This window comes from Lutra lutra, chromosome 2, assembly GCF_902655055.1.
Source record: "Lutra lutra chromosome 2, mLutLut1.2, whole genome shotgun sequence".
NCBI classification, from domain to species: Eukaryota; Metazoa; Chordata; class Mammalia; order Carnivora; family Mustelidae; genus Lutra; species Lutra lutra.
The window spans coordinates 94058042-94130130 of record NC_062279.1 but is presented as its reverse complement, the minus strand read 5'-3'; positions in this window follow the sequence as shown (position 1 = coordinate 94130130).

Below are 72089 nucleotides of genomic sequence, written 5' to 3'. Positions count from 1 at the left end.
TGCTAAGTGAAAGCTCAGCAGAAAGACAAATAGTAGATGACTCATTTATTGCCCACTTGTTCTTTCATTCTGTCTGTCTACTTTATCCATTAGCATCCTTAATACATTAATCATAGTTATTATTTTTAATCATGTTTTTTTTGAAATATCAGATCTGTTAATTCCAACATCCCTATAATGTCTGTTCCTGATGCTTGCACTGTCTCTTCTAATTGTATTGCCATTTGGTATTCCTTGAATGTTTTCTGGACATGTACTGGGCAAGAGGAATTGCTACACATAGGCCTTAGTAATGTGATCATGAGGTGTGGGTGGAAGGTAGGCATCCTAGAGTCCTACGATTAGGTCAGTCTTTTAGCAGCCCAATGCTTTTACATAAACTTTATAAGGTTTCTTAGTTTATTTTCCCCCTAGAGGGACAGAATGGCTAGGGTGGACCAGATTTGGGTATTTCCCTTCTCTCATACTAGGTAAGTTCTGCTAATACTGCAACATGTTAGGCTTTGGATAACTAGTTTCTCCTCATGACAGATCTTGTTAAGAAGAACAGTATGCTTTGGATTATCTTTAAATAGTTGCTTTTCCCCTCCCCATCATTCTGGAAACTAAAGAGTCTTTTTCTCTAATATTTACTTTGGGAACCTGGTCAAGTTATTGGAAGTATATGCAGAATTTTGTGGGGGCTCCTAATGACAGGGTTCCCCTGTTATGTTTAACTCTCACTGTTGTACACACTGACACTCCAGCAATTCTTTAGTTACATTCAAGGTTTTCTTCTCCATGCACTGGTTCCTGAGTCAGTTTCCACTCCTCAGTCTCTGCTCCACTGAGTGGAGACTCCCTATATTATCTGGTCTTTCCAATGTTGGGGGGGCAGTGATTTACTCTGTGTCGTCTCCTCTCTTTAGATCCAAAAAGAGTTTTTAATTTTTTTAAGTTTGTTTAGGTTTTTGCTTGTTAGGAGTGGCAACTTCCGAGCTCTTTCCATGAGATCTGGAAACCCAAGTCTTTTCCATTTTTTTTTTTGTTAATGATTGCTTTCTGAACAGCCAATGAGATGTGTAATGGGAGTTGTTTGTAAAGTTCCTCTCCAACAAAAATTATGGAGGAAAATTTTTTGTTGTTGTTGTTTTGTTTTGTTTTTCAACATGACTGTGTATTCGTATGCCTTGAATTGCTGTCCTTTGATCATGGGCAGAAAAACTTCAGGATAAATGCCCAGTTATTCAGGTTGGCAGATTAGAAAAATGTAAGGATCTGAGTTCCTGATAAAATTGTTGCTCTAATCTGCTGACTTTGTATTATGAAAATACTATTTTTTTCAAATAACAATAATTCTGTGTCAAGTCAGTATCTCTTACTTATAAGTATAAATACTTAAATCAATCCCATGAATTAAAAAAATACAAGTATAATAGAAAATGTATTTATATATAAAATATGAGATTTTTTTATAATAATTATTTTATTAAATAGTAAACATAGGAAAAATAAATGTAGCATAAGAACTTCTGACTCCACTTGATTTTTTTTTTTCCCCCAGAAGAAAGACAGTTATTTGGCCAGGTGTATAAGTAAAAGAAATGCAGATGAAAGAGTCATTATTTGGAATTGCCATCAATTAATTCAGATAATCATGTAAATAAATCTCATTCATTATTTAATTAAATGTGAGCAGATTATTCCTCTTGCATGAACCAGATAATTATTTAATGTTTTACTTATGTTTGTTGTATTTTCGCCTCTAAGCAGTTGGGAAACTTCAGACCTTGGCCTATGTTCCAGTTCTCTATTTCTCTTTGTAAAGTGGAGACTTGACCTTAACCTCCATTTCTAAATACACCATTATTTTTTTCTTTCCATGGCTACTGAGCTTGATTTTACTTACTGGTAGAAAATATAACCTTAGGAAAAGAGGGAGGAACAGAATGAGAACAAGTAAGCGCTAGAGCAATGAATCTAAGTACTAGGATGCCTTGTAATAAGTATGGTTGCTGCAATTTCTGAATTCTTATTCAGTGTTTTCTTATGAAAATAATTCATTCATGCTTAGTTTCTCAAATGGGATAGGATCACAGTGTTTTGTTCTAGAAGAGGGGAAATCTTTTCCTCTACACAGAATTGGTTACCCACCTCCTCCTTCACAGGTACACTATTTAAAATGTCTCCAACTTCAGTGAAATTTATACTAAGAGATTCATCTACAATCACAAGTATCCATTATCTTGATTATCAAAGCAATTTCTTCTGAAATTTTAGTTACATTTTTCTCTATAGAGGAAGTTTATTTTTTTCCATTATGTAAAGTATATTTTAATTTATATCTAGCAGAAGGTAGCTGCAAGAACATTATTTTAATTGTAGTTTATTATAAAATAATATTATATTATTGTAGACTCACTAAGTTCCACTGGGGAGCAACTGGGTGGTTTGTTATTTTAAAGATGTTTAATTTCTAATAGTGGAAAAAGACTTGAGGAGATGTGAGGTTGTAATACATTTATCTGCATGTATCTTCTTGTTAGCTGTGATGAAATAGTGGAACAACAGGACCAATGTAATTATTTAAATGTATGATCATAAATCATTCAAAATAGAGTAGCATCCAGCAGGCTAAGCATCAAGTAAGGAATTATTCTTATTTGGGAGTGATTCATTTTAAAACGAAGGTAAATTAGGAGCTACTCCAGGGAACAGTAGGATCACCTGTTCAGCTATAGAAGGATCCAATATTCTCTCAGGAGTAAGTCTGCAGACATACAGGTCTAAATGTGAGAATTTCACGGAACCAATATAAATATGTTTCATGGCTCCAGATTTCTTTTGCTAATTTGATATTTAGTAATTAAATAATTTAATCCTTTTAAGATTTCTCCTAAAAAAAGATAGCTCATAGAATTATTCTTAATTAACAATGTTAATTGTGTTAATAAGATACAAAATTTGCATGAATACCTAAATTCCAGAAAAGTCACATTTTAGTTAACAAATAATATGTAACCCTTCATTCAATAAATTGTTAAGCAGAAATGCTTATGGGCACAGAACTTTTCGTGTTGAGCAGTATTTTTTTTAAATTGTGGTGGAAATTAATAAAAATGTTCAAAAGGAAAAGTCAATGAATGAGTGGAGGCAAAGTTCCTAAATATGGGTAAGCACTAATATTTATACCTATTTATACCTATGAAATAAAATGTTTTTTTTTTTCATATAAAGGGTCTGAGGCATGGAATAATTGACAATCTGTCTTAGGTCACATAGTAATATTGGGCTATAAAATCTGAAATTTTCTATTCTACCAGATGATTTATGATGTAGCTCCACAGGGAAACTTCAAGTCATAGAAAGAAGGCTTTCTCCTTAAACTTCAATGAATTTTCCATTGCCCTTGTACTATTGTTGCTAAAATGGTAGCCCACACAAAAATTCCTTGTTAAGTGTGATTTACATTAATCAATGACTTGAATTTTTAAAAATTGATCATAATATAAGATACTGAACTATGCAAAAGTATACAACATATAGGAAAATATTTATGCTATTGTTCAAAGTGATGGGTTCAAGATACATCTGTAGAAACCAACTATAAAACACAAGTATAAGAGAGGCCAGGAAACCAAGGTCTTATCTTCTCATGGTAATACAATATATTTTTGATCCTCGTATATCATTTTAAAAAGTCTTTGTATATAGTATTTTTCTCTTCTTTTTTTTTCAAACTTTTACTTAAATTCTAGTTAGTTAACATATAGTGTAATATTGGTTTCAGGAGTAGAATTCAGTGATTCAGCACTTATATTTAACACCCAGTGCTCATCACAAGTGTCCTCCTTAATATCCCTCACCCATTTAGCCTATCCCCCACCTGCCTCCCTCCATCAACCCTGTTTGTTCCTTATTGTTTAGAGTCTTTTATGGTTTGCTTCTTTCTCTCTCTCTTTTTTTCTATTTCTATGTTCTTCTTTTTGTTTCTTAAATTCCACATATGAGTGAGATCATATGGTATTTGTCTTTCTCTGACTGACTTACTTTGCTTAGCATAATACACTCTAGCTCTATCTATGCCATTTCAAGGGGCAAGATTTCATCCTTTCTGAAGGCTAATATTGAATTTTATATACATATGTATTTATATATACCACTTCTTTATCCATTCATCAATCAATGGACATTGGGTTATTTCTTTAATTTGGCTATGGTTGATAATGCTGCAATACACATCGGGATGTATTTGCCCCTTTGAATCAGTATTTTTGTATCCTTTGGGTAAATACCTAATAGTACAATTGCTAGGTTGTAGGGTAGTTCTATTTTTTTTTTTAAAGATTTTATTTATTTACTTGACAGAGATCACAAGTAGGCAGAGAGGCAGGCAGAGAGAGAGAAGGGTAGCAGGCTCCTCACTGAGCAGAGAGCCCGATGTGGGGCTTGATCCCAGGACCCTGGGATCATGACCGAGCTGAAGGCAGAGGCTTTAACCCACTGAGCCACCCAGGCGCCCCAGGGTAGATCTATTTTTAACTTTTGGAGGAAACGCCATACTGTTTTCCAGAGTGGCTGCTCGAGATTGCATTCCCACCAATAGTGTAAGAGGGTTTCCCTTTCTCCACATCCTCGCCATTATCTGTTGTTTCCTGTGTTACTAATTTTAGTCATTCTGATAAGTGTGAGGTGATATGTTTTTCATTTTTGATGAAGGGTTAGTATCCAAAATCTATAAAGAACTTACCAAAGTCAACATCCCAAAACTAAATAATCCAGTTAAGAAATGGGCAGAAGACATGAATAGACATTTTTCCAAAGAAGACGTACAAATGGCCAACAGACACATGAAAAGATGCTCAATATTACGCATCACCAAGGAAATATAGCTTTTTTAAAGTAATCTCCACACCCAACATGGGGCTGGAATTCACCACTCCGAGATCAAGAGTTACATGGAAATATAGCTTTTTTTAATAAGAAATTCCTGTTCTATTTCTTCCCCCAGATTGGAATTAACTGTGTTTGGTCTGGAGCAATAGTACAGTCAGTGTCCAGAAGAACAGCCACAGAACAATTTATGGGAATCCATTCACTATAACAGAGACACACTTGGAATGAAGTGGTGAAATGGAGGAAGATGTCCAGTCACTAATTGAAAGTTAAGAAACTGTGCAATGTTATTTTATCTGCAAACATCTCATGCTGTGTGGATGTGCATATATGTGTGCAAGTGTGTGTGGTTCCTTAAGACAATAGTAGAATTGGGAGAATCATACTTTAGAACTGGGCACAGGTGACAGTGGGCTCAGACACAGGTGAATAAAGTCATCTTTAACAATATTTTCCTGTAGCTTAAACTACTTCAGCCGCAATATAGGGTCAGTCAGAACAAACTTATCTAATTTTGAACTGATTTTTTGGTAACTTGCTAGCTGTGTGAACAGCTAACTCTTTATAATCATGTATAATTAATTAATGGGAATTAAATAAATAATATGGGAGTAAAACTACTTTTCATGTAGTGCTCTTGATACCTTTTAGGTATAAATAATTCCTTGCAGTGTTAAGATGTATTCTGTAACTGTATTGATATGTAGTGTTTAACAAACAAAGGAGGATATTTGAAATGGAAAAATGATTAATACAAGGGTACAGAAAGAGAGAATACCAGTTTGATTGAAGTATGGAGCTTATGAAGGGGACATAAGTATAAAAATTAGCTTTGGGACAGATTGTGGAGTGCTTCATAGAGATTAGTTTCTCTACTAGAGTCTAACTGGTTGTTAGACTTGTTGAGACACGGAGTTGCTGATTTAACTGAAGTAATATGCCTGGTAGAAAGGAGGAGAAAATTCTAAAGGAGGTGCAGGTCCAAATACAAGGCTGTTGCAGTTGTGCATATAATATTGGACTGTAAGTGTTAGCTCTTAATAAATGTATTTTGCACAGAAATTAGTCTCCCAAGACCTCAGTTTTTTTAACTATACAGCAAGCCCTTTAGATTGGATGAATCATCATTCCTTATGATTTCTAAAACAATGAGAATATGATTTCTATAAGAAATGGACTTGGGGCACCTGGGTGGCTCAGTGGGTTAAAGCCTCTGTCTTCGGCTCAGGTCATGATTCCAGGGTCCTGGGATTGAGCTCCGCATTGGGCTCTCTGCTCAGCAGGAGCCTGCTTCCCCCTCTCTCTCTCTGCCTGCCTCTGCCTCCTTGTGATCTCTGTCTGTCAAATAAATAAATAAAATCTTAAAAAAAAAAAAAGAAATGGACTTAAATTTGAATACTGGCCATCCAAAGACAATGGAAGATAAGAATATGAGACAAAAAACAAAGCAAGTAAACAAACAGCCCCAAATCACAGCACAACAAAAGATATAGAACTTTGTTACTTATTGAATATATTTTTGTCATTTTACAAGATAATTCACAAGAAAGGAATTAGTAAATTATTGCAATTACTAAATATATTTATGTTACATTCAACTTCTCTTTTTACTCTTTCTTCTTTTTTAAAATTTCATATTTCTTCTCTAACATTTGTTTTGAACTAAAAACCAATTTTGAAAAATTCTGAAAGTTTGCCTTTGGGCTGCGACTAGTAATACAGGAGATTTTTTTCAGAAGTTTATGAGATAGTAAAAAAGGGTAAAAAACCCAACAACTTATATCCTTACCTAGTACCCCTGGGGACTTCAAACAATATAAAATAATGGTATAAAGGAAAAGCATAAGAAATGTTTATAAAAGCTAGAGGATATTATCTTGAAGGAACGATGATTCATAATCTTACTACAGTTTTTTTAATGAATTCTTTCTTATTATAAATTTGTATAACCTAAAACGATTGTATGCTTCTGTATAATAGCTTTAAATATAAACTCAGCCAAGAAAAATACACACCCCTTTACTTAAGTGTAGCATTTCTTATACCTAGAATATTTTCCATGAAGGAATAGCAAATCACAAGTAACAGAATTTCCTTTCTGGACTAAAGAATTCAGAGACTGAATGAAGGAAGTATGTAATGCATGAGTGAATGAAGCATGGAGACTCATCCTTAAAAAATGCAGGAGAGTTATATCTTCTACCTGTGCTCAGAGAGGAAAATATAAAGGGAAGTGCCTGAGTGGAGGAATGGTAGCTTCTCTTGCCAGCACTTGTGTCGAGGAGCTCTGCTATATAGAGTTGTTCTTTTTAAGGTTCTATCTTCAGAAACAAATAGTTTTTTAAAATATGCAATATTTACTCATTTCTCCATTTTTAACTTAAGATATACTAAAACTTAAAAAAAAAACCAACTGTGGCTGAATAAAGTTTTTTGGTAAAGAGCTCTATACTCCTGACTTCGTCTTATTTTGAGAGAGTGCTGTCTTATTTTATTTTGTTTCCTCCTCTCTCCCTTTCTTGTAGTAGTTTACCCTGGTGTTATTGACCTTAGATATGTCTCTTTGTCTTACAATTGAGGCATTTCATAATATTGTTGAATTCAGTGTTATTCCATTTTTGGCATTAGCAGACACTTGAGCTCCTGCTATGTACCAAACACTGCCCAGATGTTAGAAGCACAGAGGGAAAAGAAAGAAGGGGTCTCTGTTCTCAATAGGGCTAACATTCTAGAGGGTGATATAAAGGAAGAATTTTGTTAACAGAAGTATACAATTAGATATTAAATAGAATCAGACTTAGCTGGTGAACTGTTATTATTTTAAGAATAATTTAAAGGAAAAGAAATTTACGTCAGACGGTTGGTTTTAATGAGAGAAACAAAGAGTTTTAACTGAATTATCTTCCTAAAGATATGTGTATGTAGGTATGTATAAAATAAAAACAGAAAAATGTATAAATAATGTAAGTTAGAAAAATGTAAACGGAAAAAAAGAATGCACACATGGGAGCTTCTTTCTCCTTTCCTTTTGCTTCCTAACTTTGCTCCTTTCTCTTCCCTTTTACTAGCCTGCCCTTCCTTCCTTCCTCCTCTATTTTTTACTACTTACTTCATTTCCAAAAGTATTTGACATAATTCCACAAAAATATAGGTCTCTATAGAGTTAAATTAAATGAATGAGGTAACTTAATCAATAATGAATTGGATGGTCATTCTTAAATTCAACAGTGCAGCCATGCACCATCCTATCTCCCAGTGAGAAGCAAAAAATTTTTATTAGTTAATTAATCTCCTGTTCTTCAAGATCCCTATAATAAATATAGTGTCATATTTCATTGGGCTAAATCCTGTATTACCCTTCAATTTAGTCCAAAGATAATTTGCCAAAATAGTCCCCATCTACCTCTAAATTTGAACATTTCAAAATGGAATTGTGGGTTTTCTGCTAAGAATGAGGATAAAAGAGGGGTAAAATATATAAGAAAAATATTTGAAAACCTAGAAAGGTTGAGGTAATTTCTTCATTTTACACTGCTTTTTTTTCCCCCCACGGACAATCTTCTCCTCAACTTTATTAAAGAAAAATTGACAAATCTAATTGTACATTTTTAAAGTGTACAATGTGATGACTGGATATACATCATGAGATGATTACCAAGTTCAAGATAATGAACACATCTGTCACTTTACTTATTTAACACTTTTTTTGATGTGTGGTTAGAATATTTAAGATCTACTCCTAACAACTTTCAAATATACAGTTCCACATTAAATACAGTCACCATGCTGCACCTTAGATCCTCAGAACTTACTCTTCTTCAAACTTGAGAGTGAACACACTTTGATCTGCCTCTGCCCATTTCAATTTCTCTCCAGCCCTTGCCAACCACTACTCTATTCTCTGTTTCTATGAAGTCAGCTTAAAAAAAAAAAAGATTCCACATTTAAGTGATGCCATACAGCACTTATCTTTCTCTTTTTGGCTTATTTTACTCAGCATATTGTCCTCCAGTTTCATCCATGTTGTATTAAATGTAGAATTTCTATCTTTTTTATGGTTGAATAATATTCCATTGTGTGTGTGTGTGTGTGTGTGTGTGTGTGTGTGTGTGTGTATCACATTTTCTTTATCAGTTCATTCATGGAACAACATTTAAGTTGTTTCTATATCTTGGCTACTGTAAATAACAGTGCAATGAAAATGGGTATGCAAATATCTCAGTGAGATATTAATTGCATTTCTTTGGATATATATATCCAAGATTGGGACTGATGAATCATATGGTAATTCTATTTTTAATTTTTTGAGGAAGTATCATATTGTTTTCCATAATGGGTATACCAATTTACATTCTCATTAACAGTGTATAGGGTTCCCTTACTTTACATCCTCTCCAATATTTGTTAATTTTTGTCTTTTTGATAATGGCCATCTTAACAGGTATAAAGTTATATCGTATTATTGGCTTCGAGTTGAATTTCCCTGGTGATTAGTGATGTTGAACACCTTTTTGTATACATTTTGATCCTTTGAATCTTCTTTTTAAAAAGATTTTATTTATTTATTTATTTATTTATTTATTTGTCAGAGAGAGAGAGAGAGAAAGCACAATCAGGCAGAGTGGCAGGCAGAGGCAGAGAGAGAAGCAGGCTCCCCACTGAGCAAGAATCCCAATGTGGGACTTGATCCCAGGACCCTGTGATCATGACCTGAGCCGAAGGCAGTGGCTTAACTGACTACACCATCCAGGCATCCCCCTTTGAATGTCGTCTTTGAAAACATGCCTATCCTTTGTGCATTTTGAATTGGATTATTTGTCTTTTTGCTATTATATTTTAGGAGTTCTTTATATATTTTGATTTGAAGCCATAGTAATCAAAATAGTATGATAATGACACAAAAATAGGCACATAAAGCAGTGGAGTATAAAAGAGAGTCCAAACATAAACCCACACATATATGTCATCAATTAATTTTTGGCAAGAATGCCAAAATACACAATGGGGAAAGGAAAGACTTTTCAATAAATGGTGTTGGGAAAGCTGGATACCCACAAGCACTGACCTGCGGTCTTATACAACTCAGAAAAATTAATTCAGAGTGGATCAAAGACTTAAATTTAAGGCCTAAAACTGTTAAGTTCATAGAGGAAAACAGAAACCTATGTCCTTGACATTGGTTTTGACAATTATTTTTTGGGTAAGATGCCAAAAACATAGGCAACAAGAGCTAGAATAAACAAATGAGACTACATCAAAGTAAAGAGCTTCTGCACAGCAGAGGAAATAATCAATACATTGAAAAGGCAACCTACAGAATGAGAGAAAATATTTCCAACACATATATCTGATATGGGATTAATATCCAAGGGCAGTTTTCAATTAAAAAGTGACATATGCAAAGAGTAACTATTAAGCAGAGAGACTGGACTCTCATTGGACTTGGAACACAAAAATTGAAAAGTCTAGATCTACCAATGCAAGGATTTTAGGGCTAATTTAGGACAAATATCCTGACAATTAGCACAAACTAGGCCCAGGAAACAGAATTTATAGTTTCCCTTTAAGACATTTGCCCTTTTATTAGGCGAAGCAGATGGGATATGGAGAAAGCAAACAGAAAGCTGTTGATAAAATTCTGAATAGCTAAGCAGAGTTATTGGTGGTCTCATGGTATTGGGGAGAGAAATTAAGTGTTTAGAGTCTGGTAGAGGATGGCCCAGCTAAATAGCCATTAATTTATTCAGGGCTCTGAGAGTTTAAATTTTAAAAGTAAGGGTTAATTGGAGATTTTGAGGCCCTCACAAAGACTAAATTTCATCTGTAAACCAGTTCAGTTTCTGATTGGGTTAGGGTTCTGCCTTCCTACTCCAACTCTGTACCAGAACCATGCCCCTCCCACTACACACAACACTGTTCTGAAGATCATACCAAGAAACTCTTTAACTTTTCATACATAATTTCTGTCATTCAATAAAAGCAACCAGACCAGACTTCCATGTTATAACATGATGCTATAAATGAAACCAATTTTACCCTCCCACTATTAAACAACTAGGAAATAGGGTTAAGTACATAGCAGGCTGTATTTAGATATTGGGCAAAGACAGCACAGGACTTAAGTCCCTCAAAGAAGTGATACAAAGTTAGGCATACAGAGAAAAGAACAATGATAACTATCACAGATTTCTCATTAGAAAAACTGAAGAAAGATACAGAGAAAGATACTTGCAGTGGGTTCAAGGAAACAAAAATATCATCTATAATTCTATGTCTAGATTTACTAAAACCTTTTTCAGACAAACAAAATCTGATAGAATTCATTGCCAGAAGACCTGCACTATAGGAAATATTAATGGATGAAGAAAAATGAGGCCAGATGGAACACTGAATTTACACAAGGAATGAGAATGCCTAGAATGGTAAATATACACAGAAATATAAGATACATTTAAATCTTAGTTTTTAATATTTTAAAATATATTTAAAAATAATTTAGGGAATTTATAACATTGATGTAAGAAAATATATAACAAAAAAGCATAAAAATCAAAAGAGAGGAAATTGAATTAAATGTTGTAAAGTCCTTACATTATATGCAAAGCAGAATAATATTATTTGAAGATAGACAGGAAAACATAGAAGTATAACCACTAGCAAAACACTTATATTTCACCAGGGAACTTAAATCTATAAAAATAATCAAATTCTGAAACTGAAAAATGAAAAAAAACACTGAAACTGAAAACTGAAACTGAAAAATAATGTAATAAATGATTTTCAGTGTATATTAAACAGAGTTGTAGAAATGTTATGTGATCTGGATTGTAAATCAGTAGAAACCATATAGATATATATGTCTGTGGAGCAGAAAGAAAAAATATATAAAGTCCAGTTATGCATGTATGTATGAATGTAAACTAGTTTATGTTTGAAAAGGAGAAAGGCTAAAACATCAATGATTGAGTAGAAAATGAACAGTAATATAAACCTAAAGAAAGTAGAAGGAAGAAAATAATAAAGATAAAATCAGAAATCAATGGGTAGAAAACAAACTTTAGAACTGAGAAAATCAACAAAGCCATAAACTGATTCTTTAAGAAAATGCATTGAATTAACAAACCCTTCAAGACTGATGTGTGTGAGGGGCACCTGGGTGGCTCAGTGGGTTAAAGCCTCTGCCTTCAGCTCAGGTCATGATCTCGGGGTCCTGGGATCAAGCCCCGCATCGGGCTCTCTGCTCTGCGGGGAGCCTGCTTCCTCCTCTCTCTCTGCCTGCCTCTTTGCCTACTTGTGCTCTCTCTCTCTCTGTCAAATAAATAAATAAAATATTAAAAAAAAAAGACTGATGTGTGTGTATGTGTGTGTGTGTGTATAAAAGAGAGACAAAGAGACAGAGTGACAGAGGCAGAGGGAGAAAAAGGCAGAGAGAGAATGAGACAGAGACAGAGAGAGAGGAACATATTACCAATATCAGGAATTAGAAAGAGCAAATCTGTACTGATTCTACAGAAAGTAAATAGGCAAATCTAGGATATTATGAAGAATTTGATGCAAATAAATTTGAAAAATTAAGTGAAATGGATAAATTTATACCAAGACTTGACAAGTAGAAAATTTATGCAATTCTTTATTAAACAAATTGAATCTTGAATTAAATTCTTCCCACAATGAAAACTTTAGGTCAAATGACCTCACCATAGATTTTGTACCTCAAAGAAATAATTCTAATTCTAAACAAACATCTAAAGAATAAAAACAAACAAAAAACCCATCATAATCTAAATTTGCTAAATGAAGCCAACATAACTTTGCTAACAAAACCTAATGAAGTTATTAAAAGTAGAAAAACTACAAGCCAGTTATCACCCTCATAAATATCAGATATAAGAATTCCTTAAAAAAAAAAAAGGAACAAATTTAGACACCTACAGGAAAGAGAATACATCATCACTGACTTGGGTTTATACAAGGAAACCAAGAATATATAAACATTCAAAAACCAATTTTTATATTAAAATAATAAAGAGATCAATAGTACATTTATTTCAAGAAATGCAGATAAAGGTTTTCATCAATTCAATTCTCTTCTGGATAAAAATTCTTACCAAGCTATGAGTAGTAGGCATCTTACTTAATTTGACAAAGGGTATGTGAAACACAAAAATGGAAATGACAACAGCTTTGTAGGTACTTTGGAAATATTGGAATTCTATACAATTCAGTTAAAAATGAGGCTAAGATAAGTACTATCACTCCTCTTCAACATTGCATTGGGTCTCCTGCTATGAGCAATATGTCAAGAAGACATTTCTCCAAAGAAGATATATGAATGGCCAGTAGGTACAGGAAAAGGTGCTCTACATCACTTATTAGAGAAATGCAAATCAAGCCACAAAGGGATACTACCTCATATGTGTTAGAATGGCCATAATCAAAAAGACAATAGATAACAAATGTTGATGTGGATGTGGAGAAAACAGAACTCTTGTGTACTGTTGGTCAGAATGTAAATTGCTGCAGCCACCATGGAAAACAGTCTGGAGGAGCCTCACAAAATTAAAAATAGAAATATATGACCCAGCAATTCCAGTTTCAGGAGTATATCCAAAGGAAATGAAAATGCTAAGTCAGAAAGATAGCTGCATACCCTTTACATAGCAATATTTACCATAGCCAAGAGGTAGAAACAACCTGTGTCCATTGATGAATAAATGGATAAAGAAATTGTGGTATATACATACAATGGAATATTATTCAGCTGTAAGAAACAAGGAAAGCCTACCATTTGTGACAATATGGATGGACCTGGAAGGCATTATGTTAAGTGAAATAAACCAGGTAGAGAAAGACAAACACTGCGGGATTTCATTTACATGTGGAATCTAAACAGTATAGCAACAACAGACAACCTAACCCATAGAAAAAGAGATCAGACATGTGATTACCAGAGGTGCAAGGTTGGGGACAGGAAATTGGAGGAAGGTGGTCAAAACGTAAAAACTTCCAGTTGTAAGATAAATAAGTACCAGGGATGAAATTAATGTACATCATGATGCCTATAGCTAATGCTGCTTTATGATATAAAGGAAAATTATTAAGAGAGTTAACCCTAAGAGTTCTCATCACAAGGAGACTTTTTTTTCTTCTTTCTTTTTTTTTATATTGTATCTATGTGAGAAAATGGGTATTAGCTGAATCTATTGTGGTAATCATTTCACGGAAAATGTAAATCAAACCATCATGCTTGGGCCTTAAACTTACACAGTGATGTATATCAATTATTTCTCATTAAAACTGAAATAAAAAAAGAAACTGCAATAGAAGATATATGTTTAGAAACAGAGGAAATGCAATTGTCATTGTTCACAGAAAATAATATTTATGTATTTGTAAAATCCCAAAGAATGAATCTACAGATGAACACATTTAGAATTAATAAGCTAACTTAATAAGGTCATCTGATAACAGGTTAACATGTATCTAATGATTAATTCTATATCACTAACAATTGGAAAATTAATTTTAAAAATGTCATTTTCATTAGCATAATATATCAGTAATATCCCAGGGTTAAGTCTAACAATAGATTTTCAAGTCCATTAGGCAGAACATATCACTGAGAGTAATGAATTAACTAAATAAATTGGGAGAGGTGTGTATCTATGCTTGTTGTAGGAGATTTAGTATGGTTAATGTTTCAGTTCTTTCCATATAATTTATAGATTAAATTTATTCTCACTGAGAACCTTAGCAGGTATCTTTTTTTTTTTGAAACTTCAAACATCGATTTTATTTTTATTTATTTATTTATTTATTTTTAATTAATTAATTTATTTATTTGACAGAGAGAGATCACAGTAGACAGAGAGGCAGGCAGAGAGAGAGAGAGAGGGAAGCAGGCTCCCTGCTGAGCAGAGAGCCCGATGCAGGAATCGATCCCAGGACCCCGAGATCATGACCTGAGCCGAAGGCAGCAGCTTAACCCACTGAGCCACCCAGGCGCCCCTCAAACATTGATTTTAAATTGTACCTGGAAATGCAAATGGCCCAAAAGAATTGAGTTGAGGGGATTTTTACTACCACATATCAAGAAAGAGTAAGCCTGATGGTGTGGTAGTGGTACAAGAATAACAAATAGGTTCTTGGAACAAAATAAAGAGTTTAAACAATGACAAAAGGAGACATAGAGATGCTGTAAGGAAAGGCTGTTCCTTTTAATATATTGTGCAAGGTCAATTGGATATCCAAATGTTATAACTTATATTTTGGGGGCACCTGGGTGGCTCAGTTGGTTAAGTGACTGCCTTCAACTCAGGCCATGATCCCGGAGTCCCAGGATGGAATTCCACATTAGGCCCCTGCTCAGCAGGGAGTCTGATTCTCCTTTTGACCCTACCCCCTCTCATGTGTTTCTCCCTCAAGTAAATAAATAAATAAATAAATATTTTTAAAAAAATGTATTTGGTCTCCTGCTTCATACCATACACAAAAATCAGTTATAAGTGGATTGTTGATTGAAATGTGAAACGTAAAACAGTATATTTTCTAAAAAGTGCTGTCTATCAGAAATTAAATGTGAGCCACATATGTAATTGATTTTATCATATATTTTATTTAATGCTATCTATCCATATTATCATTTCAACATATAATCAATGTAACAATTAATGAAATATATTACATTCTTATTTTCAAGCAAATTCTTTAAAAGCTGGTGTATATTTTCCATTCATAGCACATCTTAATTTTGACTAGCTGTATTTCAAATTCTCAACAACCACACATAGCTAGTAGCTTCTGTACTGGGCAGGGCTGTTCTAAAAGAAAACAGAGTATAATATCTTTATGATCTTTGGATAGGCAAAGATCTTTTCAATAATCACAGAATCTTAATTATAAACACAAATAGTACCACAAATTTAATAAATTCAGGGTGTCTGGGTGGCTCAGTGGGTTAAGCCTCCGCCTTTGGGTCGGGATCCTGGGATCGAGTCCCGCATTGGGCTCTCTGCTCAGCAAGGAGTCTGCTTCCCCCCTCTCTGCCTGCCTTTCTGACTACTTGTGATCTTTCTCTGTGTGTCAAATAAATAAATAAAGTCTTAAAAAAAAAGAAGTTTTATTCATCATGAACTATTAAAAGTAAAAAGCAAATCTCAAAGTGGAAGATGGTATATATTATATTAAATATAATGTAGTATATATTATATTTTAATTAAATACACACATTTTGGGGTTCCTCAACCTTAGAAATATTGACGTTTTGGACCAGATATTCTTTGTAGTTGGTGGGCTCTTCTCTTTGTTGTAAGGTGTTTAGTAGCATCCCTGGACTCTTCCCATTGGATGATCTCAGCACCTCTCCAGTTGTGACAAACAAAAATGTCTCTTGACATGGCTAAGTGTCTCTCAGGGGATAAAGCAACCCACAACTGAGAACCACTGATACATAAAGTGCATACAAATCATTAAAAAAATGACAGATACAGAGGAGTCAAGATGGCGGAGAAGTAGCAGGCTGAGAGGACATCAGATAGCAGGAGATCAGCTAGATAGCTTATCTAACCATTGTGAACACCTACAAATCCAATGGGAAATCAAAGAGAAGAAGAGCAACAATTCTAGAAACAGAAAATCAATCACTTTCTGAAAGATAGGACCTGCGGAGAAGTGAATCCAAAGTGATGGGAAGATAGACCGCGGGGGGAGGGGCCGGCTCCTGGCAAGTGGTGGAGCAACATAACACAAAATCAGACTTTTAAAAGTATGCTCCACGGAAGGACATCGCTCCAGAGGCTAAACTGGGGGGAAGCACACGCAGGGTCAGTGTAACTCCAGGTCCTGCGGGGTCACAGGTATCAGAGCTCGCAGGTATTAGAGCGGGGAAGCTGGCTACAGCGACAAAGCCGAGGAGTGAGCTCTCAACTCGGGCTCACCTTGAATTGGTCACAGGCTGGGTGAGCTCGGAGCACAGCCAGAGACCACAGAAACAGAAGTGACTGGGCGCTTTTCTCCAAGTGCAAGTGATTGAGTGCTTTCCTCCAAGCACGACCAGAGGCCAGGGAGACAGGGGCTGTTGGGCGCTTTTCTCTGAGGGTGCACTGAGGAGCAGGACCCCGAGCTCTTGGCTCCTCCCAGCTGGAGATTGGGAGGCCGCCATCTTCATTCTCATCCTCTGGAACTCTACGGAAAGCGCTCAGGAACAAAAGCTCCCGAAAGCAAACCTGAGCAGATTACTTAGCCCGGCACCTGGTAAGGGCAGTGCAATTCCACCTGGGGCAAAGACACTTGAGAATCACTACAACAGGCCCCTCCCCCAGAAGATCAACAAGAAACCCAGCCAAGGCCAACTGCACTCACCAAGGAGAACAGCGGAATTCCGGAAGAGGAGAAAGCAAATCTTATCTGGACAAAATGACAAGGCAGAAAAACTCACCACAAAAAAAAGAACAAGAGGCAGTACCGAAGGATGGGGACCTAATCAATACAGACATTGGTAATATGACAGATCTAGAGTTCAGAATGATGATTCTCAAGGTTCTAGCTGGGTTCAAAAAGGCATAGAAGATATTAGAGAAACCCTCTCCAGAGAGATAAAAGCCCTTTCTGGAGAGATAAAAGCCCTTTCTGGAGAAATAAAAGAACTAAAATCTAACGAAGTTGAAATCAAAAAAGCTATTAATGAGGTGCAATAAAAAATGGAAGCTCTTACTGCTAGAATAAATGAGGCAGAAGAAAGAATTAGTGACATAGAAGACCAAATGACAGAGAATAAAGAAGCTGAGCAAAAGAGAGACAAACAAATACTGGACCACGAGGAGAGAATTTGAGAGATAAGTGACACCATAAGACGACACAACATTAGAATAATTGGGATTCCAGAAGAAGAAGAAAGAGAGAGGGGAGCAGAAGGTATTTTGGAGAGAATTATTGTAGAGAATTTCCCTAATATGGCAAAGGGAACAAACATCAAAATCCAGAAGATGCTAAGAATGCCCCTCAAAATCAATAAAAATAAGTCCACACCTCGTCGCCTGATAGTAAAATTTACAAGTCTTAGCAACAAAGAGAAAATCCTGAAAAGCAGCCCAGGAAAAGAAGTCTGTAACATACAAGGGTAAAAACATTAGATTGGCAGTGGACCTGTCCACAGAGACCTGGCAGGCCAGAAAGAACTGGCATGATATATTCAGAGCACTAAACAAGAAAAACATGCAGTCAAGAATACTATATCCAGCTAGGCTATCACTGAAAATAGAAGGAGAGATAAAAAGCTTCCAGGAGGGCACCTGGGTGGCTCAGTTGGTTAAGCTGCTGCCTTCAGCTCAGGTCATCATCCCAGCGTCCTGGGATCAAGTCCCAAATCGGGCTCCTTGCTCAGTGGGGAGCCTGCATCTCTCTCTGCCTCTGCCTGCCGCTCTGCCTGCTTGTGCTCTCCCTCTCTCTCTCTCTGACAAATAAATAAATAAAACCTAAAAAAAAAAAAAAAAAAAAACTTCCAGGAAAAACAAAAACTGAAAGAATTTGCAAACACCAAACCAGCTCTATAGGAAATATTGAAAGGGGTCCTCAAATCAAAGAGAGACACTAAAAGTAGTAGATCAGAGAGGAACAGACAATATACAGTAAGAGTCACTTTATAGGCAATACAATGGCACTAAACTCATATCTCTCAATAGTTACCCTGAACGTTAATGGGCTAAATGCCCCAATCAAAGACACAGGGTATCAGCATGGATAAAAAAACAAAACCCATGAATATGCTGCCTACAAGAAACTCATTTTAGACCTGAAGACACTCCAGATTTAAAGTGGGGGGGGGGTGGTGGAAAACAATTTACCATGCTAATAGAGATCAGAAGAAAGCTGGGATGGCAATCCTTATATCAGATCAATTAGATTTTAAGCCAAAGACTATAATAAGAGATGAGAAAGGACACTATATCATACTCAAAGGGTCTGTCCAACAAGAAGATCTAACAATTTTAAATATCTATGCCCCTAACATGGGAGCAGCCAACTATATAAACCAATTAATAACAAAATCAAAGAAATACATTGACAATAATACAATAATAGTAGGGGACTTTAACACTCACCTCACTGAAATGGACAGATCATCCAAGCAAAAGATCAACAAGGAAATAAAGGCCTTAAATGACACACTGGACCAGATGGGCATCACAGATATATTCAGAACATTCCATCCCAAAGCAACAGAATATACATTCTTCTCTAGTGCACATGGAACATTCTCCAGAATAGACCACATCCTGGGTCATAAATCAGGTCTCAATTGGTATCAAAAGATTGGGATCATTCCCAATTTTTGCATATTTTCAGACCACAATGCTCTGAAGCTAGAACTCAATCACAAGAGGAAATTTGGAAAGAACCCAAATACATGGAGACTAAACAGCATCCTTCTAAAAAATGAATGGGTCAACCAGGAAATTAAAGAAGAATTGAAAAAAATTCATGGAAACAAATGAGAATGAAAACACAATGGTTCAAAATCTGTGGGACACAACAAAGGCAGTCCTGAGAGGAAAATAAATAGCGGTACAAGCCTTTCTCAAGGAACAAGAAAGGTCTCAAATACACAACCTAACCCTACACCTAAAGGAGCTGGAGAAAGAACAAGAAAGAAAGCCTAATCCCAGCAGGAGAAGAGAAATCATAAAGATCAGAGCAGAAATCAATGAAATAGAAACAAAAAACACAATAGAACAAATCCATGAAACTAGGAGCTGGTTCTTTGAAAGAATTAATAAGATTGATAAACTCCTGGCCAGACTTATCAAAAAGAAAAGAGAAAGGACCCAAATAAATAAAATCATGAATGAAAGAGGAGAGATCACAACCAACACCAAAGAAATACAAACAATTATAAGAACGTACTATGAGCAACTCTACGCCAACAAATTTGACAATCTTGAAGAAATTGATGCATTCCTAGAGACATATAACTACCACAACTGAACCAGGAAGAAATAGAAAACCTGAACAGGCCCATAACCAGTAAGGAGATTGAAACAGTCATCAAAAATCTCCAAACAAACAAAAGTCCAGGGCCAGACAGCTTCCCAGGTGAATTCTACCAAACATTTAAAGAAGAATTAATTCCTGTTCTCCTGAAACTGTTCCAAAAAATAGAAATGGAAGGAAAACTTCCAAACTCATTTTATGAGGCCAGCATCACCTTGATCCCAAACCAGACAAGGATCCCATCAAAAAAGTGAACTACAGCTTTCTGCCCGTGGACGCCGCCGAGTAAGCATCGTTAAAGTCTCCCCTCCCACCGCCGTCATGTCTAAGTCAGAGTCTCCCAAAGAGCCTGAACAGCTGCGGAAGCTCTCCATCGGAGATCTGAGCTTTGAAACAACCGATGAGAGTCTGAGGAGCCATTTTGAGCAATGGGGAACACTTACGGACTGTGTGGTAATGAGAGACCCAAACACCAAGTGCTCCAGAGGCTTTGGGTTTGTCACATATGCCACTGTGGAGGAGGTGGATGCAGCAATGAATGCAAGGCCACACAAGGTGGATGGAAGAGTTGTGGAACCAAAGAGGGCTGTCTCAAGAGAAGATTCTCAAAGACCTGGTGCCCACTTAACTGTGAAAAAGATTTTTGTTGGTGGCATTACAGAAGACACTGAAGAACATCATCTAAGAGATTATTTCGAACAGTATGGGAAAATCGAAGCGATTGAGATCATGACTGACCGAGGCAGTGGCAAAAAGAGGGGTTTTGCTTTTGTAACATTTGATGACCATGATTCTGTAGACAAGATTGTCATTCAAAAATACCATACTGTGAATGGCCACAACTGTGAAGTAAGGAAAGCGCTCTCTAAGCAAGAGATGGCTAGTGCTTCATTCAGCCAAAGAGGTCGAAGTGGTTCTGGAAACTTTGGTGGTGGTCGTGGAGGTGGTTTTGGTGGGAATGACAACTTTGGTCGCGGAGGAAACTTCAGTGGTCGAGGTGGCTTTGGTGGCAGTCGAGGTGTTGGTGGATATGGTGGCAGTGGGGATGGCTATAACGGATTTGGTAATGATGGAAGCAACTTTGGAGGTGGCGGAAGCTATAATGATTTTGGCAATTACAAGAATCAATCCTCAAATTTTGGACCCATGAAAGGAGGCAATTTTGGAGGCAGAAGCTCTGGCCCTTATGGTGGTGGAGGCCAATACTTCGCCAAACCACGAAACCAAGGTGGCTATTGTGGTTCCAGTAGCAGCAGCAGCTACAGCAGTGGAAGAAGGTTTTAATTACTGCCAGGAAACAAAGCTTAGCAGGAGAGGAGAGCCAGAGAAGTGACAGGAAGCTACAGGTTACAACAGATTTGTGAACTCAGCCAAGCACAGTGGTGGCAGGGCCTAGCTGCTACAAAGAAGACATGTTTTAGACAATACTCATGTGTATGGGCAAAAAAAACTCAAGGACTGTATTTGTGACTAATTGTATAATAGGTTATTTTAGTTTCTGTTCTGTGGAAAGTGTAAAGCATTCCAACAAAGGGTTTTAATGTAGATTTTTTTTTTTTGCACCCATGCTGTTGATTGCTAAATGTAATAGTCTGATCATGACGCTGAATAAATGTGTCTTTAAAAAAAAAAAAAAAAGAACTACAGACCAATATCCTTGATGAACACAGATGTGAAAATTCTCACCAAAATACTAGCCAATACGATCCAACAGTACATTAAAAGGATTATTCACCACGACCAAGTGGGATTTATTCCTGGGCTGCAAGGCTGGTTCAACATCGGCAAATCAATCAATGTGATACAATACCTTAATAAAAGAAAGAAGAAGAACCATATGATACTCTCAATAGATGCTGAAAAAGCATTTGACAAAGTACAGCATCCTTTCCTGATCAAAACTCTTCAAAGTGTAGGGATAGAGGGCACATACCTCAATATTATCAAAGCCATCTATGAAAAACCCACTGCAAATATCATTCTCAATGGAGAAAAACTGAAAGCTTTTCCGCTAAGGTCAGGAACATGGCAAGGATGTCACTTATCACCACTGCTATTCAACATAGTACTAGAAGTCCTAGCCTCAGCAATCAGACAACAAAAAGAAATATAAGGCGTCCAAATCGGCAAAGAAGAAGTCAAACTATCACTCTTTGCAGATGATATGATACTTTATGTGGAAAACCCAAAAGGCTCCACTCCAAAACTGCTAGAACTTGTACAGGAATTCAGTAAAGTGTCAGGATATAAAGTCAATGCACAGAAATCAGTTGCATTTCTCTACACCAACAACAAGACAGAAGAAAGAGAAATTAAGGAGTCAGTCCCATTTATAATTGCACCCAAAACCATAAGATACCTAGGAATAAACCTAACCAAAGAGGCAAAGAATCTATACTCAGAAAACTATAAAGTACTCATGAAAGAAATTGAGGAAGACACAAAGAAATGGAAAAATGTTCCATGCTCATGGATTGGAAGAACAAATATTGTGAAAATGTCTATTCTACCTAAAGCAATCTACACATTTAATGCAATCCCTATCAAAATTCCATCCATTTTTTTCAAAGAGATAGAACAATCTTAAAATTTATATGGAACCAGAAAAGACCTCGAATAGCCAAAGGAATATTGAAAAAGAAAGCCAAGTTAGTGGCATCACAATTCCAGACTTTGAGCTCTATTACAAAGCTGTCATCATCAAGACAGTATGGTACTGGCACAAAAACAGACACATAGATCAATGGAACAAATTAGAGAGTCCAGAAATAGACCCTCAACTCTATGGTCAACTAATCTTCGACAAAGCAGGAAGGAATGTCCAATGGAAAAAAGACAGCCTCTTCAACAAATGGTGTTGGGAAAATTGGACAGCCACATGCAGAAAAATGAAATTGGACTATTTCCTTACACCACACACAAAAATAGACTCAAAATGGATGAAGGACCTTAATGTGAGAAAGGAATCCATCCAAATCCTTGAGGAGAACACAGGCAGCAACCTCTTTGACCTCAGCCACAGCAACATCTTCCTAGGAACATCGCCAAAGACAACAGAAGCAAGGGCAAAAATGAACTTTTGGTATTTAATCAAGATCAAAAGCTTTTGCACAGCAAAGGAAACAGTCAACAAAACGAAGAGACAGCTGACAGAATGAGAGAAGATATTTGCAAACGACATATCAGAGAAAGGGCTAGTATCCAAAATCTATAAAGAGCTTAGCAAACTCAACACCCAATGAACAAATAATCCAATCAAGAAATGGGCAGAGGACATGAACAGACATTTCTGCAAAGAAGACATCCAGATGGCCAACAGACACATGAAAAAATGCTCCACACCACTCGGCATCAGGGAAATAGAAATCAAAACCACAATGAGATACCACCTCACACCAGTCAGAATGGCTAAAATTAACAAGTCAAGAAATGACTGATGCTGGCAAGGATGCGGATAGAGGGGAACCCTCTTATACTGTTGGTGGGAATGCAAGCTGGTGCAACCACTCTGGAAAACAGTGTGAAGGTTCCTCAAAAAACTGAAAATAGAGCTTCTCTATGACCCAGCGATTGCACTACTGGGTATATATCCTAAAGATACAAACGTAGTGCTCCAAAGGGGCACGTGCACCCGAATGTTTATAGCCGCAATGTCCACAATAGCCAAACTATGGAAAGAACCTAGATGTCCATCAACAGATGAATGGATAAAGAAGATGTGGTATATATATATATATATATATATATATATTGACTTATTTTGCTAAGCATAATACCCTCTAGTTCCATCCACGTCGTTGCAAATGGCAAGATTTCATTTCTTTTGATGGCTGCATAGTATTCCTATATATATATATAGGAATAGACAAGAAAGACAACTATCATATGATCTCCCTGATATGAGGAAGTGGAAATGCAGTGTGTGGGGGTTGGGGGATAGAAAAAGAAAAAATGAAAGATGATGGGATTGGGAGGGAGACAAACCATAAAAGACTCAATCTCACAAAACAAACTGAGGGTTGCTGGGGGGAGGGGGGACAGGAGAGGGTTGTGGGGATATGGACATTGGGGAGGGTATGTGCTATGATGAGTGCTGTGAAATGTGTAAACCTGGTGATTCACAGCGCTGTACCCCTGGGGATAAAAATACATTATATGTTTATTTTAAAAATTAATTAATTAAATTTTTAAAAATGCCAGGTACAATTCAATAGAAAGCATAGGGAAAATATTTGAATAAGCACTTTTTTTAAAAGAAAGGAGATTGAGAATGGGGGGAGGGCCCAAAGGAGAGGGAGAGAGAGAATCTTAGGCAGGCTCCATGCTCAGCCCAGAACCTGCCTGATGCAGGCAGGGCCCATCTCACAACCCTGAAATCATGTCCTCACCCAAAATCAAGAGTCAGATACTTAACTGACTGAGCTACCTAGGTGCCCCTTGAATAAGCACTTCTTAAAAGATTTTCAAATATCCAAAAAGATATAAAAAATATAAAACATTCTTAGCCTCATCATTCAGTCAGGAAATGCAAATTAAAACTACAATGTGATATGACTTTACTGCGGCCAGAATGGCTAATTTGTACACAGGAACTTATACATGAGAACAAATGGAAAAAATGGAAGTCTGTGGGACAGCTGGCCGCCTTATGAGCTGCTGGTGGGAGCTTATGTTTGTCCAATCACCTTGGAAAACTGGCAATATCTACTAAAGCTGAGCTTATCATACTCTCTACCCCAACAATTCTATACTTAAGTACATTCTCCTACAGATATTTGTATGTATGTGTGTTAAAACATGACTACAAGGATGTTTGTAATAGCATTGGTAATAAAAGCTAACACCTCAAAACAATTCAAATATATAAAAATAGTTGTTGGATGGAATGTAGCAATGGAAATAAGTGAACTACGGCTATTTGCAGTCATATGGATCAATTTCACGATCGTAATGTTGAGCAAATAAACCAGATATAATAAATATGAACTGTATAATTCTATTAATAAAAGTTCAGAGGCAAGTAAGTCCAATCTATGGTAGATACAAAGACAATTCCTTGTGGAGAAGGGAGAAAATAGCCTCCGGGATGGATGGGACACTTGGGGCAATTAACTGGTCTGGTAATTTGTCTCAGAGATAGTTACACTGGTGTGCTCACTTTCTGAAAATTTACAGCTTGTCCATTATTTTTCTTTAAAAAGTTTAAATTGAGCCTTTTATTTATTTTTTAAATGATTTTATATATCTGTTACAGAGAAAGAGCACAAGCAGGGGAGTGGCAGGCAGAGGGAGAGGGGGAAGCAGGCACGGGGCTCTATCCCAGGACCCTGAGATGATGACCTGAGCAAAAGATAGAGGCTTAATGGACTGAGCCACCCAGATGCCCCTAAATTGAGCCTTTTCAATATCATCATGTAAGAAGGAGTACTTTTTAATAAATTATAACCTAGTTTGTCTCATCTTGATCACTCTAAATATTTATGAAAATATTTTTAAAAGATGCATAAATAAATATCTAGAAAACAAATGCCTTTTTTTAATGAGTAGATAGGCAGAAGCCTATAAGAATATTGCAGAGATAATATTTCAGAAATGATAAAGGTATGCTTGGCATTTTTATAATTACCATCCCCGGAGCTTCTGAGTGGGTGTGGCATAAGGCCTGAACCACCTACTAACGTGTTTCTATATTGGGCTGCAGGGACATTTTTCCTTAGAATATGGTTTGTATCTCTGTGTGCCGAAGGGTCATGTGTCAGACAAATGTGTTCCTAAGTATAAGCATACAAATCAGTAGTATATTTTTTAAAAAATAAAGTGGAGAAAACAGTAATTAATCTCAGTATCTTCAATAAACTCACATGAATTACTTGAGCAATGTTACCTCTATGGAGGTTATTTTTATTTTATTATTTTATTTATTTACCTCTGTGGAGGCTATTTTTTATTAATAAATGGCAAATATAGGAAATTTTTATGAAAATGTTTTAATCTTTTAAGATTACTTTTGTTTTCAGAAACCCAGAGTTTATAGGAAAAGAGCTTAATGCAAGCTCAACTGGAAAATTAAACACTATGTGAAATATAACATAAAAATGTTGATAATTGATTATTTTAATGTATATGAAGGATTAGTAGTATACTTAGCATATTCACAGTAAATATATGTTGAACGGCTGAATGAATGAATAAATTACACATGACTATCCAAACCTGAATCTGACCTTGGGAAGGCTCTAGGGCAATAGTTCATTATCCTTGCAGGAAGCTGTCCAATTCTCTAAAAAGTAACTTCTCCTGGTTAGAGATACTTAGATGATATCTATCACTTCTTTCATTTTTGGTTTATTAGATAATTGACTAAGAACAAAAACAAAGCATAATGAAGCTCTTTGTTAGACTAAAATAGAAAAAGGAAGCTAGGGTAAGTATTTAAACACAAATGGATTATGTTTTCAACTGTGTAATCAGCAGAACACCCCTGCAAAGGAAAGCCGGTAACTTTGAAATGGAAATGATTACTGAAATGCACTTCAAAACCAAAGTTGAAAGAAAATCCCTCTTTAGCTTAACTAATTAGCACCTCCTCCCTTGAGTAATGTATTTGGTGGTTTCTTTAAACTTCAATGTCACCATTTTAAGGTGACATAACTGAAAATATACAAACACTTTATCACATATCAGCCCTTGTTTTAGCAATTGACACCCGAAAGAAGAAACCACAAACACTGAGTGTACGAGGAAGTATTTTTTGAAAAAAATGTTTTTATTAAAACTATGTCATATTGGTGTAGCTGTTTACATTTTAAGCACTTTTGTGTTTGTTTTATTCTCTTGACCACAATGTTTATTGAGCAGGATTATCATTTCTACTTTTCAGGTAAGGACATGAAGTGTCAGATAAACCTGGTGACATGTTCATGGTGTCTCTTACAAATAGCTTCTCAAAGAACCAACACCAGGAATTGGTGTTGTATTTCTAGTCCAAGATTTTTATTTTTCTGCAAGGCTTCATCAGTTCTGGTTGTTTTAATGATGTGGTAACAAGCTAATATTTTTTATACTTCATTTTAAAATTATACCAGTTTACATAAATACACTGGACTTAAAATGAATGATCATATACACATGATCCAAATAACTGAATATTGGAGGTATTGTCTAGTAGATTTGGGTAGATAACACTGAAAAATACCTTTTGAAATCTACAGAATTTTAAGTTATTGTGAGTTATTAAATTGATAAAAACTTAATATTTATTCATTGAGCAATCAACCCAGTTGAGATCCAGAGTGAGACTCTATCAGTGGGCTAGTGACAAATGGAGGATTCTGAACTTCTTTCTTTTTTTTTTTTAAGATTTTATTTATTTATTTGACAGACAGAGATCACAAGTAGGCAGAGAGGCAGGCAGAGAGAGAAAAAGAGGAGGAAGCAGTTTCCCCGCTGAGCAGACAGCCTGATGCGGGGCTCCATCCCAGGACCCTGGGAACATGACCTGAGCCAAAGGCAGAAGCTTTAACCCACTGAGCCACCCAGGCGCCCCGAAGATTCTGAACTTCTTTTGGTGGTCAGAGGCAAACAGGCAGGTATGTGAAAAGGACAGATTTTGATGGGTCAAGAATCCCTCTAAACACACCTTTGTCATGAGGAGTCATGAGGACTGCTTCTGCCTACTCCTTAATGGTTATCCTGAGTTGATAGGGACTTCATTTATTGACCTAAATTTTCTGAGTACTTGCCATGAGCTAGGTACTCTGCTCAGTGCTAGGGACATAAATGATACAGTACAGTATGGCCCTTAATTAGCTCATAATCTCCAGGTGGAAACAAACATGTAAAGTCCAATATTTACAGTTCAATATAACAAGTGCCCTAATAGAGGTTTATAAAAATGCCATGGTAACCCAGGGGATTAAATTTGCAGCTAAGAAGTAGAGATATGCAAATCTTAACAAGTAGGCAGCATTAGAGCAAAGCCTGTAGGATTAATATATTTCTAGGCATAGAGACAAAAGAGGTTATTCTGGACAGGGAAAATTGCTTATATATTGGTATAGCTTGGAATATTATTGGAAAAAGTGGTAAGTTGTGTATGGCTGGTGGTGGTGCTTAACTTATGCTCTGTAGACAACAGTAGTAGAATATGAATATGGATATATAGGTTGCTGTAAAATTTCCTGTTCATAATGGTTGAGAATGAAGACTTTGTAGGTAAAGGAAAACATTAGATTTGGGAAGAGTTGCTAGATAGGAATTATGATTTAGGAAAAAAAACTAGAGGCAAAATGCAGGATGCACTACAAAGTAAGATGGAAACTTACTGTTAGGGTTCTCAAATTATATCATATGAAGTTACAATATCTTAAATGTTATTAGAATTTCATACCAGGATTAAAATGTTGACCATTCATCTCAAGATCACCAAGGGCTATAAGGCTTAATGAGAGTGGTTAGTGCTGACACAATGTGATACAGCTAAGAGCTACAGAGTGCAGTAAGAGCATTTGCTCTAGATTACATATATATTTAGATCAACTTCTTTGTATTCATTGGACTTGTGCAAGTGAGGCAAACTACCCTATACACGAATTTTTATCTGCAAAATGTGGAAAATGATAATATCTTCTCCATTTAGCTGTTTTGGAGATTAAATGCATTATTGTATGTGAAGTATGTCAGCTGTAATTATTCCATAGTGGTTTTCAACTGGAGGGGGGTAATTTTTCCTCCTAGGGGACACTTAAAAATGTCTGGAGACGGGAGGAGTCAAGATGGCGGAGAGGTAGCAGGCTGAGACTACTTCGGGTAGCGGGAGATCAGCTAAATAGCTTATCTAAAGATTGCAAACACCTATAAATCCAATGGGAGATCGAAGAGAAGAAGAACAGCAATTCTAGAAACAGAAAATCAACCACTATCTGAAAGGTAGGACTGGCGGTGAAGTGAATCCAAAGCGATGGGAAGATAGACCGCGGGGGGAGGGGCCGGCTCCTTGCGAGCGGCGGAGCAACAGAGCAAAATCAGGACTTTTAAAAGTCTGTTCCGCTGAGGGACATCGCTCCATAGGCTTAACTGGAAGCCCAGGCGGGGTCAGCGCGGCCTCAGGTCCCGCAGGCTCGCAGAAGGATCAGGGGTGTCTGAGTGTCGCAGAGCTTACCGGTATTGGAGCGGGGAGGCCGGCTGCAGAGACAGAGCCGAGGAGTGACTCTCAGCTTGGGGTTGCCTTGAACCGGTCACAGGCTCGGTCAGCTCGGAGCGCGGCCAGAGGCCAGGGTGACGGGAGTCATTGGGCGCTGTTCTCTGAGGGCGCACTGAGGAGTGGGGCCCCGGGCTATCGGCTCCTCCGGGCCGGAGACCGGGAGGCCGCCATCTTCATTCCCGCCCTCCAGAACTCTACGGAAAGCGCTCAGGGAACAAAAGCTCCCGAAAGCAAACCCAAGCGGATTACTCAGCTACTCAGCGCGGCCCCGGGTAAGGGCAGTGCAACTCCGCCTGGGGCAAAGACGCTTGAGAATCACTACAACAGGCCCCTCCCCCAGAAGATCAATGGGAAACCCAGCCAGGACCAAGTTCACCTACCGAGGAGTGCTGTTTCAATACCAAGGAGAGCATCAGAATTCCAGAGGAGAAGAAAGCAAAGCACGGAACTCATGGCTTTCTCCCCATGATTTTTTAGCCTTGCAGTTAATTAAATTTTTTTTTTCAATTTTTTTTTCTTTTTCTCTTCTTCTGCTAAATTTTTTTTAACTTTTACCGTTTTCTTTTTTAACGTTTTTTAAATAGTTTATATATATGTTTTTTCCTCTTTTTATATTTTTTCTTTATCGGCTTTCTTTTTTAAAATAGTTTCTTTTTTTTTTCTTTTTTCTTTTTGAACACCTTTTTATCCCCTTTCTCCCACCTCATGATTTGGGATCTCTTCTGATTTGGCTAAAGCATATTTTCCTGGGGTTGTTGCCACCCTTTTACTATTTTACTTGCTCCTTCATATACTCTTATCTGGACAAAATGACAAGGCGGAAAAATTCACAACAAAAAAAAACAAGAGGCAGTACCAAAGGCTAGGGACCTAATCAATACAGACATTGGTAATATGTCAGATATAGAGTTCAGAATGATGATCCTCAAGGTTCTAGCTGGGCTTGAAAAAGGCATGGAAGATATTAAAGCAACCCTCTCAGGAGATATAAAAGCCCTTTCTGGAGAAATAAAAGAACTAAAATCTAACCAAGTTGAAATAAAAAAAGCTATTAATGAGGTGCAATCAAAAATGGAGGCTCCACTGCTAGGATAAATGAGGCAGAAGAGAGAATTAGCGATATAGAAGACCAAATGACAGAGAATAAAGAAGCTGAGCAAAAGAGGGACAAACAGCTCCTGGACCACGAGGGGAGAATTGGAGAGATAAGTGACATCATAAGACGAAACAACATTAGAATAATTGGGATTCCAGAAGAAGAGGAAACAGAGAGGGGAGCAGAAGGTATATTGGAGAGAATTTCCCCAATATGGCAAAGGGAACAAGCATCAAAATTCAAGAGGTTCAGAGGACCCCCCTCAAAATCAATAAGAATAGGTCCACACCCCGTCACCTAATAGTAAAATTTACAAGTCTTAGTGACAAAGAAAAGATCCTGAAAGCAGCCAGGGAAAAGAAGTCTGTAACGTACAATGGTAAAAATATTAGATTGGCAGCAGACTTATCCACAGAGACCTGGCAGGTAGAAAGAGCTGGCATGATATATTCAGAGTACTAAATGAGAAAACCATGCAGCCAAGAATACTATATCCAACTAGGCTATCATTGAAAATAGAAGGAGAGATTAAAAGCTTCCAGGACAAACAAAAACTGAAAGAATTTGCAAATACCAAACCAGCTCTACAGGAAATATTGAAAGGGGTCCTCTAAGCAAAGAGAGACCCTAAAAGTAGTAGATCAGAAAGAAACAGAGACAATATACAATAACAGTCACCTTACAGGCAATACAATGGCACTAAATTCATATCTCTCAATACTTACCCTGAATGTTAATGGGCTAAATGCCCCAATCAAAAGACACAGGGTATCAGAATGGATAAAAAAACAAAACCCATCTATATGTTGCCTACAAGAAACTCATCTTAAATCCGAAGACACCTCCAGGTTTAAAGTGAGGGGGTGGAAAAGCATTTACCATGCTAATGGACATCAGAAGAAAGCAGGAGTGGCAATCCTTATATCAGATCAATTAGATTTTAAGCCAAAGACTATAATAAGAGATGAGGAAGGACACTATATCATACTCAAAGGAACTGTCCAACAAGAAGATCTAACAATTTTAAATATCTATGCCCCTAACATGGGAGCAGCCAACTATATAAACCAATTAATAACAACATCAAAGAAACACATTGACAAGAATACAATAATAGTAGGGGATTTTAACACTCCCCTCACTGAAATGGACAGATCATCCAAGCAAAAGATCAACAAGGAAATCAAGGCCTTAAATGACACACTGGACCAGATGGACATCACAGATCTATTCAGAACATTTCATCCCAAAGCAACAGAATACACATTCTTCTCTTGTGCACATGGAACATTCTCCAGAATAGATCACATTCTTGGTCCTAAATCAAGTCTCAACCGGTATCAAAAGATTGGGATCATTCCCTGCATATTTTCAGACCACAATGCTCTAAAGCTAGAACTCAATCACAAGAGGAAATTTGGAAAGAACCCGAATACATGGAGACTAAACAGCATCCTTCTAAAGAATGAATGGGTCAACCAGGAAATTAAAGAAGAATTGAAAAAATTTATGGAAACAAATGATAATGAAAACACAACGGTTCAGAATCTGTGGGACACAGCAAAGGCAGTCCTGAGAGGAAAATATATAGTGGTACAAGCCTTTCTCAAGACACAAGAAAGGTCTCAGGTACACAAACTAACCCTACACCTAAAGGAGTTGGAGAAAGAACAAGAAAGAAACCCTAAACCCAGCAGGAGAAGAGAAATCATAAAGATTAGAGCAGAAATCAATGAAATCGAAACCAAAAAAACAATAGAACAAATCAACGAAACTAGGAGCTGGTTCTTTGAAAGAATTAATAAGATTGATAAACCCCTGACCAGACTTATCAAAAAGAAAAGAGAAAGGACCCAAATAAATAAAATCATGAAGGAAAGAGGAGAGATCACAACGAACACCAAAGAAATACAGACAATTATAAGAACATACTATGAGCAACTCTATGCCAACAAATTTGACAATCTGGAAGAAATGGATGCATTCCTAGAGACATATAAACTACCACAACTGAACCAGGAAGAAATAGAAAGCCTGAACAGACCCATAACCAGTAAGGAGATTGAAACAGTCATCAAAAATCTCCAAACAAACAAAAGCCCAGGGCCAGACGGCTTCCCTGGGGAATTCTACCAAACATTTAAAGAAGAACTAATTCCTATTCTCCTGAAACTGTTCCAAAAAATAGAAATAGAAGGAAAACTTCCAAACTCATTTTATGAGGCCAGCATCACCTTGATCCCAAAACCAGACAAGGATCCTAATAAAAAAGAGAACTACAGACCAATATCCTTGATGAACACAGATGCAAAAATTCTCGCCAAAATACTAGCCAATAGGATTCAACAGTACATTAAAAGGATTATTCACCAGGACCAAGTGGGATTTATTCCAGGGATGCAAGGTTGGTTCAACATCCGCAAATCAATCAATGTGATACAACACATTAATAAAAGAAAGAACAAGAACCATATGATACTCTCCATAGATGCTGAAAAAGCATTTGACAAAGTACAGCATCCTTTCCAGATCAAAACTCTTCAAAGTGTAGGGATAGACGGCACATACCTCAATATTATCAAAGCCATCTATGAAAAACCCACCGCAAATATCATTCTCAATGGAGAAAAACTGAAAGCTTTTCCGCTAAGGTCATGAACACGGCAGGGATGTCCGTTATCACCACTGCTATTCAACATAGTACTAGAAGTCCTAGCCTCAGCAATCAGACAACAAAAGGAAATTAAAGGCATCCAAATCGGCAAAGAAGAAGTCAAACTATCACTCTTTGCAGATGATATGATACTATATGTGGAAAACCCAAAAGACTCCACTGCAAAACTGCTAGAACTTGTACAGGAATTCAGTAAAGTGTCAGGATATAAAATCAATGCACAGAAATCAGTTGCATTTCTCTACACCAACAACAAGACAGAAGAAAGAGAAATTAAGGAGTCCATCCCATTTACAATTGCACCCAAAACTATAAGATACCTAGGAATAAACCTAACCAAAGTGACTAAGAATCTATACTCAGAAAACTATAAAGTACTCATGAAAGAAATTGAGGAAGACACAAAGAAATGGAAAAATGTTCCATGCTCCTGGATTGGAAGAATAAATATTGTGAAAATGTCTATGCTACCTAAAGCAATCTACACATTTAACGCAATTCCTATCAAAGTACCATCCATTTTTTTCAAAGAAATGGAACAAATAATCCTAAAATTTATATGGAACCAGAAAAGACCTCGAATAGCCAAAGGAATATTGAAAAAGAAAGCCAAAGTTGGTGGCATCACAATTCCGGACTTCAAGCTCTATTACAAAGCTGTCATCCTCAAGACTGCATGGTACTGGCACAAAAACAGACACATAGATCAATGGAACAGAATAGAGAGCCCAGAAATGGACCCTCAACTCTATGGTCAACTCATCTTTGACAAAGCAGGAAAGAATGTCCAATGGAAAAAAGACAGCCTCCTCAATAAATGGTGTTGGGAAAATTGGACAGCCACATGCAGAAAAATGAAATTGAATCATTTCCTTACACCACACACGAAAATAGACTCAAAATGGATGAAGGATCTCAATGTGAGAAAGGAATCCATCAAAATCCTTGAGCAGAACACAGGCAGCAACCTCTTCGACCTCAGCTGCAGCAACATCTTCCTCGGAACATCACCAAAGGCAAGGGAAGCAAGGGCAAAAATGAACTATTGGGATTTTATCAAGATCAAAAGCTTTTGCACAGCAAAGGAAACAGTGAACAAAACCAAAAGACAACTGACAGAATGGGAGAAGATATTTGCAAATGACATATCAGATAAAGGGCTAGTGTCCAAAATCTATAAAGAACTTAGCAAACTCAACACCCAAAGAACAAATAATCCAATCAAGAAATTGGCAGAGGACATGAACAGACATTTCTGCAAAGAAGACATCCAGATGGCCAACAGACACATGGAAAAGTGCTCCACATCACTCGGCATCAGGGAAATACAAATCAAAACCACCATGAGATATCATCTCACACCAGCCAGAATGGCTAAAATTAACAAGTCAGGAAATGAGAGATGCTGGCGAGGATGCGAAGAAAGGGGAACCCTCCTACACTGTTGGTGGGAATGCAAGCTGGTGTAACCACTCTGGAAAACAGCATGGAGGTTCCTCAAAATGTTGAAAATAGAACTACCCTATGACCCAGCAATTGCACTGCTGGGTATTTACCCTAAAGATACAAACGTAGTGATCCGAAGGGGCACGTGCACCCGAATGTTTATAGCAGCAATGTCTACAATAGCCAAACTATGGAAAGAACCTAGATGTCCATCTACAGACGAATGGATAAAGAAGATGTGGTATTTATACACAATGGAATACTATGCAGCCATCAAAAGAAATGAAATCTTGCCATTTGCGACGACGTGGATGGAACTAGAGGGTATCATGCTTAGCGAAATAAGTCAATCGGAGAAAGACAACTATCATATGATCTCCCTGATATGAGGGAGAGGAGATGCAACATGGGGGGTTGAGGGGGTAGGAGAAGAGTAAATGAAACAAGATGGAATTGGGAAGGAGACAAACCATAAGTGACTCTTAATCTCACAAAACAAACTGAGGGTTGATGGGGGGAGGGGGTTGGGAGAGGGGGGTGGGGTTATGGATATTGGGGAGGGTATGTGCTATGGTGAGTGCTGTGAAGTGTGTAAACCTGGCGATTCACAGACCTGTACCCCTGGGGATAAAAATATATGTTTATAAAGCTTGAAAAAAAAAAAAAAGAAAAAGAAAAAAGAAAGGATGAATACCCAATTTTTGTATCAACATGGACGGGACTGGAAGAGATTATGCTGAGTGAAATAAGTCAAGCAGAGAGAGTCAATTATCATATGGGTCACTTATTTGTGGAGCATAACAAATAGCATGGAGGACAAGTGGAGATGGACAGGAGAAGGGAGTTGAGGGAAATTGGAAGGGGAGGTGAACCAATGGAGACTATGGACTCTGAAAAACGATCTGAGAATTTTGAAGAGGGGGGGGTTGGGGGCACCAGGTGGTGGGTATTGTAGAGGGCACGGATTGCATGGAGCACTGGTGTGGTGCAAAAATAATGAATACTGTTTTGCTGAAAAAATAAAAAATTATTAAAAAAAAATGTCTGGAGACATTTTATTTGGAGTTATCACGGTTGGGAGGGTATGCAACTATCAGTAGAGACCAGGGATGCTTCTGAACAACCCACAATATACAGGATAGCCAGCCACGACAAAGAGTTATTTGTCTTAAAATATCATTAGTGGCAAGACTGAGAAACCCTGCTCTAGAAAATGCTACTTTTTCTGCCTGGGTTACTCAAGGGAAATTTTGGTCAGTCAGCTTGGAAATAAAAGCTTGATTCACAGAATTGTTAGATCCAGATATGATACTGGGTAAAAAGATGGAAAAGTTCCCAATACATTCTATCAGTCATAGTAATTTGCTAGAAGCACAGAATTTTTTTTTTTTTTAAATCAGAATATGGAAAGCTTTCAGAATCTCCAGGAGAGCCAGAGATCTGGGCTTGATTGCCTTAGGGCCAAGAACAAAGCAGCAAATTATGATTCATCCAGAAAACAAAACAAAACAAAACAAAAAACAACAAACAAAAAACCCAAATCCAATACACAGAGCTTCTACTTCTAACTACTGCTAGGTACCAACATCCAGAAACTTCCCTGCAGACATGTCCAGTTTTGGGGAAGCCATGAGGCCTGGTAGAGGGCATTGCCCCACTAGGTTAAGGTGTGAACTCATGCAAGCCTAATTCTGCCGAGGGCTGGGTAGCCCCACAGGCTGCAGATAAGCATGGTCTGATAGTCTCTTGCCTTTTTCTCTGATCCCCGTTAACTCTCTCAAATAAGAGCCCCTTGCTAATCTGCCGCAAACATCTCTCAGGCTTGTGGGCTGGAGCAACTTCAAGGAGGTAAATTATTCTGTACCTAGGACAATGGAGAACTTTAGATGTGCACCGTGATAAACGGATTCCTCCCTTGGTTGATGTTTTTTCAATGCTTTCACAAGCGGAGTCATTAAAATACACCCTGCCTCCTGAAAAGGTAAAGGTTCTCATTCCTACTTCTCTCCTACATACTTAGTTCCTCCATATAGCTTCTCGTTTTCCGTTAAACCTATATGGCTTTCTGAGAGACATGATTATTCAAGAAGCAAGACCCTGTCCCCCATCCCTGGCGCCAGTCTGTACCCATTATACCTTAACTAGAGTAACATGTGCTGAACAAAGAGAAATTATCTGATGAGTGCTTGAGTCCTTTGATGTCCTTTGCACGAATGTAACCCCTACCCCAAGTAAGCTGCCTATATAAGAAGCTCTAACATCAGAATAAAGCGGAGATGCCTGACTACTGACCAGAACCCGCTGTGTGGCTCTCTTATTCCTCTCGCTGACACCATCCATGCTTCAGGGACACCTGGACCTACCAAGGCTGGACCCCAACATCCAGTGAACTGATGGCCTTTGCTGCACGCTTGGTGGATCTGACTTCTCTCAGATGACCACCACTTAAAGAGGCTTATTTCTTTCTCCTGGCCTTTTGTGGGTGCATCAGATCAATAGAGCAGAGGTAATATAAGAACTCTAGCTGCAAGGGGATCCTAGAAATTAGATTTTAAGCTAATCCAATTGACCTCTAATCTATTTACTCTCTTATGGAAAGAAGCAATCTCAAGTTACTTTAGTGCTCATTTAGTATCCTAAATATTCTTTAACTTATGTTGTGACTAAAAATTTCCATCTTTAGGCAGATGAGCTTCTACTGGTGCTGTCTGTACTCTCCCAGTAACTTTAATTATAAGATCAGACAGTTTTAGGACATACCTCAGACAACACACCCCTTTGCCTTAATAACCAGTAATAACCAGTATTTTAGTCATCAGACCAAACATCTGAATTTCCCATTCACCCAGAGGCAGCAAGAGCTCATTTTTCAGTAAAGCATCTATAAGTTGAATTGTGTCTTTCAAGAAAGATATAGTAGAGTATTAAATCTGAGTACATCAGAATGTGACCTTACTTGGAAATAGCCTCTTTATGGAGATAATCAGGTTAGAATGAAGTTATTGGGGTGAACCCTAAACCAATATGATTGGTGTCCTTATAAAAAGGGGAAATTTGGACACAGAGACAGTTTTGCATACACAGAAAATGATGTGAGGACAAAAATGAAGAAGATACGTGTGAGACTATAGGGACATTGACAAGCCAAGGAGTGCCAAAGATTGTTGATAAGCACCAGAAACTAAGAAGCAAGGAAGAATTCTCACCTCAATTGTTAGTTAAAGCATTACCCTGCCTGTACTTTGATTCCAGATTTCTAGTTTCCAGAATAGTAAGAGAATAAATTTCTCTTGTTTTAGGTCACCCAATTTTGGGTACTTTGTTAGGGTAGCCCTAGGAAACTCATAGAGCGTCCTTCCCTCAGGTTTCAAGGTCACTGAATCAGCAGAGCCTTATATAAGCTTGAAAATGCAAAGCACTTGTCTCAGACCTATAAATAAAAGCAGTGTCCTCCAGTAGAATGCTAGGGTAGGTCATCAACTACTGTCTTTAAGAAGAGAAAGGGAAGTAAGTAGAGGCTCCTCTTGAGGAATCTATAAGCTATATGAGCGTTGGAACCTGATCTTCGTCACTAGTAAATCTTTAGAGGTTATAATATTACCTATACACATAAGATGATCAATACTTCTGCTGAATTAAAAATTGGAAATGAGAAGATTGTAAGTTGCAGGTTTTATTTTAATTTTAGAAATATTTGAAAGTTGGGCATGTTTACTTATGATGGAAAAGAGCCTATTTAGAGGAAGAAATCATAGATACAAACAACAAAATTTAATTAACAAACCAAACTACTGGTGTAGACAAAAGGAGCTAGAAACAAAAGGCATGTAGAAGAGTTAGCTTCACAAATGTGTCAGGATATTTTTTTCTTTTGACACATGAAGGAACAGAACATGAGCAGGTGAGATGTAGATATAATTGTAGAGGTGAAAATGTGGAAGTTGGGAGAGTTCATACAGGTTGGCTTCTAATTTCCTGGTAAAGTAGGGAGCTGGCAGCCTGCCAAGAATAACTGGACAGGATGGGGGCAAAGGGCTTGAGAAATATGGGCAAGATTTGGAATAGTCACTAAGGGAAATGAGAGAAGTTGTTGATTAGTATTAAGTAAAAGGATTGCAAAACAGAACTGAGGGGCCAATTGAGGTTGAAAATTAAATTTGTAATGGAGACAACCAGCTAGCTCAGTTACATGATTTTCCCTAACACCGTTTGGCAACCTGGGAGCAAAAGCAGAGAAAAAAGATGTTAGGGTTAGAGACTAGAGAGACAAGTGAGGCAGATGGTCAAGAGGGTGATGGATGAGAAGGTACTACCAAGAGTGTATTTGAAATGATGTATCATGGAGTCCAGGGTGATTATGGAAGGAAGAGCTGCCAGGAGGGGCTGATATAGTTATGGAACAAAAAAGAGTGACTAGACACAGGTTTCAATGATTTGTAACAGTAGGTTCACTGGGAGGAAGAAATTGAATGGAGGAAGAGTCAGCAGTTGTGGTCAGATGGAGAATTCCAGTGTTCTATTTTCTTAGGGATCGCATTCATCATTATAAACAATCCTTTACTAAACAGGAAATAAGCACACAGTCCCACATTTCTAGGTCAAAGGTTCTAATCCTGTTGCTCATCTTCTTTAAGGAAAATAGAATTAGTGGCTATTATTTGGGGTAGGAAGCAGAGTAGTGAATAAAGTTTAAAAATTGGTGGAAAAGTAACTTCAAATTCTCTTATCTTGTGATTAAAAGCTGAGAACTTTGTACATCTACTGTCAAAAGTTTCCTCTTTTGTCCTAATTTCACCTTTCTAAAGTACCAGGGTGTTTTTCAGACCTGCTAATTAATAATGCATTTGATTGCTATAGAATGTTCATGCAGTACCAGAGAGTGGGTGTTTTTCTGCCCCTTAAAACAATTCAATAAACCAATTTCCTGCCCCTTGAACCTTCTTCAACTACTCACAAATAGGTTTTTTGGGGTGATTTCAGTTCTTAATGTAGATTTCTTAATCCTATAGTCTGAAATATGTTGTATCTTACTCAGTGTTTTCAAGTAAATTGTATCTTTCTGTGAATTAACATATTTCTAAAATCTGAAAGTAACTGGTGTAGTTGAACAAGGTAAAAAGATAGTTCATTAGGAAATTCTACTAAGTAAAAATTAACTAAAAACTGGATTTACTTGTCCTAATAAGTAGTGCTGTGCTTGGAAAATAATTAGGGTAATAAAAAATATGAATTGTAACTTAAAGCTTTGGAGCTTGTTGTTAGAAAGGTAAAAGTTTGGTAGAATCAGATTATAGAAGAAACTTGCACCTCAAAGTATTGAAATGCACCAAAGAGACCAACTGCATTTGCAAAATAAAGTCATTTACCCAGTGGTGGCTAATGCCAGAAACAGTTAAATTCAATCTACATATCTCAGCTAAAGATATAACACTGGAAAAAGAAAGGTAATTGTCTGCCCAGTTGAATCAATCTGAAACTGCTTCTTTAATCTACTGTATATTTCTGCTCTGCAAAGTTTAGGAGGTATTTAGGATAATTTGAGAAAGCCTAAATGGAACAGAAAGGATCCAAAAAAGGGAGGAAAATATATACGAAACAGAACTGAAAAAACTTGTGTAATCTCGGAAAGAGAAAACTGAAGTGAGCCATGTTCACAATCTATAAATAATACCTCCTGGGTAACAATATAATGAAAGAAGGGAATTATTCATAGTCTCAGAAGACGTGGGGACAAAGAGCAATGACTGGAAGCTAAAGAAAGTAAAATATAGGTTAAATATTAGGAACACGATATGAAAGGTGGCCTATTCCTGTTAGGCTAATGTGAATACAACACTTTTTGTCCTACAACATAATAATTACCTGAGAGATTAAACAGTTTCCCAGAAAATTTCCTGTTTTTTTTAATTGATAAATTTGTTCACCTCTATGTTAGAGCTTCATTAACCACTTTAGCCTGAAAATTAACCAGTAGAACAACTCCCACTTGCAACTGAAAAAAAAAAAAACCCAATTATCCAAATAAATGGAAAAAATATGAAAGTAATTTTGAGAGATATATGCAAATTTTTAACTCAGATCAAAAATATGTCATCCATGTTACAGATTTGCTACCACATGAAAACTAAAAGCACACCATTCAGAAGATACTCAAAGAAAATCATTGAACTCTGCCATATACCATATGAGCTGGTTAAGGTATAAAATATTAGTTTTTTAATAGAAGGATTTTTTTTTTGGAAAAAAAATCTGGGAAGGTCTAGCAAACAGAGAGTTATTGAAGACAGCCATTGAAGCTAATGGCGTAGATTTGGAATCAGAGAAATCTGCTCCTATTCCAGCCCTACTGTGTGATCTTTGACTTATGTTCCTTCTATCTCAATAACTCTGTTGTAAAATGGTGACATGTAAACCAGAGGGTTGTTGTGACTATTAAATTCCGTATGATAATGTATGCAAAGTTCTCCACCTGGTAGTTGATAGTACTCAATGAATTGTCATCTTTGGATTGGATGTGAAGGAAAATGGTTAGAGGGACAAACAGTTGATAGCCATATGCACACATCATAATATGGTCAGCTAGCAGAACAAATTCCCCTTTCTCCTTCAACTCTTTCCATTCTCTTTCCCTTAGCCATTTGTTTGTATTATGTAGGCAAATCCAATTGTTAAAGGGGAAGCATATGTTTGGCAGAAAATCTCTATCAAAATAAATTTCATCATGATCCTTATGAAAATCTTTCTGCTAAGTTAAGCAAAATAAAAAGTAAGATTTCACATAGGAGAATGTTCTCTCGTTAATTACATTTAATTTTGATAACATATGGCTTGATATTCTCTATTAAGATCGATATTAAAGTTACTAATCAGTGAATTAGCTAGAGCTAGGAAGTAAATAAAACTTTCAATATATGGAATATTTTATTTAGATAAAGCAGAGGTAACTACAGACTTGTTTTTCCACAAAAATAAGAAGATGTTGGGATGCCTTGGTAGCTGGCTCAGTCAGTTAAGCATTTGCCTTCAGCTCAAGTCATGATACCAGTGTACTGAGATCATGTCCCTCATTGGGCTCCTTGCTCAGTGGGGAGCCTGGTTCTCCCTTGGCCTGCTGCTCCCCCTGCTTGTGCTTGTGGTGGATGAGACTTTACACTAACATAGGCATTGGGGAGCTATCTGACAGCTAAGGGTATGAAGTCCCTGTGACTAAAAAATTTCACTCCTTAGAAAATATTGCAGAGATTTCCTCAGATAATATCATGAGAGGACACTCATGAGGACTTCATCACAGATTTGCTTGTGGTAGCAGGCTATTGCATATAATCTAATTGCTCATTTCCAGAGGAATACTATGTAAGGAAGAGAAGTAAGTGACTGATAAGATACAACAAAATGAGTAAAGCATACAAACATAGTAATGAGGGGCATTGGGGTGGCTCAGTTGGTTTTGCTTGGGAGTCTTGATTTCATCTCAGGTCATGATCTGAGGGTTTTGGGCTTGAGCCCCACACTGGGCTCCCTACAAGATGGAGTCTCTGTTTGTCCTTCTCTCTCTGCTCCTCCCCAGCTCACACTCTCTCTCTCAAATAAATGAATAAAATCTTTATTTAAAAAAAAAACATAGTGATGAGTAGAAAAAAGAGAGAAATAGACAAAAGTTTACAGCACAATAAAATGTATTCAAATTGAAAATATGCATATAAAACAATTCTATATGTGTTGCATCTGTGCACCTGTACAGTAGTACAGACAACTTAAAGGATTTATGGTAAAGACATTGGTTATCTTTGTAGGAAATAGGAGGAGGAGAAGGATGGGAAAAAAGAAAGGAGGAATGAAATAAATAAATAAATGAGAGAAATTTACATTGCCAAATGATGGTTGTATTTTAGGAAATGAAGGAAATTATTAACAATTATTAACTCAACTTTCAGAACTGGAGGTTAAAAAAAGAGCAAGAAGAGTTTGATAAATAGTATGTAATATTTATTAAAATTTGTATTTCTACTTGATAATTATTCTATGTAGAGTTTCATTGTAATAGCCTTCACATAGCACACAATGCCAAAACTGGCAATAAAATAAAGGAATAGAAATTTAGAAAATAAAAAATGCTGAAGCTAGTTTGAGACTTTCAAAAGTATACTAGGAACTTCTGGATATCTGCCAGATTCTCAATGACATCGTTTCTCTGTCAACTGCCATTCCCTCCTCCCCTCCCCACTTCCCCCATTTGTCTCATTAACTGGAGTGAGATTCTGGCAGCCAAACCATACCCAGATGGGTCAATAGGGCTCTATCACCCATGAATTGGGAATTGGGATCCAGAGACAAGGACAATATCTACTTACCCAGAAACTGAGGATATGTGACCTAAGGAACATTTCAAGGGTTATATTCTGACTGCTTGTGTACAATGAGGCAATAAAAAACCAGCCTCTGCCCAGCATGGGAAAATGTGCAGAAGTGGAGAGGGAAAGTAGGAAAAAGAGTACTGGTTGGTTTCTTTTTTAGGTGGTGCTACAACTAATTTCTCCCAAATATTCCAGCCTTCTTCCAATAGATTCCCCATTAAAAAATTATTAAGCTAGCTTGAGTTGGCTTCTGAAATTCTCAGCTTAATGTGATTTGAGTAACTATGGTGTAGACTTCTGGCACTAACCCACATCCTTTCTCATTTTTCACCGTCAAGTCTAAAATGTCTAGGTCTGGAATCTTGCATAGGTTCTGAGTCTTCTATTTTCATCTGTTTCCATGGCAGTGTTGTGGAGCACATGACCATTTATTTAAGTGATAGAAAACAATGAAAGCGCCTTCTTCACGGGGGAAAAATAAAGAGCCAAGAGAACTTATTGGCTCATACAACTGCAAGTCTAAGAGTAGTCAGTTTCAAGAAGACCTAAATCCAAGGGTGAAATACTCTTATCAGCAAGGTGACACTCTTTTCTGTGAGGTTTGCTTTCTTGTGTATTGGTTTCTTTCTTTGCAGACTGCAATGGCAAACACAATCAGAACTGTGTTATTCTATTGTGATAGTGAGCAAACACTAGTGAAAAGTGGTTGCCTCTTCGTAATTGTTCGAGTGATTTCAGTGTCCTGATTCCTGTCTAGTGGTTATTCCTGAACCAATTATAGTGACTTGGATTGACGTGTCTTGACCCAAAGCCACTTGGGATCCAGGTAGTGGTTAAGGATAGCCACAGGTAGTGGTTAAGGATAGCTCCATCCAAAACACATTGACTCAGAAGAGTGAGGCATGTTCTCTAAGGAAAACCTTAATGTAATGCCAAAGGAATATGGGCCAAGGATGTTGAAAAAAATGAAAGTAACCAAAATGATCATTTTAATCTCTCATCTAATAAGGTTTTATAATTCCACGTTGAGAAAACCTTAGTTACTAAAGAAAGACATAAAACCCAGTTCAACCCTGAAATTTGTATTGGACTATATAAAAATACCACACAAAATGCTCAAGGACCCATCAAATGTTTATTTTATCAAGGGAAGGAGAATAAAAGAATCATGAAGACTAATAGTGGCAATTTTTCTTGCTAATTCTAAGAATTATGGGAAAAATCATAAACCTTCTAAAAAATCTTATTTTGGTCTCCTCAACTGCTACTGCTTTTATATTGAAATTTTAAATACTCCTGTAGGAAGAAAAGAAAAAAAAACAAAATACTAACACTTCAACAATTTTTCTGTTGACTACTCATTATTCTGTTGACTAACATTTCTTAGTTCTAATGCAGTTTTTTTTTTTAATTTATTTATTTACTTGACAGAGAGAGCACAAGTAGGCAGAGAGGAAGGGAGAAGATGAGGGAGAAATAGGCTCCCCACTAAGTGGGGAGCCCAACATGAGGCTGGATCCCAGGACCCTAAGGTTATGACTTGAGCTGAAGACCGACATTTAACTGACTGAGCCACCCTGGTAACCCAGTTCTAAAGCAGTTCTTAACCCAAAATATGTCTCAGAATTGACTGATCAGTTTTTATAAAATGTTCCTGTGTGGGCTCCATCCCCACCAACCTCAAAAGAATTTTCCATTACATTTATACTTCAATAGTGTCAAAAAGTTACCCAAGATTTGAAAGCAAAGAAACAAGATTACTGAGTATGTTTTTAATTCAGCACTTAGCCTGACTTTAATTGTCTGATCTCTTTTATAATTTTGTTGGGACAGAAGATAACTTGTAAATTTTTTTTTAAATATAGAAATGCAAGTAATTTCTATCCTATAGAAACAATAACTCCAAATATTGTAAAGCCTTATGTCACTATTTGATTTGAACCATATTTGTTTTTCTATCATTGCCTATAAATACCCAGACTTTCAAATCTTTTTGGTTTTTACCACTTGCAGGTTCTGTCATTAATTAGTAGGTTGAATAAACCTTTTGACACCTGCTCATTTTATATTTATTTGAGAGTCATGATGACTTTACCTTTTTGAAAATTATAAAATTATAAATTTTATATTTATATGAGAGTCATGATGACTTTACCTTTTTGAAAACTTTTTGAAATAGTTTACTCTGCCATTTACTTATTATTTTTTTATGGTTTTTATTCATAATTCATAAATTTGTGAAATAGGCTTTTGTTTGTCAAATTTATTTTCGATCAGTTGAGCACCTGTATTCTGAATTTGTAATTTTAAGAACCAAAGGAAAATAATAACATGGTTTTCTTTTTTCCCCCTTTTAATATAACAATGTTTTGGGTTCAACTTGGGTCATTTGGGCTAGGCATTTAAAAAACTTCCAATGAGATATGAAATACCTCATTGGCTTCAAGTTGTTGCAATAACAAAGCTATTAAAGTACACATTCAGAATTTCCTATGAAATATTTGAAGGAAATACAGAAGGTCACGTCGACACATTTATATACATTTGTATATATGTTGACTTCCATGTATGTGAAAGAGCTGAATAGAAGAGCAAATATAATATGCCACCTGCACTTCTAGATAAGAGAAATTTTCATTTCCAAAAGAAATACAGTTACATATGAGTGGGTATAAACAAAGGCTATTTTTAGATTTTCGAAACCACAATATTTGAGATGATTTACTATCTTCTTAAAACATCACATTAATGATGACTTGTCCCACATGAGGGGTTCCTTCCTTCCCACAAGCAGTTTCCCTTAGCCTAATATTGTTATCCACTGGCAAATAATCTGGTTGTACAAAAATACTTATTGGCACCTTCTAAGTTTAAAATTGTCTTTCTACTTAACTTTTATTCTTACAATATCTTTTTTATCCTACTCTCTATTCCTATATTTCATACTAGATTGCCTTTGCAAGAATTTTTTTATTTTTTATTTGCATTATGTAACATGTTTTGGGAGAATTATACAAAATAATATAGATAATATGTATTACATACATATATAATATATACCATGTATCACATGGTAGTGACTGTTACAACTGAAACATAGAAGGTTGAAGTTGAACCGCTCTCTATATAAATGTAAAAAATCTCAGATAAAAGTTGTGAGGAAATAGGCCAGCTGGTAATTGAATATCTTGGTTTTATATCTAGCTTAGTTCTCTGTGGAATGCTTAAAACATCTTTGTTGAACTGAATCAAATAGAAACACAATATGGTATTAAGAAGAAAATATTTTTCAAGTACTATGCCTTAAAATCAGCATGCACAGAGAACACATCACTGTGCTTGCTTTTACTTGTAACTATTACATGATAAAGATAATTCAAATTTTTAAAAAAAATTTTTTGACTCTTAGTAGCCTTCTAAGTATATAAAGAGAAGAACTAAATTTGTCACCATTCACTATTCAATTGATATTGCATACTATTCTTTATTAAATAAGTGTTGGAACCAAAATGTGATTCACAAATGAACTTTATAAGGTGAATTCTGGCTTTTATTTCATCTTTTATTTTTTCTATTTCTTCATCTTCTCTTTACTATTCTTTAGTTCTTATATTATTCTCCAGAATGACACTGCCTTAATGCTGTTTAGCATTTGACATAAAACTTAGATGCAAATAAAGAATGGTTACTATACATTTAAAGATATTTCTTAAATTAAAAAAAGCTAACTCAATACTGAGATTATGCATCAACAGGGCATTAGGTTCTTCCTTGCCTTTCTCTTTTTTATGTGGTGTGAATTTTAAGAGTCTAACTTGATAAGATGTGGATGGGCTACCCTACTGTGCTCTTGTATAGATCACCTCTACAACAAGATTAAAGCATATTCTTTATTATCGCTGAGATAGATGCAGCTGCTAATTTAATAGCAATTGGACATATTATAACTCAAGACAAGTTCAGTCAAAAGATTTCCATTCACAAATACACTGAAAAGGACTCTTTACTGAGCAGAATTTAATATAGCTGATACTAATGTGTGGATTAGGCAGTCACCTAAATAGCAAAATTTGGGTTCTACTTATAATATCAATTTCATCATCTCTTATCCCACAGTTTTCACTTATTTTTTTTTAGTTTGATAAGCCATTTATTATCTTCAAGAGTTCCAAATTAAAAGTTCCCAGTATGGTAGATAAACTAGAATGTAAGCTTTGGGATCTACCACATCTGTCCATGTACTGTTCTAATGATTACCTAGCACACTCTTCCTGTCACGTAAAGGCACTCGATACCTGTATGAGCGTTTTCTCTTTAAATAACTGAATAAGTGGACAATGCATAAAGGAACAAATACATTTTAGTCCAATAATTTCAACTAGGCTCTGGGCTTTGGAGAAGCAACATATCCAGAGGGATAAAAAGCATCTTTTAAAAAAAGCCATTCTAAGCACACTTGTTTTATTTCACAAATCTGCAAAATGTAGGTTCTGAATATATGTACAAAGAAAATGTTGGTACAAGATAAATAATCAAGAGCTATAAGATTCAGTAGGCACATGTATTTTTTTTAATCGTTCCCATGGATTTATCAGAAAGTAAGTCCAAATGAACTATGCTTATTACTAATTTTTTTCATTTTTAGCCTATGTTTTAAAAATTTTAAAACAGTGATGTCAGGTTTGCATCCAAATTTGGCTGGCCCTACTGCAAAAAATATCGGGTAATTGTAAAATAGTTGGCTAAAGGACATATTTTGGTTTCAATCATAACTGATTCACTCACTACAAGAATAAACTTAGAAATTCAGGGAGGTATGGAGTTTTCTATAACTTTTTATTTTTTTAATCAGTATTCTGAGTTTTTGGATATCCATATCTAATATGTGCTATTGATTCAATGTCCTTCATATATGTGTGCTTTATTTTTATAATTTTATAATTTATATAATTACATAATATAATATATAATAATATTAATTTTTATAATTTATATTTTGTTATACTTCTGAGAATAATTTGGTATCGGATTTATGTTATAAATCATCAACTTTTTAAAAAATTTCATAACTCAGGGGCGCCTGGGTAGCTCAGTGGGTTAAAGCTTCTGCCTTCGGCTCAGGTCATGCTCCCAGGGTCCTGGGATAGAGCCCCACACTGGGCTCCCTGCTCAGCAGAGAGCCTGCTTCCTCCTCTCTCTCTGCCTACTTGTGATCTCTGTCTGTCAAATAAATAGAATCTTTTTTTTTTTTTTTTTACAGCTTTATAAACATATATTTTTATCCCCAGGGGTACAGGTCTGCGAATCGCCAGGTTTACACACTTCACAGCACTCACCATAGCACACACCCTCCCCAATATCCATAACCCCACCCCCCTCTCCCAACCCCCTCCCCCCATCAACCCTCAGTTTGTTTTGTGAGATTAAGAGTCACTTATGGTTTGTCTCCCTCCCAATCCCATCTTGTTTCATTTACTCTTCTCCTACCCCCTCAACCCCTCATATTGCATCTCCTCTCCCTCATATCAGGGAGATCATATGATAGTTGTCTTTCTCCGATTGACTTATTTCGCTAAGCATGATACCCTCTAGTTCCATCCACGTCATCGCAAATGGCAAGATTTCATTTCTTTTGATGGCTGCATAGTATTCCATTGTGTATATATACCACATCTTCTTTATCCATTCGTCTGTTGATGGACATCTAGGTTCTTTCCATAGTTTGGCTATTGTAGACATTGCTGCTATAAACATTCGGGTGCACGTGCCCCTTCGGATCACTACGTTTGTATCTTTAGGGTAAATACCCAGCAGTGCAATTGCTGGGTCATAGGGTAGTTCTATTTTCAACATTTTGAGGAACCTCCATGCTGTTTTCCAGAGTGGTTGCACCAGCTTGCATTCCCACCAACAGTGTAGGAGGGTTCCCCTTTCTCCGCATCCTCGCCAGCATCTCTCATTTCCTGACTTGTTCATTTTAGCCATTCTGACTGGTGTGAGGTGATATCTCATGGTGGTTTTGATTTGTATTTCCCTGATGCCGAGTGATGTGGAGCACTTTTCCATGTGTCTGTTGGCCATCTGGATGTCTTCTTTGCAGAAATGTCTGTTCATGTCCTCTGCCCATTTCTTGATTGGATTATTTGTTCTTTGGGTGTTGAGTTTGCTAAGTTCTTTATAGATTTTGGACACTAGCCCTTTATCTGATATGTCATTTGCAAATATCTTCTCCCATTCTGTCAGTTGTCTTTTGGTTTTGTTCACTGTTTCCTTTGCTGTGCAAAAGCTTTTGATCTTGATAAAATCCCAATAGTTCATTTTTGCCCTTGCTTCCCTTGTCTTTGGTGATGTTCCTAGGAAGATGTTGCTGCGGCTGATGTCGAAGAGGTTGCTGCCTGTGTTCTGCTCAAGGATTTTGATGGATTCCTTTCTCACATTGAGATCCTTCATCCATTTTGAGTCTATTTTCATGTGTGGTGTAAGGAAATGATTCAATTTCATTTTTCTGCATGTGGCTGTCCAATTTTCCCAACACCATTTATTGAGGAGGCTGTCTTTTTTCCATTGGACATTCTTTCCTGCTTTGTCGAAGATGAGTTGACCATAGAGTTGAGGGTCCATTTCTGGGCTCTCTATTCTGTTCCATTGATCTATGTGAAACAGTCATCAAAAATCTCCAAACAAACAAAAGCCCAGGGCCAGATGGCTTCCCGGGGGAATTCTACCAAACATTTAAAGAAGAACTAATTCCTATTCTCCTGAAACTGTTCCAAAAAATAGAAATGGAAGGAAAACTTCCAAACTCATTTTATGAGGCCAGCATCACCTTGATCCCAAAACCAGACAAGGATCCCAACAAAAAAGAGAACTACAGACCAATATCCTTGATGAACACAGATGCAAAAATTCTCGCCAAAATACTAGCCAATAGGATTCAACAGTACATTAAAAGGATTATTCTCCACGACCAAGTGGGATTTATTCCAGGGCTGCAAGGCTGGTTCAACATCCGCAAATCAATCAATGTGATACAACACATTAATAAAAGAAAGAACAAGAACCATATGATACTCTCCATAGATGCTGAAAAAGCATTTGACAAAGTACAGCATCCCTTCCTGATCAAAACTCTTCAAAGTGTAGGGATAGAGGGCACATACCTCAATATTATCAAAGCCATCTATGAAAAACCCACCGCAAATATCATTCTCAATGGAGAAAAACTGAAAGCTTTTCCGCTAAGGTCAGGAACACGGCAGGGATGTCCGTTATCACCACTGCTATTCAACATAGTACTAGAAGTCCTAGCCTCAGCAATCAGACAACAAAAGGAAATTAAAGGCATCCAAATCGGCAAGGAAGAAGTCAAACTATCACTCTTCGCAGATGATATGATACTCTATGTGGAAAACCCAAAAGACTCCACTCCAAAACTGCTAGAACTTGTACAGGAATTCAGTAAAGTGTCAGGATATAAAGTCAATGCACAGAAATCAGTTGCATTTCTCAACACCAACAACAAGACAGAAGAAAGAGAAATTGAGTCCATCCCATTTACAATTGCACCCAAAACTATAAGATACCTAGGAATAAACCTAACCAAAGAGACTAAGAATCTATACACAGAAAACTATAAAGTACTCATGAAAGAAATTGAGGAAGACACAAAGAAATGGAAAAATGTTCCATGCTCCTGGATTGGAAGAATAAATATTGTGAAAATGTCTATGCTACCTAAAGCAATCTACACATTTAATGCAATTCCTATCAAAGTACCATCCATTTTTTTCAAAGAAATGGAACAAATCATCCTAAAATTTATATGGAACCAGAAAAGACCTCGAATAGCCAAAGGAATATTGAAAAAGAAAGCCAAAGTTGGTGGCATCACAATTCCGGACTTCAAGCTCTATTACAAAGCTGTCATCATCAAGACAGCATGGTACTGGCATAAATAAAATCTTTTAAAAAAATTTTCATAGCTCAGTCTTTGTATTTATTTTATTATGCTAATTCCCCTTGTGACATACCCTTAGGGAGGTATACAATTTATTTGTGCACATCTGCATGACAAAAGAGAACATTAGTTGTATAATATTTAGCTTTTATCAGTTTTCAAAATATTAAAATATAAAAATCATTTTAGTAATAATTTCATATGTATGTATAATATATGTATATACAACAATACATGCATGTTTATATATGTTAAATGTAATTCTGTTATTTATATAATATATAATTAAGTATATATTGGAAGGTATTAAGTTGCAAATCAAAGTTTTCTTCTTATCATATATTATTTGTGCAAAAGACTTCATATGAACAAAAAGAGAATCTCAAATTCATAGTTGAATTCTACAACTTATTTGTTACTTTATAACGTGTATTTTGCTTGATTAGTTTGGGTGGCTATATTTATTGTAGGTAGATTTAATGTCAAATAATATGACATTGAACATTAGATTTATGGGACAATTTATATGTGAACTTTAAGAGAAAATCAAATAAGCCATAAAATAAAACACTATGTATTTTATCACTTGTAATTAACTTAAGAAATTGACCAAGGAGAATGCAAATTGCTCATTGGTGTCAATTGCTGAGTTGACAAAAAATAATAAAATATGAATTAGAAGGCAATTTTTAAATGATCTAGATGTAAATATAAAAATTTAGGCTGGAGATAGAGTGTAGGTTTTAAATATATGATGTCGTGTCTACACAACACATTTTGGCAAGTAATGTATTGATACATAAGGCCACAAACAGCAGTTACTTGACAGCTGGCTTCCTGCATTTATCATAGAGAAAAACTGCTGATTGTATTTCAGTTTTTCACCTGTATATACACAAACAGAGGTATTGATTATCATCCAAAGGAGCATCTTGGAAAAGATAGGTCACTGATTTCCCCCAAGGAAAGATTTCATTAAAATACTTCTTTTAAACTCTTACTTTTGGACTTCATTTTGACATAACTGTCCTATACAGTTTCAATCACAATTCGATTTTGATATTCTTAGACTGTCAGCTATATTCTGACATACTGATGTAATTCATACCTTTAAACCATTGTATTAGAGGAGAAAATCTTCTGAAACTCAACAGTTTTAATAAAAGTGCAAATGGTTTACGTATCATACACTGCTCATGAAATTTCATCAGGACTAGGACCTCTACATATAGTGACAACAAAAATAAAATTAAATATATTAGCCAATTGAGGAACAAATTGTATGAACCAGTGATAATTATCTTTTGAACTCTGGTTGCCTGGGATTTCAAACATGAGGGTTCCTCAGGAAATGTATAAGATATGTGTGAATTCAAGACATACACAAAAAATACTAAATAGCCATATGATTGATACATGATAATTGAATATGATGAAATGTGAAATATAATGTGGATGTATATGATTAACCAGCGAAAGAATCAGATCTCAGCAATAAGAGTTCAGATTGGTCTAGGAGGTGTTACTTAAAGATTTGTAACAGAGGAAGAAATTGAGTTGAGTCTGGAGGAAAGGTTTGTTTGCTTGGATAGAAAATGGATATCATCTTCAGAGACTAGAAAAATATTGCAGCAGATGAGTGATGAGCACTTGTGCTTGTGTGCTTCTACACACACTTAGAGAAGCATGATGAGCTAGAGGAATGAGGCAAAATCTTCTTTCTCTCATTTTGCAGCAAATAATGAGCAAATCCCTGGTATCAGTGAGAAGTTGATGAACATATTGCCCCTAAATCTAAATAAATAGAAGACGCTTTATATTGTAATTCAATGTTGTGAAGGAGACAGATGTTCCAAATGTGTTAGGTATCAGGAGAATAGATTCAGTCTTTCAGGCAATTTTTAGTATAAGACATATGATTCTTTAAAAAAAAATAGATTTATTTACTTATTTTAGAGAGAGAGGGATAGAGAGAGTGGGGTGGGGAGGAGCAGAGGGAAAGAACTCTGGCAGACTCTCCGCCGAGTGATCCCAGGACCCTGAGATCATGACTGGAGTTGAAATCAAGAGTGAGAACCTCAGCCAACTGAGCCACACAGGTACCCCAGATGTAGGATTCCTAAACATATATTCAGTAGTAAGGAAAGGAAAAAAGACATATACACTGGCAAACTGTTAATCAAAGTATAAAACTACCAGTGGTGTTCTTCCTGTGTTACTTCCTGGTCTGAAGTGAAATGGAAAACTACAGGAGGTAACCTGCCCAGGGAAATAGTAAATCTGATTCTTCAGACAATTTCCCACAGTTTTAAAAGTGACATACATTCATTCTATTGAGCAAAGATAAGGATTTTATTTATTTTTTAAAGATAAGAATTTTAGTGCCTGAATTACATTTATAAAAATTTATAAATACATAAAAAGCTTTGCTGTAAATTCAACTTTCATCTCAATAATCTAGGATTTCATCTGAGTGAATTTCCTGGTGTGTCAATATAACTATTGGTATATGGAATTTTCTTGGATGTTTTGGGACTAAAGTTCAGTAAATGGGCAATTTTGCCAGCCTAAACAGGCTGACCCACTAGGCATGGAAGGATGACTGCGTCCAAAGCCAAAAGCCATGCAGTTACTCAGAGAGCAGTGGAAGAAGGAAGAAAGCAAACAAGTAATAATGGGAGGCAGGTTGGATCCTGGTTAGAACAGCCTCTCTTAGCTAAATAATTTTGTCACTCAGAGAAGCCTCCTTGAATCCCCTGTCACCCTGGTGGGATTGAACATTGAATGTGGAGAAATACATAGTCAACATCTACATATATCCATCCATAACAAAATGAATAAACTCAGTCTGATAAATGAACAATTAGCATAGGTAAAACTAGTGTGGGTTTTTTTTTTTCTGTTTTTGTTGTTGTTTTGTTTTTAATTGTGTATTTTGACTATTTGGGTCAAAATAGTCAATTTGATATGATAAGAAATAAAGACAGAATTATATACTAAAGTAAAGAAGCCTTGTTAGAATTGATTAAAGTTCAGAACCAAATAATTATTTGCATCTGGCCAGCAAGTGAAAAGAAAAACTGATGATCTGAAAGTATCTGATTTTTAAAAAATATCAAAAGTTGCAAGATTACTCAAATTTCCATTTATTTATATCCAGAGTAAAAGAATACTTTTTTTCATTAAAATGGATTTAAATGAAATGTAATTTGCTCAAAATTTAAAACCTTCACTGATAAAGATAATTTAAAAAGTATAGGGGTGCCTGGGTGGCTCAGTGGGTTAAAGCCTCTGCCTTCAGATCAGGTCATGATCTCAGGGTCCTGGGATCGAGCCCCGCATCGGGCTCTCTGCTCAGCAGGGAGCCTGCTTCCTCCTCTCTCTCTGCCTGCCTCTCTGCCTACTTGTGATCTCTGTCTGTCAAATAAATAAATAAAATCTTTAAAAAAAATAAAAAAGCATAATTGTGGTATAGTAAGACTATTAAATATATTTTTTATCATGACCCAACTCAATTATGGTAAAACTTTTTCATTTTAAGAATGATGAACCCATAATTTTAAAGATGGCTTACTATAATTTAAAAAGGGGGCAAGGTAGGGGCACCTGGCTGGCTCAGTTGGTAGAGCATGTGATTCTTGATCTCAGGATTGTGAGTTCGAGTCTCATGTTGGGTGTAGAGATTACTTAAAAATAAAATCTTAAAAAAAAATTAAAAAATAAAAATAAGAAGGGGGCAGGGTATAAAATGAATGAGGCAAAACTAGAAAGGAAAATGAGATCTCTGAGAATAATTTTAAAGAAAGAGGAGATAGAGATTTCCACCAGAAACATGATACATTCCTAAAAAAAATGTCCTCCATTTGAAAAATAGGAAAAATAAAACTGTAATTCAGATATATCTATTAAATATATATAAACATTATATATAGATTTTTTTAAAAAAACCTATGTTAAGAAATAATCTTATACAAAAACAAGAAGGGAATGCAATTCAAAATCAGCCATCATTGCAATATTCTCTTTTTTATATGTTATTTATTACACATTGTAAATTTAACAAGATTCTTAAGAATTAGATCATGTAGGTTAATGATTAGTTTGAATTGATCAGTTATTTGAGGTTCATTATGGCGTCGGGGAAGACAGGTGATTAGAAAAAAATATAAAACTATACCACATAATTTGTAAAACACACCATATTTTTGTTTTTTCTGTCTTTTCATGCAGAATAACTTCTCAACATCAGAGCAAGAGCTGTGACTTTTCCTACTTACTAAACTAAACACACACACTGGGCTTCCTGGGCTGTGATGAGAAGGGGGTGGAATGAGGATTGGAATTCAGTTAAGGATTTTTAAAGCCCGAAGAATAGATAATGTTCCCATTTAATCAAGCTTTGGGTTTTAATCGATTTGGGGATAAGGACACAAACTCCTTTGTTTGCTGTTCCACGTCCTTAAATAGTCTCGTGGGAGGAAGTCATCAAAGTGTATTTTGTAAATGTGGAATTAACAAGGCAAAACTAAAGACACTTAGGTTTGCATCATAAATTGTGGCTATTGACTCAATTGTCTAGAGAAAGGTCTAATCTGTTTTTCTGATTATCTAAAAATTTAACCTTTTCCATTTCCCAATTGGAAAAATGTTGGTTCAGCTTTGTCAACATATCTAGTGCCAGTCAAATAAAGGTGTAACTTCAGTAAAAAATGAATTTCAAGGAAGAAACAGTTTTCATTTATACAAAAATTGAGGATTGCATATGAATGAAATTCCAATTTAAGTGAAAGCTGTTTGAGTATTTATGTCAGCTTTATCTACACAGAGGTCTACTTTTTTATGTAAAAATAAAGTGATTACGGAAAATTATACCACTTTGGAGACTGAATAATTTGAATTTTGAAAAAAAATACTTAAAGAGCAGATTTTCTTCATAAGATGTCACTTCTTAAAAAGCAAGAAAGCCTTAATCTTTCCTTATTTTTATTGAAATCAGAGTGGTTAATAGCACTTCATTGAAATTTGTACAGTTTCTACATTTATGTAATTTGACTAGTTTTTCTTAAATGCAATTAACTTTTATGTTCCAGAATGATTTAACAGTGATGGTAATAAATATCACATGTTAACTGTCAATTGATACTTAGAATCATGTTCTAGTTGATACTACAGTGGGGTTGCCTGTTATTTGACACACGGACAAAAAAGGCTTTTACATTTTGCATTCAAATTGGTTCATGATAAACAGCAAAAACCATTTATATCCTTACCTTTCCATTAGTCTAACAGGAAAAACTAATTTGTTTACATATGCATATGTATTAATTCCTATATCCTGGATAAGATAGCTTTATAATATTAAAGTTATAGTATTAAAATATCATATACATTTTAGGAAAATGATTGAAAGAAATTTTAATATTTTCATTCTGTTACACCTATTTTAAGACTAAGAGCAAGAGGTTTTTCACTTATTCTGTAAGTGGGATAACATGATTTATGATATGAAGTAATAAGGTGGTATCTTTCACAAAATTGGGTAAAACACTCTTGAAATAGAATGTGATTTAGTGTGTTAAAATGTTTTCATTTGTTCTCCTGAGGTATCTGTATCTGGAGGATTGACTCAGATCCTGGTCTTGCATATTTGGAAATTTTATTTTATCAGTTTGCTCAGGGATGATCAGGGTGAATGAATGAGGCTAACCAAATTCCTCAGGACAATTTGGTAATGTTAACTCAGGAAAACAGTGTACATAATACATAAAGACATATTATACATAATACTTTTTGTTTTTAAAATGTATCTTAAAAATGGAATCAATTTGCTTAGAATCAGAGCAAAATATATGAATATTTTTATTCATCTTTAAACTGAAATGGGAAATAATTTCTGCTGTACCATGTGTCCTCGTAAGACCCAACTGAGTCTGATTAGGAGAAAGCTGGATAAGCACCTTTGTTCTTCTTCTATAACCTTTCTAATTCACAACCTATGTAGCTCAGTACCTCTCTGTAATACCAGCTTCATGAAGTTTATTTTTTTTAAATTTTTTAAAAAAGATTTCATTTATTTAAGAGAGAGAGAGAGAGAATGAGAGAGAGAGAGCATGAGTAGGGGGAGGGGCAGAAGGAGAGGGAGAAGAAGATTCGATAATGAGTGTGGAGCTCCTGGGGCTCCATCCCCGGATGCTGAGATCATGACCTGAGTGGAAGGCAGATGTTTAACTGACTGAGCCACCCACGTGTCCTTCAGCTTCATGAAGTTTAAATTTCTAATACTATAACTTATTTTAAATGGAACACAATTTAGGGTGGCCACTTTCTATTACATCATGTGAGGCATTCATTTATCTATCAATAATAAGCTATATCTAAATATAACTAGGACCAGTTACTAGAGAACTTTTTTTTTAAATATTTTATTTATTTATTTGACAGAGAGAGAGAGAGAGAGAGATCACAAGTAGGCAGAGAGGCAGGCAGAGAGACGGGGGGAAGCAGGCTCCCTGCTGAGCAGAGAGCCCGATGCGGGGCTCGATCCCAGGACCCTGAGATCATGACCTGAGCCGAAGGCAGAGGCTTAACCCACTGAGCCACCCAGGCGCCCCTAGAGATTTTTTCCATATGTCTCTTCTGTGTTGTTATTTTGTAACTGCCATTTATATAGACAGTTTCTAATCTTACCCATGAATTTTGTGGTGCATCTCAGTTTTGAGTTGATAACTATTTCTTTTCTCATTAAACCCATAAAAGAAATTAGTATTTTCCAAACTCTGATCCAAGAACACTGGTTTTTAACAAAGATTTCAATAGTGTTTAGCAAGATGAGGGGAAAAAAAAAAAACAAGCTTTTTTCTAAGGCTAAATATATTGAATCTATTTTTGGCATTATAGTTTCTGTACTTTAATAAAAAGATGTTTATGATAAAAAATTATAGTATATATTCATTTCTTAGTGGCCTTGGAAAAATAAAATACTAGAGATTATATATAGGAGTAGCATCACTTCCTTCTCTCTTCCTCTCCTTTTTCCTCCAGGAACAACTATTGGATTAACAAAACTTTCCCATTTTTTCGAAGATTGTAAATAAGTCTGCCCAAAGGTTTGGGGATGGGTGCAAATGGATGATAAAAATAGAGTGGCACTGTTGAATGTCTGAGAATCATTGCCAGGAAGCAGATCTAGGAAATTTACCAGAATGCCCAAATACTTTAGCAATCTATTTTTCCATAAGAAGGGCAGTATGGGAATGAGGAGATAACCTGGCAAGAAATTTTTGAAATTTGGGGTAAGAAAATATAGCAAGAGCCTCAGCTTAGGTATAAGAGAAATCTATACAGGAGTCAATTTGTTGTTGTTGTTTTAAGATTTTATTTATTATTTATTTGACAGACAGAGATCACAAGTAGTCAGGGAGGCAGACAGAGAGAGAGGAGGAAGCAGGCTCTCCGAGGAGCAGAGAGCCCAATGTGGGGCTTGATCCCAAGACCCCGGGACCATGACCGGAGCCGGAGGCAGAGGCCTTAACACACTGAGTCACTCAGGCGCCCCTACAGGAGTCAATTTGTATAACAGCCTGTTGCTCCAAGGTATCCAAAAGCGTATTTGCTTTTGAGGACTGAGAAGCCTCATGAGAAATGAATTTGTACTCCATCTCCAGCTCATGGCAATATTGATTGGAACACTTAACACAATTTAAGTTAATTTTTGAAGAACATTTTCCAAATGGGTGCTAGTAAGTTTTTATTACTACTTTTTATATTGTGTCTTTAGCATTAGGAAAAAAGCCCCCAAATTTGTAAACATTTTTGCCCTTTATGATTTGGTGAAATATTTTCTGTGGCTTAAATATAGATTTCATTTTTCTTCAACATTACACTGGAAAATCTATGTATTTTTTCTGGCATACAAGGCTTAGTGTCTATTTGTTTTGTCCATCTTTTATTTATACATACTATAGTTTTCACTTAATAAATGACCTTGATCTGGGCTTCAATCTTAGCTCTGCCACATATAGACTGTGAGATCCAGGGCAAGGCATGGAGTCTCCTGAGCCTTTTTTCCCTCCTGTGTGAAACTTGGTTTCAAAAGTAAATACTACATAGGATTCTAATTAAGATTGTGTGAGATCCTCCACGTAGGTTCTCACTCCAGAGTATGGCACATGTAAGACTATCAGTCCAAGTTAGTTATTTTTGTTAATAGTGATAGCATGTTGTATTGTAGAAAAAAATAGCTTATTTTGAGCTTTGTGTTTGGGTAGGCAACCTGTTATTTTTCCACTAGTTTGCTTATTAAAACTTCATTTCATTCAACACAGTTTTCAAGATGTATTTCTCTATTTTTGTTTTATATATTATTGTATTTCCTTCCTAGATTTAAGCTTGAGTTGCTTTCAATTTAAGAAAGCTTACTTAATCTTGCCTTTGTCTTGTCTTTGCTTCTGTTCTAAAGATCTAACTTCTTTATCAATACCTCTATAATACTTCATCTACATCTCTCTTTCTCCAAACATTTGTCCATAATCGATATTTTTTATTTTCTTTTTATCCTGTTCTACAGTAGAGCTCATATGCCTCCCTTATATGATGAGAATAAAAATATTTTTTTTCTATCCCACTTCAATCACCCCTCCCCTACTTTTTGTAATATGCTTTATTTCCAAGAAATCTTTCAGCTGTTATCACCTAGAGTAACAATAGCATTTAGGGGTAAATATTTCTAAGGAAAGAAAAGTGCATGACATAGGGAGAATTTCTATCAGGCAGGGATGTAAAGCCTTCCTATAAAAAGAAGACTAGGCTTGAGAGGAAGGATCTTGCCAATGTGGTCTTTGTACTTTAAGATTTGTCTTCCATATAAAAATGAGATAATATATTTGATACCCTATTACTAAACCTTTGCTCCTCATGCACAACTTTTTATTTCTTGCTAATTTAAGTCCATTTCATTTAGCCCTTTATTGCATTATTGAATTAGATATTGGAAAGGCAAATGCCATTAGAAAAAGAGAAGTATAGAAGATGGGAGGAGTTCTTAATACAAGAGGAAGAAAAGACTTTCAGACACTGGAAAGAGGAGTCAAGTCATGATAGAAGGATATTACATTGTGAAAGACTTCTTTTGAGTTCTGAACCCCAAAAGACAGTAAGACCAGGAACAGAGGATGGCTTGAAAAGAAAAGAAAAAAACAGAGGAATTTTGTGCCTTGGCCCACTAGAGTAGAAGAGATTGGATGGCAAAATTAGGGAGTAGATCTTTGGTTCTTCACAGCCTGCACTTGGCAAGTAGAGGATACAGGTATACAAGATGTCTCAAGGGCCCATCAGCCCAGAGCTAGTGGAGGATAAAGAGAGTTGACTGGTGAGCTCACCTGGAAGCTTGTTGCAGGGAGGGGAAGAATTATGATTCACAGAGGGCTCATATTAGGGGTTAATGTTTGAATGGACATTGCAACCCCTCCTCAAGGGCTCTGTGGTATGAAATGATTGCAGAAGCCGGGCTTACAGTGCAAAAAGAGGCCTCTGTGCATCCTTCTAAGACTTCCTGAAATAGAACCAAAATTGTATCAACTATGGAAGTGGCACCTCACAGCTCAACATAGCACCTGAGTATTTATATTTAAAAGTGCTTGTATTATGAGCAAGAAGTCTTTGAATAACCTTTATTTTCAAGAATGACAAGAGTTAACAAATTAACATAAACTTTTGGTGAGGAAACTGAGTGATAGTGTCTAAATTTTGGTCAATGGGGATTATAATTCTTCTATTGCATTTTGTGTTTCCTCTTAATGTTTATGTTCACCCTATTTGCATTTTTACTTCCACTTCATGATAGTTTTTCTGCATTGTGTGTGTGTGTGTGTATGTGTGTGTGTGCCTCTTTTCAAAGAACCTGATTTTTTTCCCCTCCTTCTATATTCTGGAGAGGATATCAAAGGTAAAAACCTTGGGCTGGTTAAGTTACTTTCAGAGGCATTATTTCTATGAAGTTTTGAGATTGTTTCCTTTCCCTTCTACTGAAAAAAATACCATGTTCTCAATGAATTTTTTTGATTTAAATTCAATTATCCATCATACAGTACATCATTAGTTTCAGATGTAGAGTCAATAATTCATCAGTTGCATATAACACCCAGTGCTCATCACATCATGTACAATGAATGTTTTTAAATAAATATTTGAAGGACTATACAGAGTTCATTTATTGCTTTTTAAGAGCCTAGCTACTGCTAAAAATCTGAGTCAGAGGAAAAGATTGATCAAGAAGTCTGGTAACAAGCCATAGAGCACCGTTTCATTTGGGCTATCACCTAAATCTCATCAAATCAGTAGCAGAAAGTCAGCAGACACTAGTCATGCTGCAAGCAGATGACTGACAGCCCCCGTCAGGTAAGCTGGACAGGTAGACAAGGCTTTGTCTTCATAAAGTGGTCACAAATAAAGCAGAGAGACCTGAGAGGTCATCTGGTCTTAGCACAGGTTTAAGGGCCCAAGAAGGATGTGGAAGCTAGATATAGAAGAAAGTTAGTTGATGTTAACTGTAAGGAACATCTTAGTAGTCCACAGTAGCTAAAAATAAAGGAAAATTAAAGATGAATCAGTGAGGGATGGGGTGGGTTGATATAAAGGACTTATTTTCCATTTTAATATGAGATAATCTAATAGGCCTAGGAAAGACTACAACTATGTATAATTCCATATATGTGTAAAAATATGAGTATACATATAAAGTTTAGGTCAAATTGAGCAAGATAAGGTTGGTGACCTTATGAAATCCAGAGTTATGTATGATTTAATCATAATGCTTCCTAGTTATTTGAATAAAATAAATTTTACTTTAACTAGGTGATTGTAGTCCCTAAGCTCAGATCTTTATACTTATTTTAAAAATCATGCAGTTATTGGTAGCAAAAGAATGACAACTGGAGAATTTGTTACTACTTTACTGGCATCATTTCTTAACCTACTCTCCTAATCACCATCTCAATGTGCTACCACAACCTGTACAGATAACAGCCCATAAATGGGCAAAACCTGAAAATTTCTTTGGTATCATTGTTTGTTTTGTTGTTGTTGTTCCAGATGTATGAGATATCTTTTTTCCTAAACTATCTTAAATTGCATTCTACCTTTGATTTGCTAACAATTATAGGCCTCTGAGCAGAGGTAGAAGACTCCTCAGATAATGTGACATATAGGTTAAGAATTTTAAGTGATTTTTAAATTAATTTTCATTTTAAAACTTTTGAAGCTTTCCCACACATGCTGTGTTTAAAAGAAGTGAAAAGTCTTCCTCTTTCTGGGGTTCTTGTGAAACTATTTGCAATTTTCTCTTTAATTTTGACTGAGAATATCACAATAATATGATTTTTTTGGAGTATGACCTTTAAAGTTTCAACTAGAAACTGGAACAGAGGCTAGCACAATCAAAAGAAATGAAAGTTAACCTAAAACTGTCATTTTAAAGAATATTTAGCTTAGGATCAAGTTTGGGTGAGGGATTTTTTTGAAATCAGATTATTCATTCCTTTTTTTCCTGAAGTGTACAATCATCTGGCCACAGCAGGGAGACACCAAGGAGTCATGTATCTTCCCTTCTCTCTTCCTTGCTCTCATTTCTGGAAGCACAGATGATAATTCTGCAACTACAGAATGAAGGAGAGTGAGTCCTCTGACACCAGCGTCCTCCCCACTGTTTCCTGTGTATCAGTTCAGCCATTTCCAAGGCAGGACACACGCTCTTAAAAAAGATTAAATGCCAGATAGTAGAGCAACTATCAACTTCCACATAATCAGGTCCAGTAAATCATAGACAAAACAGCCCTCTGACTTTTCTCTTTTCATTCTTACCAAAATTCCTTCTATTTTTCTTTCTGTCACATCTTACCATGTGAGCAATGTGAGTTAGTCATTCTTTCATCAGCACCATCATTCATAATCAACAGTGATTAAAGTTCAGTATATAGTTGAAATCGTGCTGAGTGGTAGATTATATAGCGAAAGGGCAAGAGACAGTCATCTGATTCAAAGAGAATACTTTTAAAGCTTAAAATAGAAAGTTGAGGTCAAATGATTAGAAAATAATTTCTTTTATTATATTTATTTTATTATTATATAGAGTAAATATAATATCTATTATATATTTTATTATATTTTCTGTTTTTTTTCCAAAGTAGTGATGACAGACTATGAGGGGCAGAGGAAGAAGGAGCTGAGCAGGGAGCTTCTCTCAATGCTCTGAGATGCTTGAGGTGGGGCTCAATCCTAGGGTCATGACCTGAGCCAAAGGCAGACACTTAACCAACTGGGCCACCCAGTGGCCCAGCTTTCTACCAGTTTTTTCTATCAGTTTCTATCAGTTTTCAAAGTACAGTTGACATATGAAGATGGGTTTGAACTGCAGGGGTCCACTTATGCATGAAACACACACACACACACACACAGAGTAAAGTACTATAAATGTATTTTCTCTTCCTTAGAGTTTTCTTAATAACCTTCTGTTTTCCCTAGTTTACTTTAGAATATAGCATATAATACATATAACATACATACAGAATATGTGTTAATTGTGCTTTCAGTAAGGCTTCCAGTCAACAGTAAGCTACTTAGTTGTTAAAATTTCGGGGATGTTGAAAGTTATAGGTGGATTTTCTAGTGTGTGCAGGGATCTGTGTTGTTCAAGGGTTAATTATAATTGGAATTCAGACTTTTATCATGAGTAAAATCTATTAGCATGCATTCATTCCTTTAGACTATTCTGTTCATGTGTTTTATAAACCCTGTAAGGGTTTTACAGATGCATACAATTGAAGTTCATAAATCTTAAGGTAACTTGCCCAAGGGCGCAAAGCTTATAAGTGCTAGACCTAGGATCTGGACCACAGCAACTAAAACCCACAGAAACAGTGTGTGTTAGCCATTATAATACAAAGCCTATTAGTTAAATTGTACCTTTCCTTGGGGCACCTGGGCCTCTCAGTGGATTACGTGTCTGCATTTGGCTCAGGTCATGCCTGGGATCCAGCCTGGAGTTGGGCTCCCTGCTCAGCTGGAAGGCTGCTTCTCCCTCAATCCTCCTCCTCACTTGTGCGTGCTCTCTCAAATAAATAAAATCTTAAAAAAAAAAAAATTGTACCTTTTTTTTAGTTAAAGCAAAGCTTTCTTTTCCTTCAAGAAATCATGAGTAAATGATTCTTTAAAAATGTGCAGATATGGCAGAAATTTGTGACTGTTCCTTTTAAAATTTCTTTCTTCAATATATATTTAATATATATTTTTGCATAAGAACTATGTGTTGTATAGATAGTCTATATATATGTATATATATATATATATATATATATATATTTCATATATTGAAACCTAAAATTACTAAGTGATTTTTTCATTACGTGAAATAAGACTGGAAAAGAGGTCTCAGAATCTTCTAGTTCACTTCTTTTGATACTACCCTGGACTATATTGTAAATAGTTTCTATAAGAATAGGAAAACTTTACAAATGAAGTGCTACAAGGATTAGAGTTCATATCATTATTCTCTTCTCTTCCTTTTCCATATCCCCTGCCCTTCCCTCTTCCTTTCTTCACTCCTCCTCTCCTCCTTTCTTCTCCCTTCTCTTTCTCATTTTATTCTTAGTCTTCTTCCTCCTAATCTGTATGTTGTTTGTGGGATAGAGAAATGTTAGTGAGAGGAGAAATCCATAGACCCTAAATAAATTGCCCAATGCACCCATCAAAATAGGATGTGATTTACATCCAAATACCTACAAAGTTTTATTTTTTATTTATTTGAGAGCCAGAGAGAGCAAGTGGGGGTTGGGGCACAGAGGGAGAGATTCTCAGACAGACTCCATGCTGAGCACAGAGCCGGACTCCAGGCTCAGTCTCACAACCTTGAGATCATGACCTGAGTAGAAATCAAGAGTCGGTAGCTTAACTGACTGAGCCACCCAGGTGCCCCCAAAGTTTTATTTTTAAAAAACGAAAATAAGATATATTAAATAAATTACAACAGGATTAGAATTGATTATTTGCCTGCGTTGGATTAACATATTTATGCCTTTTCGTTCAGAAAGAAAAAAATCTTTTTTAATTAGTTCTTTAAAATTACAGTTTTTCTTGGCTTAATTCAGTTGTAAAATTTGGTTAATCCCTCTTAGAGGAGAGTAATTTCTCTGGTTTCATCAATGTTGATTGGAATAGAATGTTCAGTGTGAGAGGCAAGTTCTTCAAAAACTAGTTCTCACATCCTAACCCATATGTCTCAAGTGCAAACACATACACAATTTCTATCAGTTCTTCAATTCCAACTTGATAGATTCCAGTTACCAAAATACTTGCTGCATAGCTCCTGAGTGGTAGGAAAAGCCTCACTGATCTTAATTCTATACAGAGAATGCCCACAAGTAGCTGTTAATTCTACTTGAGTTACCAATGATTCTCCTTTCAGGATTCTTTTTTATCCCTGCATAGGAAAATAAGCTATAAGGATATAAATGATTCGGTTATCTTAGATTTGCATTTCATGGAAAGGACAACACTGGAGATACAAAATTTTGTGTAGATTTTCTTGTAGCACATCATCTTCTCCAATATTTTAAAGTTTTCAATATACTTTCAACAAGGAATCTGTAATAATTTAGATGAGTCTCTAAGGAATGGAATTCACAAAAACCAAACTTGACTTAAAAAGAGCTTTCATTTACTTCAGCCTTACAGTAATATGGATCATCTTATCATTGTGAACCTTCCCTTGTTTCTATACAAACACATAAGCTTAATAATTTATTTAACTAATCATTTCATTTATCTAAAGTAAAAACTTGCTAAAGCTAGAAAAAAAGGATAAAATCTCAATTAGATTTGAAAAGCAAAGTCTATTATTTAATTAATTGAATTTTTAAGGTATTTAATACAACCTATTTTTTATTCTCACCAATATATGAATATACTTTTAATAATTTAATTATGCAATTAAAACCTTTTAAAGCTTTTTATTTAAAACTGAAAATAGAGGCTCAAGTTATGATAATCCTGAAATCAGTGTAATTCTTTTTAAAACTTTCAAGGTAGGATGTCATTTATCTGTTCAAATTTATTTTTATATCTGTGAAACTTTTAGGTGAGTTAACTTTTGTCTGTCTCATTTAAAAAAGTTAAAATTTATTTTTTATTTATTTATTTATTTTTTTTAAGATTTTATTTATTTATTTGACAGAGAGAAATCACAAGTAGGCAGAGAGGCAGGCAGAGAGAGAGGAGGAAGCAGGCTCCCTGCTGAGCAGAAAGCCCGATGTGGGGCCTGAACCCAGGACCTGGGATCATGACCTGAGCCGAAGGCAGCGGCTTAACCCACTGAGCCACCCAGGCGCCCCTAAAAAAGTTAAAATTTAAACACTTATGATATGTTTCTGTAAGTAAAATAATGCATGCTCATTGGCTGCTTGGGGAAACAATTGGGGGATGCTCACTCTTTTTTTTTAAGATTTTTTTTTATTTATTTGACAGATCACAAGTAGGCAGAGAGGCAGGCAGAGAGAGAGAGAGAGAAGAGGAAGCAGGCTCCCCGCTGAGCAGAGAACCCGACATGGGGCTTGATCCCAGGACTCTGAGATCATGACCTCAGCAGAAGGCAGAGGCTTTAACCCACTGAGCCACCCAGGCGCCCCGTGTGCTCACTTTTAATAGAAAAATATATACATAATAAAGTGAAAGCCTCTCAATTTCTAACCACTCATTGTCTTTAAGTAAATGTTAGCAGTTTATTTATATATCATTCTAGATATGTATCTTTTGAAATTAAACATTAACATGTAGAATTAACCAATGATAATATGCCATAATTTCTCCTCTGAAACAGGCGTATTTTTTTTTTGTTATGATAGCAGTCTCCTTCATAACATGCCCCAAGTTTGAATTCCAACTAATATCCTTAATATAAATTAGGTAAGTTCTTTTGTCTCTCTAAATTTTGATTTCCTCATTTGTAAATGGGATAATAATTGCCAAGAAGAGTCAACCTGGAATGAGTTAGTCAGAAAAACTTACACTTTATAAGTAGGGTGACTATTCATCCTTGTTTTTCCTATTATCTCAAATTATTCACAGTGTCCCTTTTCACTCTCAGAAGTGTTCTGATTTGAATATTAAATGATATAGCCATATTTACAGGCTTGTTAAGAGGATTGAATGGGATAGTGTCTGGTGTATTCTAAGAGTTCCATCTATGTATTTAATGTACATATATATATAGGGTTAAATCAACATATACATAAATTACTTTAATATTTTTTTACCTTCACTTATATATTTTTACTAGTAAACAATGTAAATTAGATATACATAGACATACACAAAGTTAGGATAATTTCAGATCCAATAGATTTTGAATTTAGAACACATACCTCAGGATCAAAGCCAACTCTGTGGTATGAAAAAATAGCCTTCATAACATTGAACAAATTTTATCATCTAATTAAAATATGGCAATATATGAACAAAAGCCACTACTCATCTAAAATGCAATGACTGCACTTTTCATATTGTCTATATGTCTCATGTAAAAAATAGAGGGGACCTTTATTAGTTTACATCTCTTCATTAAAAAAATAATTTTGATCTTCTGCAAACTTAAGTGTTCTTATTTAAATGAAAACACAATGGACAGATAAAGCTGGTATTCAGGAATTAAAGTACATATTTTTTAGGGGCAAAATGTATTAAACAAGCAAAAATGAAAGCCACAAAGGGGGAAAATATAATAATTAAAAATTTTCTTGGTCTGAAAGAAATGTCTTTATTGTTTTTACCCTACAAGTACCAGGAATGAAGAGAAGACAGTGGAGAGGAGGGAGAATCTTCAGATGAGGGATATACACATCCCCTCCCCCAAAAAGGGTCCCACACTTGCCCAAACCAAACCTCACCTCACCTTAGGATGATTTTCTGTGAACTACCTAATATAGAAGTTGAGGTGAGGAAATCAAAACCACAAAAATAAATTCTAAAAACTTTCAGACATTAGGGAGCATAGGGGAGGAATGAGATAGTAGTGGAAAGAACAGGGCAGGAAGTGGATCCTGGATGTGGCTCCCCGACTATGCCAGCACCTCTCCTCCACAGGATGAAATGCTTTGGCCAGAGATGGGGTCCAAGACCACAGCATACTGGAGAGATGATCATGCTTGCCCTAGCACACTCATACTCAACATGTATGCACAGGGACTCTAATGGAAACACAACGTTCAAGAAATGCATACATGTACCCACAGCAGTGATACATGTTCACCGTAAGACTGCAGAATGCAGGGCCAGGAAAGAGGGCTAGGGGTGAGGTGGCCTGGAGTCACTTCCATCCTCAGAAGTACCAGAGACACCCACTCCCAGCTCCTCCTCGAATCAGGTCCATAGACCCAATACTATCTGGGTGTGAACTCTGTATCACTCAGGCTGGCACTCTTCTGCTTCACACAAAGAGAAGAGGGCATCCCCACCCCTCATCTGTGGAAGGGGCAGAGGTCAGCCTTCGAGGCCAACACAACCTAAGACTCACTGGAAGGAAGCTCTGGTAAGGTACTTGGCTGGAGGACCAGGAGGCTAGCCCCCAAAATTTCTCCTTATTCATCCACAGGGTCAGGAAAACAGCTTGGGAGAGGGGTAAGATAGGCCTCAGAGGCAATGCCCATACCCTGGGCCCTGGTTTTCTGTCTGCTGGTGTGAACCCTAACCACCAACCCACCCCTAACCCCCATCCACCCCAGTCATACAGCTTCCAAAGACTCTCACCTGTTCCTGATAATTGTTGCTTTTCTGCTCTTTTTGGGGGAAGGGGACTGAATTCCCCCGTGCAGGTCACTCCAAACCTAACAACAGAGACTGTAAGGCAGCACCCTGGTGCTGTTCGCTGTGTGTGGTGTCCCTGGAGAAGGCATTCTCCACAGGGGCAACCACTAAGAGATAAGCTGCCTACTGGTGACCCGGCCAGAAATTGAGGCAGGCCCCACAGCTACATGTTTCGCCCCTAACTGGGGCTGTGTTGATTAACAACTGGAATCTCTCCAACAGCTCATAAGCAAGGTACAATGGCAAGCAGTAGAGAGAGTCTCTCACTTTGTGGTCTGGGTATAACGGTGAGGACAGGACAGGATCCTGGAGTCAGGGCCACTGGGACGGCTGTGGTGAGTTTGGCAGAGAGTAAAGAAAAAGGTGGAAATGGGGGTGAGGAGGTGAGAGATAGGGATGCGAACAAGAAAGGGCAAAACAGAAGGAGTGTATTTTTGTTTTGCTTTGTTTTTGTAAAGAAAAAGGCCGTAGGCCATGATGGCTGCCTTCCATGTGTCCTGCGGTGGCACACAGGCAGGTGTGCAGTACCACTCACTCTGGATGCTGATGGAGTAGGAGAACTGGGGGAATCTGGTCTGCTTCTCTAGCTCCTGTGAGCCCGGTTGTCATAGCAGTCCCTGGGGTGTGATTTAAAGGATGTTACCATTTCATTTCTTTAACAACTCTAAATGGAAAGACTTATGTAATGAAGTGAAGTGAATAGCTGTATTCTCCAGAATCCTACGTTGAAAATTTACCCCAGTGCAATGGTGTTAGGAGATGGGACCTTTGGGAGGCAACTGTGAGAAATAAATTTCTATTGTTTTTAAGCCACTCAATCTATGATACTTTTTTATAGCAGCTCAAAGTTAAACAACTTGAATAAATTACATATGTTCTTTATTAAACATTCAAAAACTAGTTTACTTCCTTCAACACATCTAAATGTTTGTTCCTTTTTTCAATGACCTGTGTTTACATTGTTTAATAATATCTCAAATGATTTATATATATTTGTAGCTTTTTGAGGTTATTGTGATATTTTGTTAATGATTTCTTGTATTGTAAAAATCTTCAAAGCATCCAGAGGTACTTGTAACATTAGAAGTGCTGATCATGAGAAACCAGATACAGTCAAAGCTAAAACTTTAAATTAATAAATTCGTAAGCTATACATAGGACTAGGGAAATTGTCACAGCAAATGCATGAAACTGGCTTTGAATTTGTCTATTAAGAACATTCAAGAAATTATGGTTAATAATACTTTTAAAGCACCATATGAGGGATGTACTGAAAGAATAATTTATGCTTTGTAGCCTTCAGAGAAAGGAGAGGTTATTCTGAGTTGACTTTTTCACTGATAACATTCAATTTAAGTGGAAAGGGATTGCAGCAAGAAGAGCAAAGGCAAGGGGCATCGGGGTGGCTCAGTTGGCTAAGCAACTGCCTTCGGCTCAGATCTTGATCCTGGAGTCCTAGGATTGGGCCCCATATTGGGTCTCTGCTCAGCAGGGAGTCTGATGCTCCCTCTGACCTTCCTGTCATGCTCTCTCTCTCTCTCTCTCAAATAAATAAGTAAAATTAAAAAAAAAAAAAGAAGCACAAAGGCAAAATAATAAAAATGAAGACAACAAGTGATTCAATTTAGATTGGCAGATTGAACACATAAAAATTAGAAAAGCAAAGGTAATAATTTTGCTGTATTTGGAACAGAAGTAAGCAATACTTTAGTGTAACTAAATACTTAAACATTAGCCAATAGTTTAATAAAAAAAATTGACTTAACACTATTAAGAAGGTAAGGAATAGAAGGATTAGTTAGAGATATAAAGGAATTAAATTCTCAACCATCAAAACATGAATTCAATGGATGCTATTTAAGATCAAGAAATCAAAACAGAGTAGTAAAAAATATATTGGTAAACATCAGAAGAATGTAGGTGGTAGTCAATTTCAAAGGTAGGAAAGTGAAGTAGAGACTGCTGTATTTCATTTTAAGCATATTATTGTTCTTGATTATTTATTCATATAATATTTTATAAAAATAAAGTATAATATAAAAAGAAAAGCCAAGCAGAACTCTAAATAGTACTTAGATTTTTCTGCAGTAGGCTTTTACCTAAGAAAATCAGCTGAAATTGAACCTGGGAAAAACCCTGGACCCAGAATTTTCATACATCCTGAATATCAGGATTGAGAATTTATTTTACAGGTAAAAAACAGTAATAAAAATATTTGTTATATTAAATACTTCTTTTTAGAAAGAAGTTCATCAAAGTCACAAAATAGTTTAAGGTCATTAGTCTGAATTCATAACATATCCCATTATTTCAGTGGTAGGGAACAAATCAGTTTTCGTGTTTCTTATAAAAATAACACTTTTTATTAAATCCATGTTATAGATTTAACTATCTAGAGCTTTGGAATTTATTCTATAAAACAGTTCCTTGTTTCATATAAGTTTTCATTATCAAAGTTAAAGTTTTGTAAGATCAAAGTATTTCTAGGTCACAGTAATAAGCAAAATGAAACACATCTGGTACAGAACAGTTTTTCTCGATATAATAGTTCAGAGTCAGACAATCTACAACCATAACTGCCCAATGAGAGATTTATCCACTTAGACAGAAGAGTTGATGGGGTGACCTGCATCAAATCAATCTGTATGTCAGATCCTCTCCATCTCAGTAATGAAACATTAAAATAATATACTGCAACTTACTGTATACGACTTCTAACCTTTGCATTATTATCCAGGATTAAATTGTAATTATCATTATCCTCCTACTTATCCTTAAGTCTCTCTTCTAATAACTCCTTAAACCCTCTTATCCTTTGCTACCAAACAATTTTCAAATTTGTTGTTTAGTCAGCTTCTTTATAACTTTGAATGTCCCACTTTGTCTTATAACTGTCATTAAGGAGTGATTTTTGCCCTGATAAGAATGGGGTCTGTCAAGTTAGTATGCAAGGTGTTAAAGGAAAGGAAATTTTGGTGGTTTCTCATAGACATTGTCCATAGAGAATTTGAAGGCATACGTAATGTCCCAAACATTTCTGCCATTTTATTTTATTTACAATTTATATTCCATATTCAGAAACCCTCCCTCACAATTCTTGAATCACTATTTTTGAAGTGTAAGTGTTCTTTAAGGGTCAGAAATAATTTTAGTGATGTATCTTTTAAAACGCTGTTACTTAATATAGTTTGTTAGTGGACTCTTTTCTTTGTCCTCAATTTCGTGGTTCTTGTTTAGACAGTCATGACATTATTTATACTAGATCAAGCTGCCAGCACAATTCAGTAAGTATGGTTTCACTTATTTGTGGAGCATAACAAATAACATGGAGGACAAGGGCAGTTAGAGAGGAGAGGGAGTTGGGGGAAATTGGAAGGGGAGGTGAACCATGAGAGACTATGGACTCTGAAAAACAATCTGAGGGGTTGAAGCAGCAGGGGGTGGGAGGTTGGGGGAACCAGGTGGTGGGTATTGGAGAGGGCACGGATTGCATGGAGCCCTGGGTGTGGTGCAAAAACAAGGAATACTGTTACGCTGAAAATTTTAAAAAATGTAATCAGAAATAAAAACATTTTTTTTTGCATATGAACTTTTTTTATTACCTTTTGAAGCTATCAAAACACTTTTAGTTCTTAAATCCTTACCATATT